The 71,149-nt window shown below is 47.7% G+C and overlaps 1 protein-coding gene and 1 long non-coding RNA gene across 8 annotated transcripts; one reads left to right on the forward strand and one right to left on the reverse strand.

Annotated features, from left to right (window-relative positions):
- The first annotated feature begins 10,758 nt into the window (after positions 1-10,758).
- Positions 10,759-12,902, forward strand: LOC115660301. The gene is made up of 4 exons (XR_004002797.1): positions 10,759-10,856; positions 11,414-11,497; positions 12,547-12,695; positions 12,786-12,902. It is a non-coding gene; the product is annotated as an uncharacterized LOC115660301 (long non-coding RNA).
- A 12,245-nt stretch (positions 12,903-25,147) lies between these two features.
- Positions 25,148-52,402, reverse strand: ADGRG5 (adhesion G protein-coupled receptor G5). Of its 7 annotated transcripts, XR_004002842.1 has the most exons (15): positions 52,291-52,402; positions 44,711-44,779; positions 43,913-44,006; positions 43,058-43,178; positions 41,336-41,480; positions 37,408-37,530; positions 36,201-36,317; positions 34,745-34,787; positions 33,189-33,295; positions 31,569-31,690; positions 29,667-29,935; positions 28,797-28,896; positions 27,268-27,551; positions 26,538-26,847; positions 25,148-25,625 (listed from the first exon to the last, which is right to left on the reverse strand). XR_004002842.1 is itself a non-coding variant. In XM_030582066.1 (14 exons), exons 3-14 carry the CDS (start codon positions 44,001-44,003, stop codon positions 26,762-26,764), a joined length of 1,605 nt encoding a protein of 534 aa, XP_030437926.1. In that variant the 5' UTR covers positions 44,004-44,006; positions 44,711-44,779; positions 52,291-52,402; the 3' UTR covers positions 25,148-26,761. The 7 variants fall into 7 exon arrangements, 6 of the variants coding, with proteins under 6 accessions (XP_030437926.1, XP_030437927.1, XP_030437924.1 ...); XM_030582066.1 differs by having other exon boundaries at positions 25,148-26,847; positions 37,408-37,527; XM_030582067.1 differs by having other exon boundaries at positions 25,148-26,847; positions 29,667-29,851.
- Positions 52,403-71,149: the final 18,747 nt, after the last annotated feature.

Genomic DNA, 71,149 nt, shown 5'->3' on the forward strand with positions numbered 1-71,149 from the left:
TTCACCTCTCTGTGCCTCCATTTTCCCCATCTGTAAAATGGGCATGATGATACTGACAAACAGTTTTCCTGTTCTGGGAAAAAAACTGAAACTTGAAAACACTTTTCCTTTCCCAAATCAATATGAAAAGTCCATCTCAAATGTTAGCAAACTGGCATTCTCTGCCCCCCTTCTCTCTTCCCCCCCCCCAAATCAGTTGAGGTAAATCAAAACATCTTGTTTGGATTTTTGATGTTTATTTGAACACTTTACAATAATTGGTTTAAATTTTTAAATGAAAAATAATTCTGAATGGAAAAAAACAGATTTTTTTCATTTTAGAAATGTCAGAGCAGGATGTTTTGAGGATTTTAAAACTTTTTTTCCCATTTTTCTTTTGAAATGAAAAATTTAGTTAAAAGTAGCCCTTAACCATTTTGACTTCAACAAATTAGCATTTTCCAATGACTATTTTTAATTCCCTATCTGCTCTAATACTGACTTCCTTTTGTAAAGCATTTTGGGATCTACTGATAAGTCATATAAGAGCTCAGTGGTGTGTTATTATTAAAACACCGCTCGCCCTGTGTACACTGGGATTGCCACGGTGCCAAATGGGCTGCTAAAGCCTTGTCTACACGAGGGCTCCTGCTGGGAGCCTACTGCCAGTGCAGCTGCACCAGAAGCATCTTTCTCAACTTCCCTGACATAGAAATGGCCAAGAGACCAGATACACGCACTGGTGTGCAGTCTGAACCGGATTATAGCCCCGGGCAGCCCCTGTGAGAAGGGTGACACAGCTCTTGCTGCAGCTGTCTGAAAGTTGCAAATCAGGTGGGCATTTAACACAGTCACGTCAGTGAATTTAGTGCTGGTAAGAACAGAATCATCCCTCCCTTTCCCCAAGCTGCTCCAGCAGTGCGCCTCCTTCCCTGCCCAGGGACACAGTGAGCAGAGCAGTTCAGCATCTATGACCCCCCTGCTGAGCTGCCAGCAACAAGGCCTATCTATGGCAACAGTGATGCTTGACACAGGCCCAAGAGGCAGGGGAGTGAGAGACGCGCATAGCCTGCCCACTCAGTGAGGGGCTGGCAGGGGCAAGCAAGGTCTCGCTGTGGAGAAGCTTGTTGGCCTTTTGTCTGAAAGGATGTGAGGTCCACACTCCTCCCCCAGTGTTGCAGAATGAGTGGTGCATCTGAATGAACCCACAAACTCAAAACAAAACTTTTAGCTGAAGGCGGCTTTTTCCGATCTAGTGTTGAAACTACAGAATTCTGTGTCATTTGCAGCCAAACCTATGAATTCCTGCCTGGAAGATGGCCTGTGGGATAGATACTTTAAAACTAGAGATGGGCCCAGATCCAAGCACATACCCCAGCCCACCTTGAGATCTAGGTCTGAGCTTTGATTTGGGTCTAACCCTAGTTTTTATCCCAGGATCTGAAGAATTCTGGGTCTATTTATTAACTTACTCACCCTTTATGGAGGAGTTTAATTTGTTCCTCTTCATGGAGACAAATTCTAGCTTCCCAAGAGTCAAACAAGCCCTCTTTTGATAGGAATAACAGACGGTAAATAGGGTGGTTTTCTCTGGGTTATTGAGAGGGGCTGGAAGAACAAAACCCCACCCTGCTTTAAAGAGAGAAGGGGGAAAAAAAGAACTAGTAAAGAGTACGGTTCACCCCCCATTCATACACGTGCTAGAAATGGGTCCTGAGCAGCAGATGGATGACACAGCTACAGGGGCCTAGTGCAAGAGGTAGGAGGAAGAGGAATGGCGCTCTTACCCATCCCTTACCAGAGCACCACTCCTCTGGAAAGCATAAGCAAAACATGGCGAGGACTGATCTCGGCTATCAACATTTCCAAGATCACTTAGTTCAGGACCTCAGAACTATGAGCAAACCTGTGGGGCGGAGGGTGCCCATGGATCTGTGACTGATCACCGTGTCCTTAAACTCGTTCTAAAGTTCATCTTCTCCCCTCTTGTTCAGCACTGACAGGCATCACACGCACACTGCAACCTCTGAGTGCTGGGTGTCTATGCCAGACCAGCCCACTCCCCTCACGTCTCAAACCCATGCTCTGCAGCTCCCCATGCATTTCCTGGTGGCACAGCTGTAATCCTCCACCAAACCCATGTCCATGAGGTGAGGGGAAGAGGAACTCATGAATTTCTGCAGCAAAAACTCGGGCCTCTCCTGTTCCAGCTAAAGGGCAGTCGTATTCGTGGTGCGAGGGCTTTCATCTCTTCTTTCAACCCGCAGCCTCCTCTCACATCTGTGCTCAGAAGCCTGGAATCATAGAATTGAAGGCCAGAAGGGACCCGCTAGATCATGTAGTCTGACCTCCAGCATGCCATAGGCCAACCACAACACCCAGCGCCTGCATGCTGTACCTAACAACTGAAATGAGACCAAGTACAGCCCACAGGAAGTTATATTATATGCTACAGGCAGAGAACAGGAGGGTCTGAAGTGCATCACCATCTCTGGCCTCCTGCAATGCCAGGAAAATGATTTAACAGAGATGGACCCAGAAAATCTTGGCTAGTGATCCGCACCCATGTGCTACAGAGGCAGGTAATCCTGCCCCCAGGTCACTGCCAATCTAACCTGGGGGGGAATTCCTTCCTGAGAGCGTATATGGCAGTGATTAGTTAGACCCTGAGCATGTGAGCAAGAACCAGCCAGCCAAGTGCCCTAGAGAGAGAACAGTCAGTGCCACTTCAGAGCCCCCCCCCCCCCGCCCACCACAATGTATTTATACAGAGCAATGATATCCCTTCTCAGGCTTCCTTTGGCTAAGCTGAACAACCCAAGCTCTTCCAGTCTCCTCCCATATGACAGGCCTTGCATCCTAGTAGCTCTTCTCTGCACCTGTTCCAGTGTAAAATATTTTTTCTTGAACATGGGTGACCAGAATTGCACGCACTATTCCGGATGAGGTCTTACCAGAGCCTTGTACAATGGCATTAATACTTTCCTATCACTCCTGGAAATGCCTTGTCTCATACAATCCTAGAATCACATCTGCCTTTTTCACAGCTGCATCACATTGATGGCTTATAGTCACTCTGTGATCGACTTGCACACCCAGGTCTCTCTCCTTCTCTGTTGGCTCAGTTGATAAGCCCCCAGTTTGCAGCAGAAATTTTTATTAAGCCTTAAGTGTGTGACCTTGCACTTTGTAAATTGAATTTCATCCCATCTCTGTCACTTCAAGGTCATCCATATCTTCCTGTATAATGTTCTGATTCTCCTCTGCGTTGATTCAGACTTGTACTGATCTGCTCTGCAGGTTGACTTGCCAACCATTGTGCAGGGATCTAGCCATGTGACTTCCCCTCTCACAACCTCAGCAGAGTGCTTCCAGAATCCAGCACTGAGTCTTTGGCTTGATAGCGCTGGACTTTCTGCCCCATGCTCCTTCTGCCTGGTCTAAGTTTGGTTTAATTTCATCAGTAAATAAAGGACAGGCATTTTGTTGTCAGAATAGATGAGCCCAGTTCTGTTTGGTGTGACTTTGTATTTGTATTGCAGTAACCTAGAAGCCCTAGTCACAACACAATTGTGCTAGATCAATGGTGAACAAAGTATGGCCCATGGGCCACATCCGGCCTGCGGGACCATCCTGCCCGGCCCTTGAGCTCCTGGCCGGGGAGGCTAGCCCCCGGCCCCTCCCCTGGTGTCCTCCCTCCCCACAGCCTCAGCTCACTGTACCGCCAGCGCTCTGGTCCACTGCTCCTGCCGGGCAGTGCAGCAGCATGGCTGGCTCTGGTCGGGCGGTGTGGCTGCAAGCTCCTGCCACTCTGAGCGGCAGGGTAAGGGGCAGGGAGCGGGTGGGGGGTTGGATAAGGGTCCAGGGGGGCAGTCAGGACAGGGAGCAGGGGGTGGTGGATAGGGGGTGGGTGCCAGGGGGGCCGGTAGGGGGTGGTCATGGGACGAGGAGCAGAGGGCAGTTGGATAAGGGGTGGGAGTCTGGAGGGGGCTGTCAGCAGGGATGTGTGGATAGGGGCTGGGACAGTCAGGGGAAAGGGAGCAGGGAGGTTGGATGGGTTGGAGGTTCTGAGGGGAGCAGTCAGGGGTGGGAAATGGGAGAAGGCGGATAGGGGGTGGGGGCTAGGCTGTTTGGGGAGGTATAGCCTACCCTACCCTACCTGGCCCTCCATACAGTTTTGCACCCTGATGTGGCCCTCGGGCCAAAACGTTTGCCCACCCCTGTGTTAGAGGCTGCATAAACAAAGAACAAAAAGCCCCAAACAGCTTATGATCCCAGGCAAATTTTTGCCTATAGTACTAAATGCTGTTCACAGGTGATGTCACATCACCCTCTAATTCCCTCGAATGCCTCTCTCCATTTGAGCCAGTCCATCTCTCCCCCGAATTTACCCCTTGTACACCCTGAAACTGCTCTGCTGGTGTTGGATTGTCTGAGACAGCAGGATAATTTCACTGCAAGAGTAGGAGTTGCAGGCAGGGAGGCTGGGAGAGTGGGGCTCTGGCTCAGGGGCTAGTGGCACTGAGAACAAAGTACTGCTTGTGACTTCTGGGTGGGTGACTTGCCGGCCTTGGGAAAAACCTGCTGTATGTTTGTTGTGGAAATTGAAAAATGGTTCTACTACAAGGTTTTGCAGGGAGTACTGCACTGGTGGGTATGAATACACTGTGGCCAAAGGCAGGCTTCATATTAGACACTGAGATACTATGTTCTTTTGCATATCCCAGAGAAAAGGGAAACTGAGGCAGGGGCACCTGTCATGCTCAGCCTGTTGCAAGAGAGCACCCCAGGAGGTGACTGCCCGCATAGCTTTTAAGAGGGGCAGAGAATGGTCACAGCCTCCCATGAAGTAGAGAGCTTTTCACAGGAAACTGGAGAAGGCTGAGAGCACTTCAGGGAGGCCGGAGGAGGACGTAGCAGTGGAGGTCTGAGCTGATCGCTGCTGGATGTGAAGTTTGTGGTGTGAATGGAGAGGAATGGATGGACTTTGGAGATGATGATGCCTACCAGCAGGATGTAGGGACAGTATCCAGTTGGGAGAGGAGGAGAGAGTGCACCAAAGTCGCAAACCTTGGAGGGTGCAAGGCAGGGAGGATGATGGCATTGTTGACAGAAGTGGAAAGGAAGGGAGGTGGAAGGGTTTGAAGGAAATGAATTCAGCTATTGGCACTTTGAGCTAGCACATGTAGAGGGACTTCCAGGGTGGGGGAGATGTCCAAGACATAGCTGGGTCCTTAGTCCTTCATGCAATCCAGCACCTCCTAAATTCAGCTACCGTATCTAGAGCCCAACTGTCAGCTTCCCAGGTTGCACATGATCTGTGAAAGTGCATTTCTCCTTATTAGTTTTTAAACAGACCTGCCGTTGGCTTCACTAAGCCATCCTGTGATCTCTGCCCATGGAAACCACACTTGTGATGCATCCTCCAAGCTGCTGGCTTCAACACCAGCACCAAACTTATTTCGCTTCTCACACCAGACCTAGTCAACCACTAACCTTGTGTGCTGTCAAGCTGTAGTGTTCTGCGTTCACATGCGCTAGACATCTGCCAAACCACATACGTGAGAAGTGGGGAAATGGAGTCCCGCTTCGGCAACATAACACACAAAAATCATCGTGATCCTTACCCTGGTTTCAAATTGAAATTGTTGAGCGCCAGACAGATCTTTCTGAACTCAAAGGTGGTTGTAGAAAAGTGATTTTAAATAACTGGGCCCCATGCAATCAACTCTGGTTAGTTGTGTGGCCTAAAGAACTGTTGCTTGGGAGTTTATCACATTGTTCAAGCAACAGACCAGGATCACTTTGAGATAGCAGGCAATGTGGACTATTGGATTTTTGGTTTGATTGGACGCTTTGTATGGGACAAGGATGCCATCCCTTCAGGACATTCTATTTCTGGGAAGCACCTTTGGTGTCTTTAATAAGTCATCTTGTCAAAGGGCATCTTCCTTCACCATCCCCCACCATGGGTGACATCAACATGTGCTGGCACCCAGAGATTTATCAGCATATTCTTGGGCCTCTTTCCTGACTCTGAAAGATCCGATGAAGAGAGCATTCCAGGCAATATCTCCATCCCCGTTACTCTTTCCTAAGAAAACTCTTAAGACATGAACCATTCTTGCTACTCCAGTCCCATGTCCTCTGGTGTGTTAACCTCATCCCTTCTTTTTTCCTCACACTTCTCTTCTATATTTCTGTTGCCACCTTCTCTTTAGTATCAATCAGGTTCCGTTAGCCAGGACAGATGTACCCTTGCAACACTTTGCATGGATGAGTTTGGCAAACTACAAAGAATGCATGAGCAGCCTCCGGGCTTTCCAGAAGAAGACTGGAACAATCTAGTGAGCTGTTTTTCAGAGCCAGGGCAGCAAAGCTGGGATCCAGGAGTAAGTGACTGGGTCACGTGCTAATGCTTGCAGTCTTCCAGGAACTGAAGGTGTGTCTACCCAGCAAAGAAAAGCCCATGGCTGGCCTGTGCCCGCTGACTCAGACTTGCAGGCCTCAGGCTGTGGGGTTGTTTCATTGCAGTGCAGGCTTCCAGGCTTGGGCTGGTGCCCAGGCTCTAGGACACTGCATGGTGGGAGGGTCCCAGGGCTTGGGCTCCAGCTATACAGTCCCAGATGGAGCTGTGGTATGAAGGTGTCCTCCACTGGCTGCTGCCCCTCAAGCCCCATCTCATGAAGGTGGATACAGGAGCAGAGAGGGGAACCCTGCATAGAATCATAGAATATCAGGGTTGGAAGGGACCTCAGGAGGTATCTAGTCCAACCCCCTGCTCAAAGCAGGACCAATCCCCAGACAGATTTTTGCCACAGATCCCTAAATGTCCCCCTCAAGGACTGAGCTCACAATCCTGCGTTTAGCCGGCCAATGCTCAAACCATTGAGCTAAATGCTCAGCGTTAAGTTAGGATGGGTCTGCTGACAAACTTGATGGTGATGGGAGATTTGATGATGTAGACAGCAGCTGTTTCATCCCCTCTCCACCTACGGATCCTGATGATCATAGCGAACCTCATGGAGAGGCTTCTGCTGGATCAGGGGAAAGAAAAGCATGCCCCATTCCCTGGATCCCCATCTGTCACCCCCAAACCAGGGGACTGGTGCTCCATTCTCTTATACCAGTGTAACTCTATGAGGTTACAGAGGGGGGAATTTTTTTTACCTCCCTCTACCACACTCACCAAATTAGAAGGCCCAATGGGACCCTATCACACTGGTTAGTGTCTGTGGTGACTCACAGCTGGTCTTCAAGATGCTAGTGCGGCCTAGCAAGGTTCAGCTGTATTATGATTCATTTTCCCTCTTCCACAATTATGAAACCTCAGGAAATCTCTTCTTCCCACAAAAGTCGCATTGTTTCCTTTAGGCACATTATCTGTCAGTATCCACCTGTTCTATCTTGTCTTAGACTGTAAGCTTTAGTTCTACATTCGTACAGCACTTAACACCATGGGGTGGACGTCAAGGGGCTACTGAAATACAAACTGGCTGAACTGATGTTCGCAAGAACTAATGGCTTTGGTAAAGCACAGAAACCTGATGCTTCCCTCAGCTGCTCTGAGCAGGGCCCTATTTTGCAGTAGCACTACCATGCATGAGACAGAAGGAACGTTTCTGTTTCTCAGTGTGTTTGTGTGGGTGACGTTTCTCTTGAGGTGTGTGACAAGTTCCAAACCTTAGAACTTGTTATGAGTAAGAGCTGGAATCTCTGCGCCTTCCTCCAGAGGAGCAGAGTGAAGGAAAGGCTGCACTGAAAGCTCTATAGGAAGGGAGGTAACAAAGGAGTCTTTTGTCACCCACTCCTCCTAGTTTCCAAGCAGTCAGCTGCATGGCTGTGCCTGTGATGGGAAACTGCTCTTCTCTCAGCTTTGAGGAAGCCTGGGCCACATGTAAGCTGGTGCAACTCCACTGGCTTCCATGACAGCCCTGAATTTGACCCGTATAATGCAACTTGCTGTGTAAGCTGACTTGTGGCCAGACAGCAGAACAGACATAAGCAGCAGGTTTTCCCTACTCGGGCAGTGGGGAAGCTGTGCGAGCATCATGTGTGTTACCGCAGGTGGGATGTGCACAAAACCTCCAGGGTTCTAGTGTGTCATTCTGCTAGCAAAGACAGCGGGAGTCTTTTTTTGCTTTATGTCTGACCCAGCAGCTTGTCTCAGCTAGAAGATATTTCTGGCTTATCTCAGACAAACATTGATCTAAAAGAAGCTGCATGAGGTAGATGCTGTGGGCTGGGAATGGCAAACCACCTCATCTGCCATGATAACATCTGAGACAATAAATGTGTTTCTCTTAGGCTGCTGTTTCAGAGGAGACCTTTTTTTTTGTTTTTTGCAAAAATTGCCAGTTTCTAATGCTTTGTTAACTTTAACCCCCCCGTCCCCCCCAATCTATATTTAGGTTAAGGGAACATTTGGGGCCAGTTCCTCAGCTGGTGTAAGTGAACATAGCTCCATTGTTAGCAGCATAGGTAGGCTGAGTTGTACCATCTGAGCATCTGGCTCAGCATTCCAAGATCCTCCTGCTTGTCTTTACCTGCTATTTCACTTCTGCAGGGCAAATCCTGCTCCATCTCCATAGCTTTAGAAGGCTCCAGATGCAGTGGAACCAATGCAATGGCACTGCAGATGAATGTAGGATTTGAGTCTGAGTCCCCACTATGCTGAGGGGGTGGGCTCCCTGCAGAGTGTTTATTGAGTGGGGGAAGCTTGAGCTTGAAAGCTTGTCTCTTTCACCCACAGAAGTTGGTCCAATAAAAGATGTCACCTCACCCACCTTGGTCCCACGATATTAGAGAGACAACACAGCTACAACACTGTATACCACATACATATAGGCATTCATGGTGCAGCAGGTTTTCATAATACAACTTCACAAATTAAATTGTACAGATATAGCCCTGATTCATTATAGTGTCTATGGTACAAGAATTTCAGTCGTTTCCCCAGTGATCATTAGCTTGCCCTTTCTCAAGGCTAAATTTCATCTGCCATTATAGTGAATGACTGCTTAGTCAGGAGGATTTCTGGACTGATCTAACTCTACAGTTTGGTGATATTGGTAAATGCTGCTACCACCCAGTCCATCTCCTCTTCCGGATCACTACACTGAGCTAGCCCAGATCCAGCACTGTCCTCTTCTCTGTTAATCTCTGACAGGATACTACCTCTCAGTTTGTAACTATAATTTTCTTAGTATATGGTTACCTCTCTGGCTCAGATCCTTCGAGGTATTTAAACATTTAATGCCCACTGATTTCAATGGGTGTTAGGTGCCTATATACCTTTGAGGATCTAGGCCTGTGTGAAAACGACACCTGTTTACTCAACTGCTCTGCAGCTCTGTGTAGCACAGACTATCTGTCACATTAAGGACCCAATCTAGTGTCTGGGAATCCTTCCATTGGCTTCAGTGGACACTGGTTCAAGCCCTGAATATTTTTTACTGCCTGTGTTATCACCATTCACTGTGTTGCTTTCTGCAGGGTTAAGAGAGGCTGAGCTGGATTTGATTCCTTTTTTATGAATCCAAGAGATGCAAGTTCAAGCAGCTGCTGTTTAGGTGTCTCAGAGGACATACTGTGCAGGCAATGGGGTGCACAGATAAAGCCCCACTTTGACCTACAAAACCTTTATTTGAGGTTGTGATAACTGAGAAGGAAAGAGCCCCATTAGCTTGTCAGAGCCCAGGCTGAGTTTGCAGTGCTGGCAGTTAGAATGGAGACAGATGGTTAAATAGCAAGAAAAAGGTAATTAATTAAATAATATATTCACTGACCAGTGTTTGGCCAAATAGAGCTATTATAACCTAGTCCCAGATTTGGACCTTAGCGTCCAAAATATGGGGGTTAGCATGAAAACCTCCAAGCTTAGTTACCAGCTTGGACCTGGTAAAGCTGCCACCACTCAAAAAATTAGAGTGTTTTGGGGCACTCTGGTCCCCCCCCCGGGGACCCCAAGACCCAAATCCCTTGAGTCTCACAACAAAGGGAAATAAACCTTTTCCCTTCCCCCCTCCAGGTGTTCCTGGAGAGATACACAGAAACAAGCTCCGTGAATCTAAACAGAGGGATTCCACCCTCCCCATTTCCAGCCTTGGAAAACAGAAGTACCGAGAGCTAATCTCTCTTCCCCCCTCACCCAGAGGGAATGCAAAGTCAGGCTAGTAAATCTAACACACACAGATTTCCCCCTGACTTCTTCCTCCCACCAATTCCCTGGTGAGCACAGACTCAATTCCCTGGAGTCCCCACTAAAGAAAAATTCCAACAGGTCTTAAAAAGAAAGCTTTATATAAAAAGAAAGAAAAAGTACATAAAAATGGTCTCTCTGTATTAAGGTGACAAATACAGGGTCATTTGCTTAAAAGAAATATGAATAAACAGCCTTATTCAAAAAGAATACAATTCAAAGCACTCCAGCAACTACACACATGTAAAATACAAAAAAACATATAAATCACTATCTGATCTTTTGTACTTACAACTGGGAAACAGAAGATTAGAAAGCAAGAGACAGAAATCCTCCCATAGCCGAGAGAGACACAGGCACAAGACAAAGAACTCAGACACAAACTTCCCTCCACCCAGATTTGAAAAAGTCTGGTTTCCTGATTGGTCCTCTGGTCAGGTGTTTCAGGTACTTCTTTCCAGGTGTAAGAGACATTAACCCTTAGCTATCTGTTTATGACAAGAGCCATTGGGTACTGCAAACCCCCCCAATGCATATCATTTGACAAAAAAATGCCATTTTTCTATCTTACAGTTTTGTACTGGTGCCCTCATTGTAGATCTGATGGCCTCCCACATAAAATTGTCGAAGAGGGGACTTCATGATGTCTCTGGCTTATCTCCCTCCAGTGGATCAGGTAAACTCTGAAGAGCATTTAGCCAGCTCTGTTTTCTCTGGAGTTTCTGAGAGGCAGTGAATATGGGACCCCACCCACATGCCATTTTCAGACACCGTAACCACCCTTTAATACCCTCTGGGCAGACCCTCTATCCAAAGCAGCTTTAAAATGTCTAATCAGACTTATGTAGTCGGGCTCTTTTAGCCACTGTATATTTGGGCAGTTGTCAGAATTCTAGCAGGTTAGAAAGATGCCTCATCCACTTTGGGAAATCACAGCAATCTGTCTCTGTTGTTAGTCATTTCCAGTGCTTAGTGTATCATTAATGAGCTCCTCATCTTTTCTCAAATATGAGCCATACTACCTGACATAAGTCTCCCGCGATAACTGTCTTTGACAAGTGAGATGTCCAGCTACTGGTACTTCAGTCTTTTTGTGCCTTGCAGACTGTGTGGCTGGGGTGGAGGTAGGTGAGGGAGGGGGAGGGAGATGAATGCTGTTTACTCCTGTACATTTACTCAATCTAAGTTTCATACATTTTTGCTTATCACGTCTGTTTTTAATCACCTCTCCAGCGCTTCGCCTTCTCATCTCTGGCTCCAGCTGCAAGTGGCTAGACATTGTTTTGCTACTCTGAGCTCTCCCTATCCTCTTTGATGGTAGGTACCCTGACCCCACTCATTTTGATCACTGAAGAGTCCCATCAGACTGAATAGTGATGACATTCTATAGAACTTCAATAGACGCTCCTACAGGACAATTAAAAACCTATAGGTTCTCGCTCTCCCTTCCATACGTGCTGGAACTAGGCGGGCTGCTGCACCCCCTGGCTGGAAGTGGTTTCCATTATATACAGTCTTTACAGTTTGATTCAATGGCTCTCAGCACCCTCACTATAAATTTTTTTCCAGTACCCCCTGCTCCCTTCAGTTCTTTCTATAGGTTTTCTGAATAATCCTATGGAATTCTATAGCAGGGATAGACATTTGTTCATGTATTTAGAATAGTCCCAAAATTCCATAGAAATAGTCTCCCTCTTTATTAAATTCTGTAAGAATTTTCCATAAGGGATTCCCTTTAGGGCTTATACTGCTGATGTCCTTGTACTTCAAAAATATCAAGGCAAATGTTATTTATGATGTTTTCCCCCCTAAAACCTTTCCTTAGTCTTCCTTCTATCACTTTCCTGTGAGAGGCAGAGTCAATGGGAGTGGCCTGAGCCCAGAGCCATTGAGATGAGCTCTGCTCTGACTTGAGGAAATGCCTCCATCTCTGAGTCAGCTTCCCAAACCTGTGAAATTAGGATGAGTACAGTTGTCTGCCTCCCAGAACCCAATAGGTACACTCCAATGTTTGGGTTTCAAACACTGCACAGGACTCTTGGCCTAAGAACTATTTTCAGTAAGATATGTAGCCTGTAAAGATAAGTTTTAAGTGCTGGAACTAGGGGTACTGGAGGTGCAGTACCCCCTGGCTTGAAGTGGTTTCCATCACATACAGGGCCAGCACAATGGCTGCATGATCTCTAGATTATTCTTGGACATGATATTTTTGGAGATCTTTCTATTTTTATCATGAAATACATTTTCAGACTGTGTTGTAATTTGGTCTTTCACCCTTAACATAAATGAGCTGATGCTGAGCTACAGGGGTTAAGATGAACATTTAAAAAAAAAAAAAGAACTGTTGCTTAATGTGTATGTCAAAGGAACAATCACAAGACCAGTCAGTGTTGAACTTCGTGCTGTCCCGGAGGAAACCAGAAGCACTGTGCAGAACAAAAGTCACTAACCACTGATGATGTCAGTTTAATCAACCACACAGACAGATGGATGGGATCTCCACAGCAGCTCCCTGGTGAGTGGCTACCATCTAGTGATTACCTGAGGTAGGAAAATAAGGGTTGTGGTTTTTTTTAATTGTTTTTCTTTTTTGTTTTGTTCCCAGGAAATACTGAGAAATTGGGAGGAGAAATCATCGTGGGTCGAACAAAATATTCTTTGTGATCTTGAGCATTTTAATGCTTCTCATTTTTTTTCATAAATAAGAGGGAAGGGAAATGTGTTTAGAATGGCATTGTTTCAAACCTGCTGGTTCTGAATAAAGTATCCTAAAAAATCAAAATGTGCAAACTGGTGGAATTGATGCAAGTTCATGAAAAGTTTAGATGTCCCCGAATCTGCCTTTTTCTTTGGAGAGGGGGTTGGGGGGGATTTTTGTTGAAAAGTTGCACCCAGCTCTAGTGTGGACCCATTTCTATATCTCCTCTGTTCAGCCCTCTCCCAAGCTTAGCTCACATAGGCAGCTGCCATGACTAACTGGCAGTGGGGGGGACTTGGTGCAGCTCACTATGTACCACCTCTTCTTGCTCTTCATGAGCATAGTATCCAGGAGAGCAGAGTGACCCTGCAGAGTGGGCTGGCCCACGGCCTAAATGCTCTTCCAGCCCCATTCTAGGGGATTCAGTGGGACTTCAGACGGGCCCTTCAGCACAGGAGTGAATTTCACACTTGCCACTGTATTTATTTTTGCTGTATTTGCTCCCCCTCTTCCCCCCTCAATCTCAGGAAATATCTTGTACAGTTTGTCACAGGATGGTCCCCTGAAAGTCTTTTCCAGCCTTAGTAACTGATCACTACAACCCAGGTGTTCTTACACCACTGTGCTTTCTGACATCCCCTTCAGCAAGCCACAGCCAGGAGTGCCAATCAAGAGATGCCCCCACTTGCTTTTCAGGAAGGTGACAAAATTAGCAGTCACCAGTCCTGCTACTCCTGCCTCAGGCTCACTCCTCTCCTCTCTAGCACTTCCTGTCTGCTTATGTAATCCCAGCTGTGCCTGCTGGGGTTACTTCCACCCAGTTAGCACCTCTGCTGTGTCGCTACTGAGTTAATTGATGCACTCTACCACCTACCTGACTTTCAGTCAGGTTGGAAGTGGTGTATACTGGTGGGGATTGGAATGACAGGGTAACACAGCTCCCAAAGGGATCTCTGTCCCATAGGAACCTTTTGACTAATCTGCCCTCCCTTCTGGAATGTTTAGCTAGTTGAGGAGTTCTCAGACTTCATTGCACCATGACCCTCTTGTGGCAACAAAAATTACTCCATGACCCCAGGATGGGGGACCAAAGCCTGAGCCTGTCTGAGCCCCCCTGCCCTGGGTTGGGGGGGCTAAAGCCCAGACCCTACTGCCCCAAAGCAGAAGTCCAAGGGCATCAGCCCCAGGCAGGAGGCCGGTAACCTGAGCCCTGCTGCCCACGGCAGAGCACTCGGGATTCAGCTTTGACCCTGGGAAATGAGGTATGAGCTTTGGCTTCAGCCCCGGGCCGCAGCAAGTCTAAGCTAGCCCTGACAACTACATTAAAACAGGGTTGCAACCCACTTTGAGGTCTCGACCGACAGCTTGAGAACCGCTGACATCTGAATGAGCAGCACACACACATGCTCCAAGGGGAGGATGAGGTCAGAGCTTCACCTTAGGAGGAGAGGGTGTGATGTACTGGTGATATACAACACCCAGAGACAGCCTCTTCTACCTGCACCTTCCTTCACAACCACCTAGTCCCTGCTTTTCCTCCCCAGGAAAGGGCTGTTGTTGTATAGGGAGATTTGTCTGGCATGCCTGTCTGGGGCTGACCCTTTATATTTGTCAGCACAAAGTCGCTAGACAGGAGCACCGCCAGCTTTTTTGGCGCCCTAGGCAGTGGAAGGTCCCGCCCCCAAAATACCGCCGATGACCGGGGCGGCCGAAGATCCGGCCGCTGCGGTCGTCGCCCCCCAGATGTTAGTGCCCTAGGCTTTGACTCTCTACAGCAGAGGTCAGCAGCCTTTCAGGAGTGGTATGCCAAGTCTTCATTTATTCACTCTGATTTAAGGTTTCACGTGCCAGTAATAAGAACATAAGAACGGCCATACCGGGTCAGACCAAAGGTCCATCTAGCCCAGTATCTGTCTACCGACAGTGGCCAAGGCCAGGTGCCCCAGAGGGAGTGAACCTAACAGGCAATGATCAAGTGATCTCCCTCCTGCCATCCATCTCCATCCTCTGACAAACAGAGGCTAGGGACACCATTCCTTTCCCATCCTGGCTAATCGCCATTTATAGACTTAACCACCATGAATTTATCCAGTTCACTTTTAAACGCTGTTATAGTCCTAGCCTTCACAACCTCCTCAGGCAAGGAGCTCCACAGGTTGACAGTGCACTGCGTGAAGAAGAACTTCCTTTTATTTGTTTTAAACCTGCCTATTAATTTCATTTGGTGACTCCTAGTTCTTGTGTTATGGGAATAAGTAAATAACTTTTCCTTATCCACTTTCTCCACATTACTCATGATTTTATATACCTCTATCATATTCCCCCCACCTTAGTGTCCTCTTTTCCAAGCTGAAGAGTCCTAGCCTCTTCAATCTCTCCTCATATGGGACCCTCTCCAAACCCCTACATTTTAATGTTTTTAGAAGGCCTCTTTCTATAAGTCTATAAGATATAATTAAATTATTGTCATGTAAAGTAAATAAGGTTTTTAAAATGTTTAAGAAGCTTCATTTAAAATTAAACTAAAATGCAGAGCCCCCTGGACCAGTGGCCAGGACTCAGGCAGTGTGAGTGCCACTGAAAATCAGCTCGTGTGCTGCCTTCAGCACGCGTGCCATAGATTGCCTACCCCTGCACTACAGTGTAATAACAGAGCTAATTTTAGCAAAGAATCCTGTGGCACCTTATAGACTAACAGACGTTTTGGAGCATGAGCTTTCGTGGGTGAATACCCACTTCCTCAGATGCATGTCACCCACGAAAGCTCATGCTCCAAAACGTCTGTTAGTCTATAAGGTGCCACAGGATTCTTTGCTGCTTTTACAGATCCAGACTAACACGGCTACCCTCTGATACTTGACAGAGCTAATTTTGACTCCAGTAGGAGTCTTGTTACATCCTGCAGAGCTGAAATCACTGATATCTGGGTCTAAGCATTAGACCTACTTTGGGCTAGTGGTTCTGAGTGCACCAGCACTGGGGCCCCCCTGCTAACAGCGAAATCACTGACAGCTGAAGTTACTAAGAGCTGAAATCACAGAGCGCTGTGTTAAGTGTATGTGGGGGAGGAGGGAGGCTGAAGACTTACTGGTGAGCGGCTAGCAGAACGGCTAGTGGAGAGAAGTGGCCAGCTGGGTGGCTGGTGGAGAGGAGCAGCTACAAGGACGCCTAGCGGAGAGGAGCGGCCAGCTGGGTGGCTGCTGGAGAGGTGCAGCTGGCGGTGAAGATTGCAGCAGAACCCCATGGAGAGGCGTGGTAAGCAGCCGTCGACCCGAGCAGCGGAGCATGTAAGGGACCTCCATACATCCCCACTTCCACCCAGGCTGGAAGGTAAACTCTGCAGATGAATTTCTGAACTCTGGGGGCTGCAGTGACCAAGTGGGGTGGGTTGACTGTTGGGTTGCTGGACTTAAGACCCTGAGAGGAAAAGGATACTGCCAAACTTACTTGGGGATGTGTCTTTTGCTCATGGTTTGTGTTATGAATCCTGTTTGTGGTGTTTCCCCACATAATGCTGCATTGTTTCCCTCCTTTATTAAAAGGCCTTTGCTACACTCAGACTCTGTGCTTGCAAGAGGGGAAGTATTGCCTCTTCGAGATGCCCAGGGGGGTGGTATGTAATTGTCCCAGGTCACTGGGTGGAGCCTCGAGCCAGTTTTGCATTGTGTTATTGAAAAGGAACCCCTAGATACTGAACCCGGCCCTTGTTGCTACCAACTCTGATGGGCAGAAGGGTTACATAAGCATGAGAGGCACCATGATAGCAGTTTTGGGGGGAGAGGAAGTGAAGAAGAGGGAGAGAAAAAAGTCATGAAAATTTTTCCTTTATATTGTGACGTTTGACATTCATCTGACTCTAGAATTTTTTTTTCAGGAAAAATATGAATGTTTCCTTTTAATTTTGAAATTTCAAAGGTCAAAATCTCATTGGAATTTCAAAATTCCCCAATTTTTTTTAATCAGCTCAAATAAAGCTTTACAAGATGAAGACCGGGATAGAAAAGGACAAGTGAATTGTATCGAGAAGGTAGGTAAGGTGAGTAGAAGCGCCTGTTCTCATAGCATAAGAACATGAAGACAATCAATCAAAATGAAAGGCAGCACACTTCAAACTAATGCTCCCATTCAGTACTACTGAAAATGGCTGTCTCAGACTGCATGATTGGCCCCTAGAACTCGCTGCCACAGGTTATCATCGAGGCCAAGCGCAGAGCAGGGTTTATGGGTAATGAGGACATCCACACTTACAAGGATAAGGTTCAAAAGCAGGAGAGAACCCCCCACTGCTTCAGAGCATAAACCAACCTCTGACTGAGGGGTGGGAAAGAAACTTCCTCCTCTTGGCAGGTTATTCCATAATTGCCCACTTCTGGGTTTCTTACACCTGGATCTCAAGCAACTAGCGCTGGCTACTGGTGGAGAGAGGATGCAGGCCTAGATGGTCCTCTCCAGAATGACTGTTCCTATGTTCCTACCACCCATTATGGTTCTCGTTCTTACTTCTGGGACAATGGCACATTCTAACCAGGGATCTTTGGGAACCAAGGAATCTGAAAGTCAATTTTCATATTCATTAACAAGAAGCTACCTTCTAACGAATGATGACTAACTCCCCCCCATACATACTACAGAGAAGGATGGTCATATGACCCCTACTTGGCCAGGGTCTGGCTTTAGACAGACCCAGTCTCTCGGCCATTTTCAGAGATGCAGGGAAGTTAATGGAATCGCTATAATGCAACGTGATTCTCATCTTCATCATGGGCAGGACAAGATCAGAAATGAGGATATCCAAAGCTGAACGCAGTAGCCACCTGCATCAGCACTAGTTCAGTTTTGACGGCTTTCTTGGTATGGACATATTGTTAGAATGGAGAACAATGAATCGTGAAGCCACCAAGGAATCCACTGCATGGCAGTGATCGGATGGGTGCTGAAAGCCCTGGTGTGATAAGATGAACTGATTATCCAGCCAGACCACCTTAAGGACATAGGCAGCTACTGATCCTGGCTGGCTCTCAATAGGCAAGGAGGTCACATCCTTTTGGGATTTGCCATGAGGAACTGAGTGAATGTTACTGGTGTCTGTAGCAGGTGAACTCCTGGTTTCCCCTGCTCTGAATATAATGCAGAAAACAAATGAGTGTTACTGTCAATAGTAGTCTTGAACCCAACTGCATTTCAGTGTCTCTGTAACACACCAGAAACACCCACCACTTGCATTGAGAATGAAGCCAGCCTGGTTACAACCTAATGTCTGTGACAAGTTGATGGAACCCCACCCCAGTGTGAGAGGTGATAGAACCCCTGTCCCCGGCAGCCAGCAGAGCCTCCATGTCCTGCACAAGTGAATGAGTCACCATGTAGCAGTGGCCAAATGCTTGTGCAACCGTCATTGAAGTAGCCATAACATCCCTAATTTTTTTCCCCAATGCTGGGCTCCCAAAATCCAGCCTTGTCTCTGTGCTGGGTCATGAGCTGCTGCCTGCTTCTGAGGTGCAGAAAACGGGCTTTCCATCCCTTTGCCCTTTTGCTCCTATACTAGGCTGTGATGGAGCTCCTGCAGGGGAAGTGAGGTGCCCCCTGCTGGCTAATGATAGCTGGCTCTTTGGACATGCCCTCTAGAAGAAGCTTCTGAAACAGATCTGGAGCCTAGAAGGATTAAAACATTACTTAACCCATGGGCTTGTTCATCAGCTACCACTGAAAGGGAACAAAGTCAGTAAGACCCTGTAGGAAAAACCGAGATATAGACACATGCAGGAATAATGTACAGCAGGGCTGGGGCTCAGAGGCAGAAACGAGGGATGCTCAGCAGCTCAGGCACTAGCTTAGGACTTAAGAGACCTACTAGGCCTTGTCTACACTACAAAGTTGCAGCGCTTGTGAGGGGGTTACAGCGCTGCAACTTAGGATGTGTACACACCTGCAGGGCATTACCAGCGCTGCAACTCCCTGTTTGCAGCGCTGGCCGTACACCCGGTCGTGCCTCGGGTGTAGAGGATCCAGCGCTGGATCACCAGCGCTGGTCATCAGGTGTAGACACTCACCAGCGTTTTTGTTGACCTCCATGGAATAAGCAGGTATCCCAGCATACCTGAGGAAGCCTCTCAATTAAGCAAACTCCACTGCCCTCCAAGCAGGTCTCCTTCCCCGCGGTGTGCTCTGGCATTCCCCGACCCCCCCTCCAAGCAGGTCTCCTTCCCCGCGGTGTGCTCTGGCGTTCCCCGACCCCCCCTCCAAGCAGGTATCCAGCCCCGCGGTGTGCTCTGGCGTTCCCCGACTCCCCCTCCAAGCAGGTATCCAGCCCCGCGGTGTGCTCTGGCGTTCCCCGACCCCCCCTCCAAACAGGTCTCCTTCCCCGCGGTGTGCTCTGGCGTTCCCCAACCCCCCCCCCAAGCAAGTCTCCTTCCCCGCGCTGTGCTCTGACGTTCCCTGACCCCCCCTCCAAGCAGGTCTCCTTCCCCGTGGTGTGCTCTGGCGTTCCCCGACCCCCCCTCCAAGCAGGTCTCCTTCCCCGCGGTGTGCTCTGGCGTTCCCCGACCCCCCCTCCAAGCAGGTCTCCTTCCCCGCGGTTTGCTCTGGCGTTCTCTGACCCCCCCTCCAAGCAGGTCTCCTTCCCCGCGGTGTGCTCTGGCGTTCCCCGACCCCCCCTCCAAGCAGGTCTCCTTCCCCGCGGTGTGCAACAGCGCTGCAGCGTGGCCACATCTAACACCACTTGCAGCGCTGGTTGCTGTAAGTGTGGCCACTCTGCAGCGCTGGCCCTATACAGCTGTACTAATACAGCTGTAACAACCAGCGCTGCAAAATTGTAGATGTAGACATACCCCTGGCCTCAATTCCCTGCTTTGCCACAGATTCCCTTAGGCAAGTCATTTAGTTTCTAGGTGCCTTGGTTCCCCCCGCAGACAGGGGGGCTAACTGCTCTGCTCGATCTCTCGGGGGTGTTGAGGATAGAGGTGGCAGACTGGGAGGTGATGGATGGTATATAAATATCTATGTTGGTGGATAGCAGCTTTCCACTGCACCTTCTAAATGCCTGCTGGATTCTAAAATAAACACCCTTGTCAATTGGTCTGTGTGTGGAGAGTCTTGTGTCTGCTGCTGTTGGGGGAGGAGGGGACAGGAAGCATGTTATGTTCTCCTAGCAGCCCAACCAGTGGCTGTTTGTCTCCACTGGGACTGAGTTGCATAGTCGTGCTGAGAGAGCCGTGTCTCCAGCACTTGGCATTTCCCTTTTACGTGATGGGTCCATTGTTGCAAAGAGAAATTGGGATCAGAGTGTGAGGAAGCCCCTTGGTTAGCTTTAGCCTCTTCCAGGCAGTACTTTGAAGATCAGGACTGAAGCCTTGAACGCCGCTTGGAACCCTGAAGCAATTTTCTCCCTAAAGCTCTGTGCTGGCCTCCCTCCTGCACCTTCCTAGTAGAGTTCGTTTGCAGCTGAGTATGTATAATGCTATATAGGTGCATGTGCACCTTAGTGGAGCTCCCTGGTGCGGGGAGGAGGCACACTCAGTTGGAATAAACCCAGTTTAGAACTGGTGGAGCCTCAGTTTATTAATGCAGCAAAGTCATCATTTGTATTACAGGCCTTACTGCAAACCTAGGGAGAAATCGCAGCAGATGGCATGGCATAATTTGGGTTTGAACACTGATGTTCTTTAAGTCATCCATAGACAGGTTGAGAATCCCTATATGATCCAGTATTTATACTGGATGGGGGATGCACTGCGCTGTTAGGTGTAAGAAGTATAAACTGTTTAATATGTTCTATTAGTTGTTTAATAAGGTGTTTATGAAGTAATGTTAAGTAAATCACTGGCTTTAAAATAAGATCCAATATGGAGTATATAAGCTATTGACCCTTGGAATCCATCTCTGAGAGTGGGCTTGTTTACCATTAAGACAGAGGCTCAAATCAGTCAAAACCAGTTTTTCCTACCAAAACCAGCCCTCAGCATTCCATCTCCTCAAAACTTTTCCCGCCACAAAAGTGATATAAGGACGTGTTCAGCGTCTGTGCGGGGCTGTCCACCCCAACGACAGCCCATACACGGTTGGGTCTTCACAGTGCTCCCGAGCTGGAGAGTGAAGAACACTCTCAGTCCTGCTGAGACTGAGGAAAAGGAGGCCTGTCACCACCATTCCTGCCATCCTGCATTCCTCGTGTCCACCATCCCAGAGGGCCTCCCTGCCAGCGACGAAACCCAACCGTCGTCTGGACTCCCCAGTACTCCTCCTCAACGGCTCTAAATCAGCCAGAGAGTGGAAGGTCCTTGGCATCACCCCATACGTGGGATCCACTGCACCTGAACAGTGGGAAAAGGTTTCTGTGTTGGGGCATCATTTATTGTTTTCCAGTTTCCAAGGGAGGGTTTATGGGCCTGAGCTTTAAGCTCCCAAAGCCAGTCACTGTTTCATTATATTAAGTTTGCATTTTCCCCTATTCCTCCCAGTTTTCTGTACCTTTACCCTGACTACACTTACCTTTGTTTGTGCTAAACCACGTTGTCTTGTCTTTATTTTATTTACACCACACAAGAAGGGAGGCTAAATCCACTGGTGATAGATACAGGAGGGAGTCGAGTTTGTATCTTCTGAGAAAAGGGGCTTTCCTTTCCTATTTCTCCCCTATCATTTCTAACGTTTTCCTTTGAAGTGTTGCCTTAGTCCCCTGAAGGTAACAGTGCTCACCAAGTGTCTCCCATCTGTTGAGTGTCTAGCGGTATCAGCGATGTGATCTGAGTGCCCCAGGACCAGTTTTACCTCTGCTCAGGCCATGTGTTGGGTAGGTGGGGGATATTTGTGCCGCTGAAATATACGGGTGGAACTGTAACAAACTCCTGCTTACAGCCAAGGGACGCTGCAGCTGCACAGACCTTGCCGTGCTCTGCTGTGCCCTGCCGAGAGCCCTTCATCGCTCACTGACCCCTGGGGCAAAGGAATTTCCCACATTCAGCCCTGGCTTCCCCCACATTGCTACACTAGAGGGCACCAGTGTCACACTGCGAAGCCCATGTTCCTCTGGTACAAGAAGGGAGGTCGTCCTCTTCTGATATTTAATCATGGACTTTCCCACACTACTTCTTCAGCTGTGGCCTCTGCACTAATCAGATGGGCTCCCTCACTCCCGCCAAGACCAGAGGGAAATGCTCTCAGGCCATGGGAGAGAATACAGGTGAAACTGGCTGCTTGCCTCCAGGGAGGCTTATGGGCTAAGGGGCCCTCATGAAAAGAAGGTGGTATTAGAGCAGGAATCCTCAGTCAGTAAGCAGTTGGAATGGGAGTCTCAAATCCGTATGTGACGCCAGAGCACAAGTCCTGCTGACTTCCTGTTCCAGCCCAGCAGCGTCCCTGCCGTGTGTGAAATAAGGCCATACACAGCCGTCCCCAGCTTGCCGTAAATCTAGGGTTGCTCTCACAATTCTAGTGACTGTGCCGTCGTATTTGGTATCTTGCTTAAAGCCTCAGCTCCTGGAGTCATGTGTTTTATGAGGATCTTGGCTTTCGTTTTGTTTTAAAAAGTTTCTCATCCTTGGGGTTGCAGAGGAAGAAATCTTGAAGACATGGTCTGAGTGTAACCTAAGGGCTCAGAAACTGGAGGGCAAATAAATAAATAAATAAACCCATACTATTGTGGCTTTTCTAATCTTGTGATTTTTAAGTCCAAGCCCATGATTAGTGTGGGGGTGAAGAGGGGGCTGACTCATGACCTGATGCATAGGGTTGGCAATATTGTAGATGTCTAGGGTGGAGCTTCTCTGTCCTGAGCACTGGCTTCATGTGGTTGCTTCTGTCTCCCTGTCTCTTGGCAGGTCCCCAGTGTTTCCTGAGGGGAAGAGTGTCTCTTCTTGCACTTGGTCCCAGAGTCTCTGGGACTCCGCACAGATCTGGGAGGAAGGGCGATCCAGGTGATTGTGCAGTTTGGATCTAGCCCTCTGGCACAAGGTAGAGCAGCCCACAGACCCAAGGGGCTGTTCTGACAGCAGAGAGTAAGGCTGCTCCAGCCAGGCCTTCTCCCCAGAAGCGCCCCCTCTCCTGGGGGCTGGTAAAGGGACTGGTTAGCTCCCTGGAGCTCTCCCTTGCCCAGGGGAAATCCTGAGAGGGTCTGATCTCAGAGTTGCCAGCTGCTTTTTGCCACAGGAATGGCACCTGAGAAGTAGGCCCCAGCCTGGTCGTGGCTCTCACTTCCCTTTACAGTCTTCACTTTCTGCCCTGGCCTCTCTGAACTCCCCTGAGGCAGCTAGCGTTGTTCATTAACCCAGCAAGCCCTCCTGCAACCCATCCACCCCCAGCAAGCAGCTGTCCCAGCTGCCTGGGGCTGCTCTTTCTTGCCACAGATGTACAAGTTTGGTATTGGAGACTTCTTTCATTTGAACTGCGAGTGACATCTAGTAGTTCTTTAAGTGAATTATGAGCCTATAAAACCTGGGAAGCTCTCTATACAGCTTGTCATCATCTTCTACTTCAGGTCCCTGACAGAGACTGGAAGACTTCACTAGCATCCTTCTGGCTGGAAAGGCCTTAACGGGATTCCCTTTGCAGCATACTGCCATGGGCAAGATGGGAAAGGAAGGGCAGGTGGGTGCCAAGGACATTTAGGGATAAAAATCCCAAGCGAAGTTGTAACTAGAGGAGCATGCCGCAGAGACAGAGTCAGAAAATGGTAGATGTGCTAAAATAGCTATCAAGATTGGAGCTGTCCCTGGTCAATACGGACTGCATCCCTGCTAGGGCTGGTTGAAAATTTCCCATCAGAACTGGTTTTTGACAGAAGTTTTTCACAAGAGTGTTCGTTTGCCATGGAAAACTTCAATTTTCTGTCAAAAACTGATCACCTAAAAACTGAAATATTTCAACTGAAAACCAAAACATTTCTGTTTGGATTTACTGCCGTAGTGCCTTATGGGAGTTGTAGTTCAATTGCCTCATGTCCCCCCTTCTCTTCTTTGGACCAGGCTGGACTCCATTTCCTGGGATGCAGCCCCGTCTCTCCTTGGGGAGAACCCCAGTCTGTAATGGGAATGAGTACATGACACACCAGGACTCCCATACGGCATTTGAGCGACACATCCAAAAGGAAATTTTGAGGAGTTGACGAAAGTATTCTATTTTTTGAATTTTTGCCAAAAAAATTTTTTCAGTGTCTTTGTCTATTAAACCTAGTGAGACCCATGACCCACCTGTCCCCATCAAGCAAGTGTCCAAAACCGCTGGGGCTGTTCTCACTTGCTCCACATACAAGTCAGTCACTGGAGACTTAAATTTATAAGAAAATGATTATTTTTTCCATTTTCATCAAATTTCCACAGGAATATATTTTTTCCAACCAGCTTTAGTAGCTACGTACTTGTAACAGTAACAGTCTCAACACTGATAAGCCCACAGGGATGGATGTAAAATCCTTCTGCCCCATGGCACCAGGCATTTGTTCTAGGCTCCCATCACTTGTATGAAGGGCTGTCAGATGTGGGGCAAGGGGGAAAGAGGCAAAAGAATCCCTACAAGCACAGAGTGGTAGCCGTGTTAGTCTGTATCAGCAAAAACAATGAGGAGTCCTTGTGGCACTTTAGAGACTAACACATTTATTTGGGCATAAGCTTTTGTGGGCTAAAACCCACTTCATCAGATGCATGGAGTGGAAAATACAGGAGCAGGTATAAATACATGAAAAGGTGAGAGTTGCCTTACCAAGTGTGAGGTCAGTCTAACGAGACAATTCACTTAACAGCAGGATACCAAGAGAGGAAAAATAACTTTTGTAGTGGTAATAAGAGTGGCTCATTTCAAACAGTTGAAAAAAAGATGTGAGTAACAGTAGGGGGAAATTAATATGGGGGAAATTAGGTTTTCGTTTTGTAATGACCCAACCACTCCCAGTCTTTATTCAGGCCTAATTTGATAGTATCCAGTTTGCAAATTAATTCCCATTCAGCAGTTTCATGTTGGAGTCTGTTTTTGAAGTTTTTTTTGTTGAAGAATTGCCACTTTTAGGTCTGTTATTGAGTGACCAGGGAGATTAAAGTGTAGGAGAACACTTCAATCTCCCTGGTCACTCAATAATAAACCTAAAAGTGGCAATTCTTCAACAAAAATACTTCAAAAACTTAAAGAACAGTTATTTTTCCTCTCCTGGTATCTTGCTGTTAAGTGAATTGTCTCGTTAGACTGACCTCACACTTGGTAAGGCAGCTCCCACCTTTTCATGTATTTATACCTGCTCCTGTATTTTCTACTCCATGCATCTGATGAAGTGGGTTCTCGCCCACGAAAGCTTATGCCCAAATAAATTTGTTAGTCTCTAAGGTGCCACAAGGACTCCTATGATCACAGGACCATATCCCAGCTATGATAATGTGTCTGTGGAGCCTTCCAATGGGCATGAGTAGCAGGGCCTTAGTTAAACACACTTATTCTGTGGTGGACCCTTCAGCAAGAAATTTCGACACAGGCCCAGCTTCAAATACATAACAGACTGGCAGGCTTCAAGAGGAGTCACTAGGGTAATTGTTTGTTTATATTACTCCAGTAGGCTGGCTCCAGTCATTTGCATGTAACAAGGTCCAACACTGGGAATGGGCTTTGGCCAGAGAAGGCATTGGTGGGGGTGGGGTGGATGCCCCATTGTAAAGCAGTTTAATGGAAGCCTTTGGTTAGGTTCAAAAGAGTAATAAACTCCCCACGTGATCATTAAAAAAGCAAAAGCACATTTGTTCCAGGTTTAGTCCATCCAGGCTGTGGACTTGTCTGTGAGAGAGAGAGAGAGAAAACTGAGCTGCAGCATCTACCTTTGCGGCAAGATCTCTTCACTCACCAGTGAGCAGTGGCTGATGTCCCGCATACAGTCTCCAGCATCCAGGAATTCACAGCCCCTTTGCTATTACTTCCTTTCCCTGTGCTCCCTGTTTCACCATGTCTGTTTCTTTATTGCCCTGCTCTGTAATTCCTCCTCTCCAATTTCTAGTTCTTTCCTTTCTGCAGCTTCCTTCCATCTCCTTCCCCTGTTGTTCACCTGTCCTCTTTAAATCAGAGATGGGCTTGAGCAGCAGGGTTCGGATTTGGGTTTCAACCTCCTCAAAAGTCAGGGTACCTCTGATTTGTTCGTAATGAGTTGGTGTTGGAGTGAGCAGGTCGGTGTGGGTACGAACTTGCATACACCATTACCCTCTACTGAATGGAATCTGAACTGCTCCAATGTATGTCATTAGTCCCGTACTGCTAACGGATCCTCTCATTTAGCTTGAATGGTAGGGGCCTGTGCCAGGCAGTTAGCTGAGTACAGAATCTCTCTCCATGGTGACGTGACCGGGACAGGAGAATCATCACATGATTTGAAAAGGAAATGTACCAAACCGGGATGTTTATAGCTTCCTGGAGGGGACAGGCACAGAGGCTCTGATTCTCCTTGCTTTGCCCCTTGTGGTGTGTGTGAAGTAATTGTACGATATTACCTCTGGTGTGAGTGGGTGGGGAGGTCTGGTTTGGTAGCGATGTGCACCTTCTCTGCACTCACAGGTGTAAATAAAGACACAAGGCGCAATGCAGCGGGAATCAATGTCCCAAGCATTGTCTGCCTATAGCCTCCTAGGGAACAGCAATTCCCTGTGTTGTGAGAGTGACTGTTCTGTGACCCCTCAGTCTCACCCAGGTCCTGTTCACCTTCTCGACAACTCTGCATAAGCTGCTTTGAAGGCTCATTGTCGCACTGTTTGCTGCCACGTGTGTGAAGGCACTGAGGAGTGTGTCTCTTTCCTTGCTAAATCCTCCATCGGAAGCGCAGACTTGCCTGGGGCAACTGGGGCAGGCCAGTTCCAGCGAGTGAGTCTGCTCCTGGGGGGGTGAGCTGTGCCCCTTTGGGAGCATAGTCCAGCTGGCTGGCCTGGTTATTTTGTCATCTGAGAACTCCCGGTGGAGGGGCTGGGGTCTGGCTGGCGGCAGATGGCGCAGTACCAGAGGCAGATGAAGAACCCTGCAGGTGGAAAGCACATTGTAAGCCTTCGGTAACTAGGGTTGCTCCATGGTGCCCATGTCAATAAGTGAGTAACATAGCAGCAGGGCCATCTGACCTCACAGCAACCTCTATGTCCTTTCCCCTCCCCACGCCTGGATTCAGAAGTGGGGGCAGCAGCAGCAGAAGCACACTGACCTGGTGGTGGCTGAGAACCATGCTACTTATAACCACAATGACCAGGAACTAGCAGAAAGCTTGAAGGGATTCTGCTGCTCCTAAATCAGTGATAATAGAACCCTGGAGCTAATCCAGCCCTGCCCTCTGAGCCTCCTTCTGCAGAATCTCCCTTGACAGGGCTTTGCTTCAGGTCTTAAACTACTTCTGGTTCCATCCCATTCATCTCACTGCCTGAACACAGGGCCCTGCAGCCTCACTGACCCAGGAGGGAGTTGATGATAGTGAAGAGGATGAGCTGAGGAATCAAGAAGACACCGAAACTGAGGAAGGCCAGTGCCCAGGTCGTTCCTAGCAGGCATGTCAGTCCCAGCACTGTCACCAGATCCTTCTTCACTTGTTCTTTCTGACTGTTCATGTTGGATCTCAATTTCCTCAGCATCCTCATGACGGTGACTAAGATGACCATGTTGAAGAGTACAGTGATTCCAGCGTAGCCCACATTGAGGATGTAATGAACATCCTGGGCCTTGTCTGTGATCCAACACCTGAGGGAGAAGAGGAGGAGACTCTCGTATGCTAATGACGATGATGCCACACTGTGGGGATTGACCCCGTGGCTGGGGAGGGATGTCATGCTTTGGGAATGGCACCATGTCATGAGAATTACACCATTCCAGCAGGGCACCGGGGATCCAAGCCTTGTGGTCAGAGCCCAGGTAGGGTAGCAGACATCCGTGCAAGGCTGCTGGGGAGCCAGCTGCTTTGTGTGCCAGCAAACGGGATTCCCAATGAGGAGGACCGAAGGGACATCTGTCTAGGATGGAGTGGAAAGGCTTTTGGGGCTGCTTAGTGTTGCTGGTGAGTTCAGGCTCTAATTTGCTTTAATAAATCCCTGCACGCCTTGGAAAGGGGGACCACAGCGGTGCATGAGAAGGGTGTCGTGTTGTGGGAAGCCTATCGCACCATAGCTGAGATGGGATTTCAGTGCCAATGGAAAGGGAGTGGAACCATCTGTGGGGAAATAGGACCAGAGTTTTGGGCTGGAACCATGCTTTGGAGACCTGCCCTGTTCTTTGGGAAGGGCAACATACTTGCAAAATTGCACTGCCTCTGGGGAGTCAGAGTATGTCTTGGGCAGAGGACAGCTCCATACTCCAAGTAGAGGACAGCACCATCCACCAGAAATGGTCTAGTGATGTGTGAATGGCACTGTAGTTTTCAAAGCATCCCACAATCCTGGGACAGGCTGAAAGAGGACAATGCTGGCTAAATGGCGCAATTGTTCTAAACCAGCATCATGCAGCCGGGAAAGTCGCCATGTTTTGGAGAGTTGGACTTAGGCTATGTACACATGACAGCGTATGTTGGTATAAGTTATGTTACTGAGGGGTGTGACTAAGCCATCCCCGAGTGATGTAAGTTATAATGACCTAAACACTGGAGTGGACAGTGCTATGTTGGCAGGAGAGCTTCTGCACCTCCGTAAGCTCTATAGCATAGCCAGAGCCTTAATCTTCATTGCCCACGAATCTGATCAGAGCACTTCATGGATGGCACATTGCTTGGAGGTAGGATACAAGGCTTAGGAGAATAGAACCACATTTTTTATCCTGCATTCTGCAGAAGATAGGACCGTGTGGAAAAGAAACAGGAAGGACCGGGGAGCACAGAAGCTTTTAATGATTAGGAGACCTACCGTACCACTGGGAAGCCAGCCTCAACCCCTGCTTATCCCCATTATGGTAGAACATGATTGTGTGTAGACCATCAAACCCATGTCTAACACTTACATAGTTGTATTGTTGTAGCCCGTGTCAGTTTCAATTATGTGCAGCCCGTATGCCTCTTCCTTGAAGATGAGAATGCTAACCACAGTTAAGGCTGGCAATCCTGCGGGGGCGAGAGATACACACTGACTATGATGGGAATACATAAGAAGGACCCAAGTAATTGGAGGGTAGGAAACTGGGTAGCATACAAAGGAGCTGGCCCTTGGACATAGGTAGGAAGAGAAGTATACTGGAGGAAGGAAGAATCCAGTAAGGCAGATGGGACAAGTGGTGATGGAATATGGGGCCATTTTCGAGAGCAGAAACACAAAAGCAGGTAGTGGCTGTGTGAGCAGGATGCAGTTCTGTCCCTCAAAAAAGTTTCTGCTGTCCCAGCACACTCCAGGTAAACCAGGTTGTCTAATATTAGTTGGTAGGGCACTATAGATTTCCTCCCCCACATCACTGTCACACATGGAAAACGTAGACATGAGAGATGGGCCCCATCAAAACCCCTGAGCATTTGAGGAGGGATTGGAAACCAAATCTGGATAAAAACTCTGCAACCAGCCCCTACTTCTTTACTATGCAACAAGCTCATGCATTGCAAACAGACAATTACTATATAATTCTAGAGCTGTTGTCCTCTGGCTCTGAGAATGCAGCTAAAAGAGCACTTTGATCAGCAGTGGCCAGCCTCCCTCCCACAGGCCAATGCCTGGCTCTGACCACCCCCTAGATCTTGAGTGACTGAAATGTGGATACATCTCTCACTAGAATCTGGTGACACTACAGAGAGTGCAGCGGTAGGGCTGTCGTATTGGCAGGAGGGACGAAGCTCCTCGTGGGTTGTGAGGGAGGCATCTTTCTGGGTAGAGAACCTGCACTTACCCCAGCCAACGGCACACAGCTTGAGGACGTATCTCCTGATGTACACGTTGTAGACTTTGATCAAGAGCAGGTAGAGGTGGAAGCCCTCGATGGCCATCCAGGTCAAGCAACAGAGCAGGGAGTATTGGAGGAAGGCAGCAGAGCCTCTGCAGAGCCATGTGGAGTGAACGGATGCCAGGGGCCCACTGAGCTGGAAGAAGACATTCAGCAAGAAGAGGGCACCCAGCAGGTTCATGTGGATTCTGTTTGTATAATCTCTGTTCTTTTTCCTAAAATGAACACCGCGAATAGAACTCAGTTCCTTCTGACTGCCCTCGAAATGGGGACAGGAGGGTGTGCAAAGCATGCAGCGCAATCCACTCCTGCCCGCCCATGCCCCCCAGCCCCTCCACCTGGGACATCCCCTCCAGTCAGCGTGTGCTGCAGGAGAACACCAGAGCTGTCTCATCTCGATAGGGCCCACATTGGGGAGTGTGTGGAAATGTCCTGTCATTTCCTTGGGGGCTGAGTCCATAAGACCATGTGGCGATACACAGGCAGTGCACACTGAGTGAGGCCAGGTCTGTATTAGAACCACTGGTGACTCCAGCAGTTCTGTTAGGGGTGTGACTTTTATTCTCTTTCTTTACAGGCCGAAGCCCTAGCGTAGATGCTGTTCAAAGTGCGTCGGACAGCAGGTATAAGCGATACCAGTTGCAGTACAGGACCGGATTAAGGTAGGGGCTTTAGGGACTGCAGCCCGGAGCCCTGGCTCAAGGGGGCTCCCGGAAAAATGAATCACAGGCAGCAATCTCCAGGGAGTTCAGGCGGCCTGCCCTGGCCCCAAGCCGCTCCCAGAAGCGGCTGGCTGCTGGCACGTCTCTGCGGCCCGGTAGGGCGGGAGGTGGCTCTGCACACTGCCCCTGCTCCCAGCACCATCCCCATAGTTCCCTGTGGCCGGGGCCCAGGTAGGTAGCCTGCCTGAGCCCTGTTGCACTGCCAGCTGGGAGCCACCTGTGGTAAGCACCTCCTGGCTGGAGCCTACACCTTGCACCCCCTCCTGCATCCCAACACTCTGCTCCAGCCCGGAGCCCCCTCCTGCACCAAACTCCCTCCCAGACCCTGCACCCCTTCCTCCACCCCAACCCCTTGCCCCAGGTCAGAATCCCCCTCCAGCACCCCAACCCCCTGCCCCAGCCCCCTCCTGCACCAAACTCCCTCCCAGACCCCGCATCCCCTCCTCCACTCCAACCCCCTGCCCCAGGTCAGAATCCCTCTCCAGCCTCCTGCTGCACCAAGCTCCCTCCCAGGAAAAAGACTTGTATACAGAGGCCCCACAAAATCTAGTAGCCTCAGTCCCACAGGAGAATTAATCTGGCCCTGGCCGAGCCTGCCCTAGGAAGGTTGGTGCGCATAATTGTGCCAGCAAACCCTTTCTAGTGTAGGCAAGGCCTGAGTGAGCTGGGAGCTAAAAAGCCAGAAAACCACAAGATCTGTCTGTGTCCCGCAGCCTCAGTGAAGAATTCATGACAGCCAAGCCCTGGGCCAGATCCTCTGCTGCTGTGGGCCAGCATTGTTCCATAGATTTCAATGGAACTTGGCTGCTTGACACCTGCTGCTGCTCTGGCCCCTGTCTCATCTCTGCTGCGAGGGATGTGGCCAGGGATAACTGGATCCCTCCTGGGAGCAGATGGGAGAACGGTGCAGAAATTCAAGCGGGAACTTGACGACTTGTGGGGTGGGAATGGCAAGTGTAACTCTCCAAAAAGGGCCAAACTTATCCCGGGTGTAACCCCAGGGGCCTCAGGAGGACATCCCCATCGAGGATGAATTTGGTTTAGCATCTCTCTTGAGGAAGCCCCTGTTGGTTCAGCTCAGCCAGGCACCCCGGGCGGGAGCCGCTCTGCACAGCAACGGGGTTACCTGGAGGCGAGGTAGTGGAGGACGGTGAGAAGCGAGGTAGCAGCCGAGACACTGCAGCCCACCATGGAGATGTAGGTGAGAGGAGCCAGGATGGCCTCGTTTATGGGCGCTGAGGAGATTTTCTGCATGAGATGAGGAGGGGAAGAGGTGAGGAATGAATGCAGCCCTTTGCACTGGTACTCGGCCTTCACGGCTGCTCTGGCCTTTCATTCTCCCCTCAACCCCCTCCAGCTTCTTCAGGCCTGGAGCCTATTCCACCCCCTGAGCTTGGCATCCATCCCTGAGGCTGCTGGATGTCACTGGCCTCTGTCCTATCTCCTTCCTCCTTCCAGAGCTCAGAGGGGAATGGGGGAACTGCCTCAGAGCTCAGCCCCCTGTTCTGACCCCGTGAGACAGGTTGGTCAGCAGGTCCAAGAGGAGGGGTGAGAAGATGGGGGGGCAGGGCAGAGTGGGTCCTAGTGTAACCCTTGTGGGGGTGCACGCGTGTGCAGCCATCCCCCCAATGCAACTGGGGTGCTGGAGTGAGGCGGCCCCAGAGGATGGTGCTGCGCGTCTCTCAGCCCCTGCAGGGCGGGTGTGAAAGAGGGAAGGGAAATGGAAGCAGGCCTCGTGGTGGAGCTCAGCTGCGGGGAAAGGAGCTGCTCAGAGCCCTGAGAGCGGCTGGCGGGGAATGAGTCAGGGAGAAGGCAAACAGCAAACAGCCCTGGGAGAGGGATGAGTGCTTTAGAGCAGTGGGTTTCAATGGAAGCCACTGGGTTGTGGCGGCTCTGGTCAGCACCGCTAACTGGGCCATTAGAAGTCCCATCGGCGGTGCTGCCCGGCTGAGGCAGGCTAATCCCTACCTGTTCTGACACTGCGCTGCACACCGGAAGCAGCCAGCAGCAGGTCCAGCTCATTGGCAGGGGGGGCTCTGGGGTGCCACGCTCTCCCCCTGCTCTGAGCACCGGCCTCGCACTCCCATTGGCTGGGAACCAAGCTGGGGGGAAGTGCCTGCAGGCAAGAGCCACATGTAGCCGTTTGCGCGCCTCTGCCTAGGAGCCGGACCTGCTTCCAGGGCACAGCGTGGTCCACAGTGCCAGGAAACCTGCCTTAGCACCCCCTCTGCACTGCTGACCAGGAGCTGGCCGAGGCAAGCCCCAACCCTGTACCCTAATCCCCTGCCTCAGCCCTGAGCCCCCCAAAACTCAGAGCCCCTTCCTGCACCCCAAACCCTTCATCCCCGGCCCCAGCCCAGAGCCTGCACTCCCAGCCCAGAGCACAGTCCTGACCCCCTCCAACACCCCAACCTCCTGCTCCAGCCCAGACCCCCTCCCATACCCTGAACCCCTCGTTCCCAGCCCCGTCCCGCAGCTCTCAGCCCTGCGCCCCAACCCTCTTCCCCAGTCCTGATCCCCTCCCACACCCCAAGCCCCTCATCCCCAGCTCCATTGGGTCACAGGCATCAACAATTTTCTTCAACTGGGTTGCCAGGAAAAAAGTTTGAAAACCATTGCACTAGAGCACCTGAGAGACAGGGACTGAGAGGGCGCAAAGACTGTAGCTGGTGGCTGGAGGATGGGGAGAAAGCCTCATACACCCTCAAACAGAGCAAGAGCAATGGGGGAGAAACAGCCTTCCTACCAGCAGCACAGCAAAGTAGGTAAGGTGTTTACACTGGCACAGCACTACGTCTTTCCAGTGGATGGTCTCACAGCCAGCGCTGCTCCAGTTCCCCAGGCTGCCGTTTTCTGCAAGAGGGAGAAACGGCCTTAAGGAAAGCAGCCCACAGCCACAGATCAGTGAGGCTGAGCCTCAGGAAAGCCCATAGGCAACATTTTCCAAAGCACCAACTCACTTAGGAGCCCAAAGCCCATTGATTTTCAGTGGGGCTTCGGCACTTTTGAAAATGTTACCCTTTGTCTTCAACAGCAAAAACAATCAGAGTGTGGGGCAAGGTGTGATCTCATGTTGCTACTGCAGCAGGGAGTGTTGACGTTAGACGTAGGCCGGCATTGGGACTGGTTTTGGGCTAGTTGTGGTTCAAGGCTACACAGCACTAGGACTCACGTGGATTGGTGCCCAACCCTGGAGAGCTGTTCTCATGCATATAGTGGAGGGAAGGAATAAAGCTAGCAGGACAAAATGTCTCCCACGCTGCTCCCAAATCCTGCACCAGAGGGACAGCTTGCGTCCCCTCCCCCCCTCTCCCTGCACCCTCCCCTGCAATCCCCTAAGATCCAGCCCTGGGCACCTTCAGGCCCTCTAAGAGCAGGAAGCCTCCAGTTCTCAGGGCCAAGGACCTTGGAGCAGTTTTTGTGCTGCCTTCTGCAGCGTGGAGGGGCAGGTCACTTGCCAGGTTTATCTGGGTGCATCTCACTTAATTCCCAGCCATTACAGGGGCCCCGGGCACTGGGGGAACCTTGAGTCCCTGTTCTCTGCCTATGGCACACAATTGTTCAGTTTCTGAGGGCTGTAACGTTCCGCTCTGTGGGTGGTGGTTTGGTGCTTGGTTGTGTTTTTAGTGGCCGATGATCCATGAGGCCAGTCTAGAGGATTTGGGGGTCCTTTGTGGCCTTAAATTCCATGGCCTTGGGTCTCTATATGACTCCTTCCTTGGAAGCAGGGCATAAAAATGGGAGTTGCTTTTACAAGCCTGTGGTAAGTGCCTGTGCCCTGCTTGGCTGTTTGCAGGTGGCTCTGGCTGACCTAGGCCTGCTTTCCACCCAATTCATGCATGACAATGGCACTCACTCAGGAAACCCCTGAGGGGTGTGGGGTTTAGTCCTCCAAAAGGTGCCAGTGTGGGTCTCCATATAGCCCTACGCTCAGCAAGGCTCTGTGCACAGCGGGGGGTTCTCTGTAAGCAGCCCGGAGTGGAGGAGGGTTTGGCAGCTTTTAGCTGCTCTGGGATGGCAGGAGGATGTTTGTCGCTGGGAGCCAAGGGAGGTCGGGGTTCCCAGGTTCTCCTGGCAAGTTGGCTGGGGTGAGTATAGTCTGGCAGCAGACAGGGATGGTCATAGCATGAAACCCCAGAGTCTGTCTGGTAAATTGCAGCTGCATGATTGGTCCTTAGGTCCCCCTGGTGTCTAAGGCAATGTGCTCTCCGTTGAACAACTCCCACCATCTCTGTTTTGCCTCTTTCTCATTCCTTGCATGCATGCACGGGTTCCGCGTGATGCCGTGAGTGTCATAATTACCTGTTCCTTCCACCCAAAAGACGCAGCTCGCATTTGAGTTATCCTAGTTGAGGGACAGGGGGAGAAAACATGAGGCATATGGTGAGATGTCTGTGTTCCCTTAGTTCCAAGCAATGTACATAACCTGGGCTCATTAGAGAAAAGTTTTGTGACTGGTCCCTCCTGCCTATGCAGCATTGTTCCCTACAGCAAATTTCCCAGCACTTTTTCCTGCCCACTATTAACATGAAGCCCCATCACAGGAATCCACTGCATCACTTGGGAGACTATTCCGCAGTGTAGTGAGGAAATATTTGATAGTTAATCAGTTTTATCCTGTTACTCTGAGTTCGTAATAATAACCCCTTGGAGTAAAAATACCCCTTTGGAGTACCCTACGCTCTTTTCTTTCTCCCTGCTTACACCTAGATTTTCAGCTGGTGTAAATTAGCGTAGCTTCCCTGAAGCAGATTTACACCAGGTGAGGATCTGGCCCTACATACTTATCAAGCAGCTGTCTTAGAGCTCTGTCATTTGGCCATTCTGCTTTGCAATCTTTTCCTCTAAATCCCTGTAATCAGTTCACTGCTGCTCTCCGACGTGTCTCCAATATACCCAAGAGCACAAAGGTCAAATGCTTCCTCCTACGTCTGCACAGTTTGGTTACATTGCATGGTGCCCACTTGGGGGGCACGTCTCTCCCAGCTAAAAATTCCCACCTGCCCCCCAGTCCGGACAAAGACAACTTGCATGTGGGGTGACCCCCAGAGTCTCAGCAACATTTCACAGAGAAGAGTTGGCAGGGGTCAGTGGGGCTGCACTGGGTTTGTGGTTAAAAACCGACCAACCACCACACACCTTATAAGTTGCAATGATCCAGGACCTCCCGCCTCTCTCCCGTAGCTCCAGGTGAGGTCAGAGGAGGAGAGAAGCATTTCAAAAGCCCCACTCCATCCCTGCAGCAGCTACTCTGTTTTCTGCTACAGCTTCTGCCTCAACTAGAACTCCTCCCAGGGAACACACATGGGCATGCCCGCTGCATCCCCTTCGAGGAAGTGGCATGCTCCCTCCTCCATGCCAGGCTAGTTCTACTGGATGGTACAGAGCAGGGGAGATCTTGCTCTTAGCCTGCCATTCCCTGCCAGGCCCCTAGCACCTGAGCACACTGCTAGCAGAGAGCAAGAATCGCATTCCCCTTTGGGATCCCAGGCAGTTAATGGTGCCAGGGCTCAGGGAGGGGGAGGTCCTTATGCGCTCACTCCCACCTCTTTGCACACCGAGGCAGAGAGATACTGGCCCAAATCCACCCTTCAAGCAGCAGGTTGAATTCCCACTGGGTTTCAAGAGCCCTGGCTGTTCCTGAGACTTCAGCTACACTGACCTCCCCTCTCTGGTGCCCTGGAGAGCTATTTGCCTTCCCTTGCCCAGAGTGATAGCTGCTGTTAAATGCCTTTGTGGGCCATGATCACCAGCTCACCAGTGTTTGGTTATGCCAGAACCGGATCTCCACAGGCTCAGTGAGGTTGGTGACGCGGGTGTTTGCAAGGGTGGCCCCTAAGATGTCATTGTTCAGTAGGGAGCTATTCTTCCCATCCTGCAAAGCCAGAGCAGAAGAAACAATGCACAGACCCATAAAGACTATTACCAGGAGTGGGCAGGTCACTGGGATAGGGAGCCTTTCATCTGCAGATGACCAACGCTGCTCCTATCCATGGGCAATCTGATGGTCTATGTGCAATGAGTTTGTTGATCTCAATCCAGTTCCTTGCAGGCAGGTGCTCACATTGCAAGCCTCCCACACCACAATGCTTAACCATTTCATCAGGGAGGCCATGGACAGAATGGTCAGAGAGGCCAAACTACCCTTCCGCTCCAAGAGGTGTCCCTTCACAACACATCTTACTGAGATTGCACAGAGAAGATTGCATTGCTGCTTCCCATGTTATACCTAAGAGTCCTCTACACTACATGTGTGGGTACCTGCATGTAGTATGTTGTTAATGAAAGGATCCAGCTAGACAGACAGATGGGCTAGAGACACTGTCCTGCTCAACTCATTGAAACGCCAGTGGAAGCTATTTTCTTAGCATTGATCATAGGGGGCTGCAGCAGCCAATTAATGAGCAAGGCCAGACAAGTCTTGCTGTTGCTTGACCATGGGCTAACCACATCTTTACAGCTTCCTGGGGCTTTAATCACCAGAAGAGAAGTGTTCCCCTGAGACAATTCCTACATATCTGGGGCCCTTGCCCTCTCTAAATTCCCCTGCGCTTCCAATTGGATATAGATTATTAGTGTTGGAAGGGACCTCAGGAGATCATCTAGTCCAACCCCCTGCTCAAAGCAGGGCCAATCCCTAAATGGCCCCCTTAGGGATTGAACTCACAACCCTGGGTTTAGCAGGCCAATGCTCAAACCACTGAGCTATCCCTCCCCCCACATATGGCATTCCTCTCGACTTCTGTGCCATAAATAAGCAAACCATAGTGCAGGGCTGCTGCGTGCTGTTAAGCAGCTGCCCTGCTTCATCTGCATCTCGGTGTTGGGGAAGGGCCCTGTGCATATGGTCTGGTGCATTAGTCTAGACAGCTCTTCAAAAGAAAGGGGGCTGCGTATGTGCAAAGTAATGTCTTTTCTCTGTTTCCCCAACCCACCCGCACTGGTAAAACTTCAGAGTGTCTAACCTGGAACAGGTCAGGGGTGTTGAGATAAATGCAGACAAGTTTCATTTCTGCCACTCCACTCCGGCTTTTCTTCATCAGTTCAGCTGGGAAATGCATGGAGTGTTGGGTTCTGGACTTGGACTGCTGAGGTTGAAGCAGAAACATTCCCAAGTGCAAACTGACAAATGTCAGGTTATGATTTAAAGACAAGAAGCAAGTGCTGAAAGAGCGATTGCAGGGGGCTGCAGTGCAACTCAATAACTGTAGCATCTTTCAAATACCCTGTGTGCCAGCATGCTGGAAAGAGCGAAGCACAGTGTCAGCGTGAGATAAATGATAGCAGAGGGAGGGAGAAGAGAAATGAGGCAAGGATGAAAAGAGCAGTGCTTGGGTCGGATGTGCTTGTAGCTGGAGGGAGAGAAACTTATTCATGTACTTGAACCCATCTGGGCCAACGGTGTGGTTTGAACCCAGGACCTTCTGCACTATAAGCATGAATTGCTAAAGAACTAAGTGAAGCCCTGTAGCTGATTCCTAAACCTTTTTCATGGACCAGCTACTGGAGGGCAACAAACACCTCCATTCTCCATGATGTCTCCTCATCTATGTCTGTACGCTCCCCAGCACAATGGGGGCCTGATCCTAACTGGTGCTTTGGATGCTACAGTAATATAGATGACTGACGATCACAGCAGGAGCTGCGGGGGAGAAGGTGGTGCAGTTGCATGGAGGTATAGCGAGGAGACCAGTATCAGATGAGCAGAAGAGTGGGAAATGAAGAGAGGTGAGGTTTGTGAGGCAGGGCTCCGGCAAGTCAGATATGAGAATACCCTGGTGATGGGTGTGGTATAAATGATTAGTAGAAGCTTTTTCTCAGAGTTTTGGGTGAAATAGTGTCTGGGAATCTCTGTCATGCCACCTGGGTCAAAAAGAGGAAAGGTTGAGAAGCTGGAGCAAGAGGATTTGGAAGCCCTGAATGTCCTATTGCTCCATGATAAGTTTAGGATTTTGTATGGTGGCAACAAATAGTGTGACTGAGATTGTGACTGAGGCTCATCATTTTCTAGGTCACCTTATGGTAGAAGTGACAGGGCAGATGGAAGCTACAGGCTCCCTCCTTCAGACCTTCATTTACAGAAACATTTGAATGGTTGTCTTGGGTCCGTGACTTACCATTTGCTTTAGAGGTCAGGCCCAGTTTGCAAAGTTTAGAGCCACACCCTGCAGGGGTGCTGTTGGATCAAAGGGTTTGGTTCGGGCCAGTCCCTAAATTAGGCTTTACCAAGGTCTTCAAAAGTGACTAGTGATTCTGAATGCATCAATCTTTAGGAGCCGAGCTGGAGACCTTAAAGGGAACTGACTTTCAGAAAATATGGAGCTCGTCCCTCTGGAAATCAATCCCTTTAAGGTGTCTCAAACTGTGCCCCTGCCATTGAAGTGCCCCAAATCACCCTTTATTTTCTTAATAGTAGAATGGTGGTAAAATAAAATTAGTTCCTTTTGCACCTTTGCATGATGCTTTCCAGATGCTGGATTTTGATTCTTGTGGGCTGCACACTCCTACCCCTAAATGCCCTAAGGTATTACCTCGTGCACCCTTGTCTGTAACCTGATAGTCAGATCCTGCATTTCAAAGCCACACTCACATGCCCTTTTAAATCTCTGAGAACACTCCCTAGGTGCAGAGTTCAGTAACCAGTTTGCTCCCAGAAATGGCTGCAGCAGAGATACACGCATTGAGCTCTCTCCTGTCCATCTGCTATAACGTATATGGCCTCCATTCCTTTGGCATCTGAGCATCGCACACAACACCTGGGCAGTAGGGAAGCGCTTTTATCCCCAGTTCACAGATGGGGAGCTGAGGTACCGACAGACTGTGACTTGCCCAAGGTGGCACAAGGAGTCTTGAACCCAGGAAGCCTAAATCAGTGCCCTAACCATTGGTATATCCTTCTCTAAAATCTTGGGCCCAGCTCCACCAAGATATTTAGGCGTTTAAGATCCATGGATTTCAATAGGTGCACACATACCTTGATGAAGCTGAACCCTGCAGACTTTGGTCTTATTTTCCCTTAGTTAATGTGAGACAGATCATTTTAGACTGAAAATCTGTATTTTACTTTGTGTAGTAAATAGCACATTTGCGTGTGGGCTTTGAACACACAATATACGTGTGGACACAATGGGTTCCAGGGGCAGTCGGGATTAGAGATGGGCGGAGGTGTGGCCATGTGTGTTTGTGAAAACTCTGGAATTGTGAGTGCATGTTCCCACTCTAGGTGCAATCAGCAATGACTCTGAGTCTGTTACAGCCCCCTTGGGAGTGTGGCTCATGCTTTTAGCTCTGGAGGGTCCCCAGTTCAATCCCCTGTAACACTTTCTCGTGATAATAATGTAAGTGCTCACTTTCACTGCAGAAAGGTTACTCTAAAAAGAGAAGGAAATTCAACCCAAAGTATTATTAGAGCAGAGATACAGGAAACCCGCGGTCTGATCTATTCAGGGACTAACACTGAGGAAATCCCCCAGACGCTTTAGAGGCCATGTAGATGATTTTCTGTTCCCACTGCTGCACTATTACATGGCTTTCAGTCAAAGAAGATAAAGCTGAAATCTCTCCCTTGTCCCCTCTGCCTTCTGGCAGAAGTTCTTCCCTGGATGGAGGCGTCAGCCTATCACATTCCCGGCACAAAGCACTCTGGGCGGACGTGGAGACTGAGACCCCAGCTGGCCGCTGGAGACTGTTCTCAGGCGTCTGAAGCTTTGGGTTGTGGGAAGGGTGAGTGCATGCTCTCACCTCCAACTGACTCTGCTGGCTGGCTGGGGAAGACACCTCCAGGCTGCTGAGAAAAAAGCCCAGGGCCAAGGGCTGACATGTACAGGGCACAAACATGAGAAAGAGGGGCAGTTGCTCCCCCAACATAGGTTTCCTCCTCCTCCTCAACTTTTCATAGGTTTCTGTGCTCTGCTTCCGCCCACCTGCAGACATTGAAGGAAATAATATGACCACAAAGACTGGTCTATATACTGACACAGCTTTGTCCTCCCCACCAGAATTTTTCTAAAATGATTCCCCTGACCAGAGTGTGCTGAGAGGCCCAGAGTTTTTCACAAGCGGCTTGTGATTCTTGACATGTGTCCAAACAGCCTGGTTTCCAGAGGTGAGGGGCTCAGCACCTTCTGCAATTCGGGACCCTTCAAGGAGACTTAGGTTGGGCTCCCCAAATGTAAATACTCAATCTTGGCCAGGATCCCAACTCTGCCTCTAATTACCATAGTCTTGCTGTGGGAGGGGCTAACGTAGAAAAGAAAACCTATCCAAGCCAACAGTGCTGCAGGTGGCTGGAGACAGCAGGGAAAGGATGCGACTCCTTCTTGGTTTAGAAAAGGAGGGTGAGATAAGGTTTAAGGACCCTGCTGAGCCATCTTCTGTGGGGCAGGGCAGATTTCAGCATCCCACCTCACCTTGTCTATCCATCCAGCCTACCTATGTTGTGTTTATATCTGCTGGCTCAGACATACTGGAGTCAGACCTCGGCAGTCAATGAAGCCCCATTTAGTCCTTGGGCCTGGAGTTTGGGCACACCTCAAGTGTTCACACTACTTCAGCCAGGATGCAAATAGGGTTTCTTGTGGTCAGTGGGCAGCAGCTCTGCCAGCTGAGCAAGGAGGGAACCAAGCCAGAAGGAACTAAACTAATCTGATCTCCTCTGGAAATTGCTCCTTTGTAGATCTACTTTAGGCACTCAGCCAAAAAAGAGAAAGAGGCAGGTGTAATGAAGTAGGGGAGACAGAGAAAGGAGGTAATGGAAATAGAGATCAGACTCCTATGGAAACGAAAGCTCATGCTATCTCTCCATGCACCAGAACACTGTCAGTATGAGAGGCCCTACGCTGGGAAGAGTGATTAGAAAGCAAAGCCCACCATTAGAGCAAGGGGGATACTGACCGGTATTGACTTGCTGCTGAGATTCAGCCATCGGAAATTCATTGGCTTAATCTTGAATACGAAAGTCTGAATGTTGGGGCATATGACAGTGAAGTTGTCCTCTTGGAAACTGACTTTCAACAGCATCTGTTCTAACTGTTTTAATCTAGAATGGAGAAACAAGAATCGGCACTCAGAGGGGCGGAGAAGGCCAGAGAGGCCAGTGCTGGAGCAGACAATATGAGGAGGGAGAAAAGAACAAGGGACTGAATGAAGATAAGAGGCAGAGACACTGAAGATGTGTATTTAAGATCATCTCCAGAAGGTATCGTCACACGTTAGAGGTTGCTTCAGACTAGGGGCACTAAAATTGGAGACAGATTCAAACATCAGACCTTGTCACCGTCAGCTTAAAACATTCCTCACACAAATGACAGAACGGGTTTTCTTTGGGCTTGCCTCATTTGGGAGACTGTGCCAAGCCTGTCCATGAGGCTTCCTGTCTGTAGGGGCTGGTGTGGCTGATCCGAGTCTGTATTATATTGGGTGCCTGACTTTAGAATTATACTTAGAAATAACTAGTTCTGGTCGAAAAACAGATGAGCCATCCCACAGAAAATTCCAATGGTTAGAAATTTTGGTTTCTTCCCAAATCTGGATGCAAAGTTGATATGGGCAGTGCTGACCAGGACTGGGACAGAGGGCCTGGCTTTTCTTCATCAATCCCTCCTCACTTGCTCCCCTTCAGCTGAGATGCCCTGAAGGAGAGCAAGGGTGTCTCAGCTTCGCTTGGCTGCTGTCTGCCTGATACCACACAGCTACCCTGGTGAGTGAACCTCAGCCCTTTCCACCTCCTCCCCTTCACCTCTCCGCCCCCTACACTAACCCTGACTCTCCCCTTCCCCTGTGCTAGCCCTAAAAACCTTCAGCAAATCCTGTCTCTCCCCCTCTCTCTGGTCTGGGGCAGGGGGCTGACTCTGGGCTGTCTGCGTTGAGTCTATGGACTGTAGAGCAGTCTGGGAGAAGCTGCTTACACAGGGGCTTAATTCCTTCTCTGAGCTTAGCCATTCCTCTGACACAATTAACCTCTGAGTGCTTGGAACAGCCCTACAATGCCACTGGGACCTTCTGGGCACGGAAACCTGGCAAGAGGGAAAGGGGCTTGTAGCCTGGGCCCAGTGTGAATCCGAAGAGCTAGGCTGCTGCTATTAGTCCTGCAGCCTGAGCCTCGCGAGCCCATATCAAGCGATCCTGGCACTGAGACTCGGTGCCTTGGGTTTTTCTTTGCAGTGTAGACACAGTCTTACTTTTCCCGTCTGTAAAATGGGGATGATGATACTGAGCCACTTTCCTGAGGCGTTATGAGGTGGGAGCAATGTTTGTAACCTGCTTTAGACGTGGAGGGAGGCTGTGGATGCAGCTAGAAATAAATTGTTCTCCCCTTTCAAACATTTCAGGAAAAGAGAAAAATCTTCATTTGTGGCAAACTTTCTGTGAAAAAGAATTTTTTTTGGCTTTTTATTGTTTTATCTCTATGTCTTTAGTTTTTTGACCCCTCCCACTCCCAATTTTTGACAAAAACAGGTTTTTTCACTCAGATTTCCATTTGATCAAAATGCCGTCTTCTACTTCAAAATGCCTCTCTGTAAATTTCCCTGGCAGCCCTAGCTGCAGGAGATGGACTCGGAGAGCTGGCCCCAGAGTGTAATCTGGCAAAGCCCCCTGTGTGTGCTCCCCACTCACCTGTCCAACTTCCCACTCTGTACATAGCCTCCTTTTTCCATGCGGTCGTCCATGTCAGCCACCATGTTCACCTCCTCCTTCATTCCCTTTTGTGTGGGTATATGACAGCGTTCCTTGGCCTCTATGGGGTTTGGAAGGGAAACGAGCCGTGTCGGGATGAGTGGAGTGGCAGCACCGTGTGAGGAAAGTTTGACCCCTGTGCCGTCCCGTGACATGCCACCACCTGACAGATCTTGGGGGTTAGAGTAAAGGTATGCAGGAGAGTATGAGGAAAGCAGAGGGAGAGCTCCCCCCCTTTCCGTGGCTTAGACAATCAGCACCCCCTCCCCATCCTGGGCTAGAGCCGTGAGGGCTCCATCTCGCCATTGCAATCTTCTCACAGCTGCACCTCGTGAATAATTTGTACCTGGAACAAGTGGCCTGCCACCAGGGAAGGGAGGAGAGTAGCAAAGACCTTTGGGGAGATGAAAGAGGGGTTTGAGCTGAGCCCTGCACGCTGCTGCTTTCACGGAGACTGATTCTCACCACAGCTCTCCATGTGCCCCTGGATCCACAGAAACCTTCTGCTGCTGCAGTTGCATGTGTGTGTTTGTGTGTGTGTGTGTGTGTGTGTGTTTTGTGTAACCCGTTTTTTTGCTGGGAAAGGCCACTTTGTCAAAAACAAAACTTTTGTCAGGAAGGTGTCAGTGACTGCAATCACTCAGCGACTCCCGTGAGAACAGATGTGGGGGGTCCTGACCGGGATGCCAGACTTGTCCCCAGGTTGGTATAATCACTGTCGGCAGATGTCAGGGTGGCCTGCTAAGCGAAACGATAGCAGAGATGTCAGAACTCTGAAAAAAGAACTATCCGTACCTGCCTGTTGGAGCAGAAGAGCAGCAAGATACAAGAAGAGGCAGGTCCACAAGGGTGAGTCCCTCCGCGTGGTGCTCCAAATGTTGCTCATCTCCTGCAAGAGACATATAGGCTCTGCTTTCTGGATTCAATTACCACTGTTGTTAAAGTGCTGACAGCATGCACAGACAGTGCTATACAAGCCAGTAGGAGATGTAATCTCTGCTCTGTGCATCTTACAATCTAAACAGATGATCTAAAACCCAAGGGGGGCCTATCGCAGGGCATTTTTAAACTCTCTGATATCGTCCTCACTGTAGCCAGCGTGGTGGTTTATCAGACGACAGTAAACAGAGGATTTGGATTCTGATGATAACCTTAGTGGTGGTAACCACATTCAGGAAGCCCTGAACTGTGTGTCTGTCACACCCTGTCTCTCCCTAACTCTTGCTGCTTAGTTCCAAAGACAACTCAAGGACTGGATCTCCTTCCATAACAGGGAGCTGCTCCATTTAGGATTAGACTAGAGGAAAGAGGGAATGTTTCTGACAACAGCCAGAGCCCTTTATTATGAGTGCACTCCAGTGTATATTAGTGTTATTCCTGATATACAGCAAGACAAGAGCAGATTCAATGAGCTGCAGCCGCAGGAAGCCCAGAGTTAATGTTTTTGTGACCGGGGTGCCAGTGGGGGCCAGCTGTGGTCACCCAATCAGGGTGAACTGCACAATATGGGACAGACAATCCCCAAAAAGCTGGTGGATATTCCAATACTTAGATTTACCAAGCCAGCATAAAACAGTTTCTTTATTATCTCACCGGTTACTCAGATGTCCAAACACCACAGTTCCCTTAAAGCGATCCAGCCTCAGGCCTCCATCCAGGTACCTAAGTCAAATATGGTGATTTCTGTAAATCGTATTTCATCATATAAAAGAAAAGGTTCTACCAATCCCAAAGGATCGGACACACCACCTCCCAGGCTATTGAATGTGTCAGACCTTACCCAAATACATGCTACAGCCAATTCTTATTAACTAAACTAAAATTTATTAAAAAAAAAGAGAGAGAATAAGGTTTAAAGATCAATATACATACAGTAGGGCTGTCAATTAATCGCAGTTAACTCATGCAATTAACTGACAAAAATTAATCACGATTAAAAAAATTAATCGCAATTAATTGCAGTTTTAACCATACTGTTAAACAATAGAATACCAATTGAAATTTATTAAATATTTTGGATGTTTTTCTACATTCTCACATACATTGTATTCTGTGTTGTAATTGAAATCAAATTGTATATTATTTTTAATACAAATATTTGCACTGTAAAAATGATAAACAAAAAAATAGTATTTTTCAATTCACCTCATACAAGTACTGTAGTGCAATCTCTTTGTTGTGAAAGTGAAATTTAGTAATGTAGACTTTTTTTGTTACATAACTGCTCTCAAAAACAAAACAATGCAAAACTTCAGAGCTTACAAGCCCACTCAGTCCTACTTCTTGTTCAGCCAATTGCTAAGACAAAACACGTTTGTTTACATTTACAGGAGATAATGCTGCCCTCTTCTTATTTACAATGTCACCTGAAAGTGAGAACAGGCATTTGCATGGCACTTTTGTAGCCAGCATTGCAATGCATTTACGTGCCAGATATGCTATACATTTGTATACCTCTTCCTGCTTCTGCCACCATTCCACTGGACATGCTTCCATGCTGATGATGCTTGTTAAAAAAATAATGTTTAATTAAATTTATGATTGAACTCCTTGGGAGAGAATTATATGTCCGTGTGACAGGGTTGAGACTCACCACCGTGACGCCTCCCACCGGTTGTTCTGGGAATTAGCTCAGTCCATGGGGAGTACCCTCTGCTGGTGATGTCCTGTACATCCTCTGCTCCTCAGTTGTGGTCTGGACCCACGTTGCTCCCTGCTCGGCGGTGTCCTCTTCAGGACACTGCACTCTGGCAGCACACCCTAGTCAATCCTCACCCCCTTCTGGGGAGCGTTGTTCAGCAACCCTGGCACTGGCCTCAGTGGCCAACTGCAACCTCTAAAATCTAGCCCCTTGTCTCAAGGGCTGGTTGCAGTTTGTCTCAGCCTCCCTACTGCATGGCCAGGTGCAGTACAAGGGAGAAGGGTGGGGGCCCAGGCCCACCCACTACTCTGGATCCTGACCCAGGGACCCTCTAGTGGCAGCTTCCCTGCCCTCCTTCTCTCCCCTTGTCCACCTGTCCCTGGGCCACTTCCCCTCTGGCCCCTTGCACCCTCTAGGCCCTTTCTCTCAGGGCCTGCAGTCTGGCAGGTATTGGGCCGGATCCCTACTGTGCTCCCCCTGAGCCTGCCCAGCGCTGCTCTGTCCGAGGTGCTGGTCTCCTGCTCTGAAGACAGACCTTCCCGCATGAAGGTCTGGGACAGACTGACTGCCAGTGCTTCTATATCGTGATGCCAACTTTTCCCAACTTAGCGCTAAAAATTTCCCAAATCTGATGAAAAATTCCCAATAAAGTTTTTTATTTCAAAATTTCAAGGGAACGTAATATGTGTGTTTTTAATAACTATATAATATATATTATATCCAAATTATTCTTATTTGTTCGAGATATTTCACATTTATTAAAATTTTTATACATATAGACATGTTTTTCAATTTTAAATTTGTTACTTATACAGTAAATAAAATATTTAACACGAGGAGTAGGATTGAAATTATAGAAAACAATGTATTTTACACAAATTTCACTAAAGTATTACAATACAAAAGTATTAATACAAAAGTTTTAATAAGTACAGCATGTGCCCTGCAATGTACTGTGTACTGTACATCAAAGTTACTTTGAAAAAATAAAAAGTAAACATATGATTATAAAATAAGATAAAAAAGCAAACAGAAAGAACAAACATTATATATTATTACCTAATACAGTAGGCAAAGATATTTAATATTTGCCTGGAGGACGGTGCTGTTACAAACTTATGAACAGCTGAACGCTCTGGTCCACATTCTCTGTGCAACTGCAAGCACGAAAGACAAAATTGTAGAGCTTTAATGACAGATCAAGAAACTAATCATAATCAGTAAGTATTGCAATATATTTAATTCTTGGAAGAAACCTTACCTAGAAGATAAATTTGATAACCATCTCCTCATTACCCGCCAGCCAGCTGTTCCTGAGGTTGGTTTGTTGTGAGTGAATGTGCACACTTGTCACTTCACTTGTGTCATCATGATATAGTACGTTGAAGCACCACCAATAGGAGAGCAGCACAGCCCGATTATGAAAATCACGTGACAAATGTTCACCAATGGAAGAATGCATTTTGAGGGAAATTTGAAAGAAGTGCAAATATTTTACTTTTTATGAAAACTTCCCAGGATTTTTCAGATTTGGAAAGTTTTTTACTTTTTATGAAATTTTCTCAGGATTATTTAGGTTTTGAATGAAAATTCCCAATTTCCCAAGTTGAAATATTTTACTCAAAAATTCCCAGATTTTGGGAAATTTCCCAGGATATAGAAGCACTGCTGACTGCTCTCTCCATGAGCACCCTTCTTATAGGTCTGAGCCTGGCCCTGATTGGCTGTCTCCAATCTGGGCCCTGATTGGCTCTCAATAAGCCCTCTTCCTATTGGCTGTTCATCTGCGCAGGCCCACTGGTCTGCTGCAGCCCCATGTAGCATGGGGATGGGGCAGCCACCACACCACAGTCCTGTTCTCTGTTTTACCTACATTTCGCCATATATTTCATGTTCATAGATTATAGAAAATCAGGGTTGGAAGGGCCCTCAGGAGGTCATCTAGTCCAATCCCCTGCTCAAAGCAGGACCAATCCCCAACTATTACTCCCTGTTACTCACACCTTCTTGTTATAGGAGTCTCAGATGATGACCCAGCGCATGTTCATTTTAAGGACATTTTCACTGCAGATTTCACAAAACACAAAGAGGGTACCAGTGTGAGATTTCTAAAGCTACAGCACTCAGCCCAAGGTTAAGAATCTGAAGGACCTTCCAAAATCTGAGAGGGACGAGGTGTGGAGCATACTTTCAGAAGTCTTAAAAGAGCAACACTCTGATGTGGAAACTAAAGACCTGAACCACCAAAACAGAAAATCAACCTTCTACTTGTGGCATTTGACTCAGATAATGAAAATGAGCATGCGTTGATCCACACTGCTTTGGATGGTTATTGAGCCGAACCCATCATCAGCATGGATGCATGTCCACTGGAAGGGTGGTTGAAGCGTGAAGGGACATATGAATCTTTAGCTCGTAAATATCTTGTGACACCGGCTACAACAGTGCCATCAGAACATCTGTTCTCACTTTCAGGTAACATTGTAAACAAGAGGCAGGCAGCATTATCTCCTGCAAATGTAAACAAACTTGTTTGTCTGAGCGATTGGCTGAACAAGAAGTAGGACTGAGTGGACTTGCAGGCTCTAAAATTTTACATGGTTTTATTTTTTGATTCAGGTTTTTTTGTACATAATGCTACATTCATAAGTTCAACTTTCATGATAAAGAGATTGCATTACAGTATTTGTATTAGGTGAATTGAAAAATACTATTTCTTTTTTTTTACAGTATAAATACTTGTAATAAAAAATAAATATAAAGTGAACACTGTACACTTTGTATTCTGTGTTGTAATTGAAATCAATATATTTGAAAATGTAGAAAACATCCAAAATATTTAAATAAATGATATTCTATTAATGTTTAACAGTCTGATTAATCACGATTAATTTTTTTAATTGCTTGACAGCCCTAACATTCAGATACAAATTCAGTCCACTTAGGCGCAGATTCATAGCAGAGACGGTGAGCTTTGTAGTTGCAAAGAATTATTTTAGAAATAATTCATAGGTTATAGTCCAATGTCCAAAACTCATATTCAGGGCATACCAGCGTAACTGGGAGCAGTGCAAGTATCCCCACTTGCCTCCCACTGCAGCTTAAAGCTGCCGGGATCCTCTCTCAACAGCCCAGAGATGATAGTTTAGTCACCATGGCCCTTTAGTCTTCATTAGTGAGAGTCCTAAGAAGGATGCCACAGGCCTAGCAATTAGGAGAACAGCTGTAATGATATGGATATGTGTTCACTAAGAACTGGACTGAGACCAGCCCTTCATTTCCCAGAGGCACCAGCTGATAGTGGTTTGCAGCCTGGAGCAGATTAGAATGGGCAACCTAGGGGTGAAAGGCTGCATTGTCCCCGTACCTTTCCTCTGAGCCAGCCAGTCCACAAATCCATTTGTCATTGGACAGCTCATCTGTGTTATGTTAATGTACAAGCTAAGGGGAAAATAAATTAATTTTTGCCACTTTGAGTGGCATCTTCAGGGCACAGGTAGACTAGTCCCAAAAGCACTGTCAAAAATATTAAACTAATACAAAACAGCAATATATCCATGTAGTGCAATTAACAGTCATTCCAATGTAACAGAAAAGTGGACACAGACACCCACTTATAACCTCTTTTGGCAGGAGAGCACAACTTTGATCCAGGCACTTTAATTAACTTTTGCCTTTACCTTATTAGGCCATGGAAAGGAAATAGACAGGAGCATATTGGTATGCAGCAATATTTAGAAATACAACTGGCTAGTAAGCACATCTGAAAATAGGTAAGAATCAAATAGAGAAAAGTGGTACTTTGCTATGCTAGTCTGAGCACTATTTCTGTGTGATAAAGTGACGTTGTCGGTTGTTTTGAGCTTCAGTGCAGTGGTTTTGGATTTAAAATCGGTGGAGTCGTTTTATTTCGGTCAATAATAGTAAGTGTCCACTTACAGTTTTTCATTTTCATAGTGAGTTTCAGAATCTAATTCTGTCACTAGTGGAAATCAGAAGTAACCCCACTGAAGCTGGTGGATTTACATCAAGTCGAGTGAGAGGAGAATTGGGCCCATTGGGTACAGCAGCAGAAAGTCCACCAAGGGCATGAACGCAATGGCACAAGTTGCTGTCAGTTCCATTTCCATCCTGGAGCTCTGGAACAACCTGGCCTGGACCGGAAAGGGAGATGTGCTGATTCCACACATCTTCCCGACAGCCTGTGCTGGTGGGGCAGCTATAGAGCCTAGGCAGAGATTAAAGCTACCCAACCCCAACAAGTAGGCTTGGAAGGATTCGATTTTTGTTGGTAAATGTAATTTTCACTGTACACACATGAACCAATGGAAAAGATCTTTCCATCGATGGAGTGGAGGAGGGGTTTTGCGTGGGGCAGACGCTCTTCACTGTGGCAATCTGGCCTACAGCTGAGTGGGAGCAGAGCTGGGCATGGAGCGCTGCTCAGCGGGTGCTCTCATGTGACAGTTGCTATCTTAGCTGATGCACTGGGGCTGGAACCAGGGACCTCCAAAGCTCAAAGCAAGAGCTGCTACTGCTTCAACTCAAGAGCCAAGGCTCCTCTAGGGGTACGTCCAGACTACCTGCCCTATCGGCGGGTAGCCATCGATTTTTCAGGGATTGATATATCGCGTCTCATCTAGATGTGATATGTCGATCCCCGAACACGCTCCCGTCGACTCCAGAACGCCACCGGAGCGAGCGGCGGTAGCGGAGTCGACACGGGGAGCCGCGGACGTCGATGCCGCGCCGTGAGGACCCGAGGTAACTCGAACTAAGATACTTCGACTTCAGCTACGCTATTCATGTAGCTGAAGTTGCGTATCTTAGATCGATACCCCCACCCAGTGTAGACCAGCCTTAACTGGGACAACTCACATGCTCTGTGGCCTAGCATGCTCTCCAGCACAGAGCTTGCCCCAGGAGCTGGCCAGTGCTCCCAGGGAACCGGGGCTGAGGCTTTCCCAGCAGAGCATGAACTCTGCCTCTCCTACAGCCAGACACAAAGGGGCCGTCCAGTCTGCAGCTGGGAGTGTAACTTCTGGCTCGGGTAGATGTACTGTATGCCCACCAGATCTGAGTTCCTGTGCTAGAAATAGGAGTGTAGCTGCTGCTACATAAGTGACTAGTCCCCTGAATACACACCGAGGGGCTTGGGTGGGATCGTACTGAGACAGACAGCCTGTGCCGCCATGGCTGCTGCACTGCTGTTGTCTTGTCTACTATGATAGTGCCATCAGAGGTAGCGGGTGTATATCTCAATGCGCTGGAAATTACATCTCCAACTCCAAGGTAGCCAGACCCACCCACGTACCCTCCTCTTATCATCTCACTTCAGCAAGGAGAGAAAGATGCAGCTTGCTAAAGAAAGAAACAGATCAGTGCTTCACAGGGCCACCCAGAGGATTCAGAGGGCCTGAGGAAAGCAATTTGGGGGGCCCCTTCCATAAAAAATGTTGCAATACTATAGAATACTATATTTCTTGTGGGGGCTCCTGTGAGGCCTGGGGTGAATTGCCCCACTTGCCCCCCGCTCTGGGCAGCCCTGGTGCTTCGCACCTTCTTCTTCTCCTAGGTTTACATGTTACAGCAGAACACAGTTCCAGCATCCACTACCCAATAGCCATAAAAAAGGGAAAGTGATTGAAGCCCCCTGAAGCATGTTTGTGACCCTCCTCCCGCTGGGGTTCATATGTTGCACCTCCCTTCTTCCCCCAGTGAAACAGCTTAAAGGGAGGGAAAAACTGGGAAAAGATTAAGAAACCCCTTTGCACCCCAGCAGACACGGGGCGAGACAATAAGAAGAAAGAACTGAAAGCTCCCCTGGGAGAGGCAAACAGCTGGATCCACTATGGGCAGTTAGAAATAACCTGTTGAGCACTTAGAGTCTGTCTACGCTGCAATTAGAACCCACGGCTGGCTCCTGCCAGCTGACTCAGGCTCGCAGGACTCAGACCAACGGGCTGTTTCATTGCGGTGTAGACATTTGGGCTCAGGCTGGGGCCCAGGCTCTAGGACCCTACAAGGTGGGATGGTCCCAGAGCTCGGGGTGCAGCCAGAGCCCAAATGTCTACACCCCTGTTAAATAGTCCCTTAGCCCAAGCCCCACGAGGCTGAGTCAGCTGGCATGGACCAGCTGCCTAGACATACCCTTAGACAGCCCAGCAATAGATGGGACTGGAATCCCTAAGACGGAGAGTTAATGTGAGAGCCCAATCATCTCTCTGTAGTGCTCATTCCTACTTTAGTCACCGCACACCCCAACTCAGATCAGTTCTAGGGTGTGACACTTTTTTCTGTTTCCTTTAATAGACTGGGCATTTCACAGGCTGCATCCAAGAGGCTGACAACCCTATTTGCCTCCTCTGGCTCCAGGAGAGCCTTTGAGGGGACCACCAATCACAATATAAGTGGGCCTGATCTCCTCTCACACCACTTTTACACAGTGTCACTGCACTGGAGCAACTCCTGATTTACTCTGCTGCATGCAAGATCAGAACTGGGCCAACACCGTTCAAACCAAAGGACTTACTTGAAGCCTCCTGCAGGATGGTGACTTCCTCAAGCAGGTTCGTTTCTCCCTTTGCCCTTAGTGCATATGGTCTCCTGTCCCTCGCTCTGTGCCTAGATCGCTGCCCAAGGCATGTGTGTCTGACAGCAGCTTCGAGTTCCGGAGCTGCACAGACAGCGTTGTGCAGCAGAAAAGGAAGTGCCCTCATGCAGCTCCACCTCATGCAGATGTAGAGATTAAACCAACAGAGGTTTTTAAAATAGGAAATGCTAGAGGTTGAGTCCTCAGTTGGTGCACAAGGGGCAATGACTCCATTGAAGTGAATGGCAGCGGAGGAGCTGGCTCTAGGGGAGGAAGTTTTATGGTGGAGGAGCTCATCGTGGGGACCTACCTAGTATGGGACATCACCTACTTCTCATGGCCGTGGGCTGAGAACAAGTCAGACCAAAAGAATCTCTTCCCTTTTCTGCATTACATTGTAACTCCAGGTGTAGTGTTCAGTGCGGAACCCTAGAGCAGAGGCAGAGAGCCACTGAAGAGGTGAAGGAGCTGAGCTGACACCTCTTCTGCAATTTTATCCTAACCCTCTCCTCTCCAGGTTTGGTTCACTGTTTTCTCAGTTGATAGAGAAGCGGCCAGGTTAAGGCATCAGCTTCTCGGCTGTGGAGAGGGGAATTCAAGTGCTGGCTCAGATTGCAACCGACAATGAGTTTGATTGCCTTCCACAGGCTGACTATGCCATCTACCCTGCAGGGTTAATTCCTCAGCCTGGCACTGAGTGCCTGTACTTCCCTCGCTTTGTGCGGGGCACGTGGAACATTATGGCTCCTGGAGTGTAGTTCCCACATCACAAACCCAGCATATGGGATGGCAAGGTTGGGAATCTCTGATCGGCTGAGGGACCCAGGACGGGAAGAGCAGTGCGGTGCTGCACTGCAAGACTAAGATGTGTCAGCAGAGCTGTGCAGAGAACTAGGACTGGGTGAGCAGGTCAAGATTGAACCACATTAGCGGAGCTGCCAATGCTATTACTAAAACCAGTGGAAATTTGTGGGCTCTATAAAATCCTGGATCCTGCGATTATGTTTGGTTTGGGGTTTTTTTGGTTCCTTCAGCATTCTCAGAAACATGGCTTTCAAGTGCAGCTCTGCTCTGAAGAGGAACTAGTGCACGTTTCCCCCCCTCACTTCTGCTGCTTCCTGCATGCACTTACATCTGCTGATTGGACTGACATAACCGAGTTGTTACTGCATTTTACCCCTTAGTCCAGAAGAAGCCAACACTGCGGGGAGAACGAACTGGATTCAGATTAGAAATGCGTACTAAATTCTAGGTTGTTTATATTACACCCAGGCAGCTTCCACTGAAGACCAGGGGAGCTGCACACCTGTCAGGCAGGGGCTATTTTGCTCTGCAGACCCTTACTGGTGATGATCCAAAGCGGTTATGAGCCCTGTTTTAATCAAGAGTGCATGGGAATGGCGAATAGGGAAAAACCCACATAGTTTTACTTGTATACTGAGCAAATTTGTCCTGTGATCACTGAAAAATAATTGTCAGAGTTCCAGGAGGCCATTGTTAGGGTCATTTTTCAGAGCAGAGATGCATTGTACAAGGAATAATGTTTACAGATTACTATTATTATCACACAGGAAAGCCTAGAGGCTCTATTCAGGGCTCAGGGCCTTCTTCAGTCTGACATTGTACAAACACATAGTAAAGAAATACTCCTTGCCCTAAACAATTCACAGTTGAGCTCATTGACAGCATGCCAGGAGCCTGCCCATTGCAACTGCTGCCCTGCCAAACTCACCCTCGCAGAAAGTTCTCACTTCCCCAGCAGCAACAGGAGTGTGAATTACGCCCCTGACATGCAGTGTTGTTTTCAAAGTCCAGTTTAAATACTGATGCATTATTAAAAACCATGCTCAGCATGCTCACTGTGCAAATTGGTGTGGTAAGCAACAGTCCTTGCCAGGAATAAATCGTAATGTGAGTTTACAGTTCCTGCTAATGGGTATTTTAGCGTCTCTTGGTGGAGAAAGCCAGAGAAGCTGTTTTGGCCAAAACATTCACAAGTGACCACGAATCAGGTACTTGGATCTTATGATGAGTCTGCTGGGGTGGGTGGGTGGGTGGATGCATTGATTTGGGGGTGCCTCCCTGTTTGTGTGTCCAGACTGAGACAGGCAGGTTGCTCCAATTGAAGACAAGTTGAGGGAGGTTAGGCTACATTGGTAGGGACATATTCAGTGGAGAGAGACCAAAGAGTTATAGTGGTAGGATGGCCGTGACCATGATCATGGTTGGAAGACGACCAAGGGGAAGAGCAAAGACTTGCTATATGGACTGGATATCAGCAAGTCTTAGAGAGACCAATTTGTACAACAGCCTTGCCTACAATCATGAGTTTTGGATTAGGGCTACACGTTGCTGAGCCCAAAAGCAGAAGCAGAATAAGATTACAAGTCTAAACTGCCTAGCTAGTATTCCTACAAGTCTTGAGTAATTGGTCTGCTAGCATCCATCAGTCCTTGATTCTGGGAGAGCGCCAGTCCAGTTTAGATCATAGGCCCTAGTGAACCAATTACAATATGTTCCCTTTCCCATTTCTTTTGCCACATTTTCAGGGCACAAGTTTCTGTAGGGAGGCAAAGCAGCTATCGTTAATGCTCTGAATAAGCTTTAAAGCACATGTGTTTATGTAAATGCAGTTTGCTCCTGTGCTGGTTTTACATATTCATCATTTATAGCTGTGTCAAAGGATCAGCTTTGGCCAGTTTTGGATACAAATGACTTTAGTACTGTTGGCTAATTTGCATTGGCAGGAATTGTTTTGCATTCAGGTTTGTCAGAGTGTGACGGGTTGGGTCACAGAAACTCTCTCAAGATTGTCACTGGATGTGCTGGGATACCACTGAGAAGAAACCCCCTGCCAGAAAAGGCTTCCCTCCACTCCCCTCTTGCTCAGCTGGATCCACCAGTCGGCTCCAGCACAGACCAAGAGGTTGTGCCATGCCCCCCCTGCAGTTCACAGAAACTAAGATTCACTTAGCCCAGGGGTTCTCAGTCAACAGGGACTTTCCCAGCATCCAGTATTCAGTCTGTCTGGGAACCTAAACCTCGAGTACATCTGTTTTACTCTGTATAAAGCTTATACAAGGTAAACTCATAAATTGTCCGCTCTCTATAACACTGACAGAGAGATATGCACAGCAGTTTTCTCCCCCAGGTATTAATCACTTACTCTGGGTTAATTAATAAACAAAGTGATTTTATTAAGTGGTTTCAAGTAATAACAGGCAGAACAAAGCAAGTTACCAAGCAAAATAAAACAAAACACACAAGGCTAACTTAATACACTAAGGATCTAGTTACAAATACTAAATTTGCACCCTAGACGTTATCTCAGGTATAATCCTTTTCAGACCAACGTTGTAGTTTATGGCCTGGGTCCAGCAATCACTCACACCCTCGAAGTTACAGTCCTTTGTTCCATTTTCTTTCAGACATCTCTTTGGCGCAGAGAGGCCATCACTTGAGCCAGCTGAAGACTGGAGGGGCTTCCAAGGCCTTTTATAGTATCTCTCTTGTGGGTGGAAACCCCTTTGTTCTCCTGTGCAAAATCACAGCACCAAGATGGAGTTCGTAGCCACCTGGGCAAGTCACATGTCCATGAATGATTCAGCTTTTTGCAGGCCGAGGCCATTGTTTGCATGTTAGTTTGAACGTTCCCAGGAAAGCTCAGATGTGGATTGGCGTCTCCCAAAGTCCATTGTTAGGTAAACGCTCCCCATTACTTGAATAGCCCCTTCACAATATATTGGCCAAACCTCCCTTATGTGTCCCTACAGCAACACTTCAAATACAAGCATAGAGCTAACTCTCATAACTTCAGATATAAAAATGACACATGTCTACAAATAGGATGAATATATTCACTAGATCATAACCTTTGCAAAGATCTGTTACATGGCATATCTAGCACAAAGCCTATTCCAGTTATGTCATATTTACAGAGGAACATAATTGCTCAGGGGACTGGCAGTGGAAAATGGAGCATTTCATCACGAGGTCACTGGCTGGTAGGCAGTGAAATTCACCGCCGTCTGATGGCTCTGTGGAATGAGGTGGGGGTCTTCTTAATGACGACAGGTCAAATGCAGCCCTGGCGTAAATCCATGCCCCTGGTAACTTCACTGGATTGCACCTGCTCACTGGGGCTGAATTTAGCTTGGTGTGCCCACCTTGCAAAACCAGCAGTGCACCAATGGATGTTAACTGATACCCCTGTTAGCCATCATAGGAGTAAATGACCATAGGCTCTGTCACGGAGTATGGGGGAGTCCGGTCCTGCACCCCTCTTCCTGGGACCCACAGTGACTCTTAGCCAGCCAGTAAAACAGAAGTTTTATTGGACAACAGGAACACAGGTTACAGCAGAGCTTGCAGGCAGAGTCAGGACCCCTCCATCGAGTCCTTCTGGGCTTTCAGGGTGCTTGGATCCTAGCTAGGATACCCTGAATTCCGCCCACACAGCCCCAAGCCCAAACTCAAACTGCTTCCCTCCTGCCACTCCCTTCCTTTTGTCCCCTTCCCGGGCAAAGGTGTTGACCTTTCCCCTCCCTTACCTAGCTCAGGTTACAGGCCCTGGCATCGTCCATCCCCTAAAAGTCCTCCCCTGCTCTCCCACTCCCCACACAGACAGTCCCTACTGCATCACAGGCTCTGGTCCCTAGAGCTGGAAGTGCAGACACGTGAGTAGGGTAAGCGGGAGAAGCTGCCTGTGCTATACCCATGCTGCGGTGAACACTGTCACTTTCCATTATGACTAAAGTCATGTCCAGCATTAGAAATAGGGTGTGGGAAACGGAGTTTATTACACTAAGGGCTACATGTGCCGTCAGTGGAAGACCAATGGATTTACTCCCTTGCTCTCTAGAGGGCTCTAGCCACAGTCATTTGGCTGACTTCTCTGCTAGCTCTTCCTGTGAGTGGCTCTGCAGCCCTCCAATTCAGTGTGACTGCACTGAACTCCGCTGCACGGCTTGGCCTTTCACAGGTGAGAGCTGTGTTTGGCCCACTGGTGCTGTCGTCAGCACTTGGGTAGCTCCTAGGCTCTCTGTGCTCACTTGGGGGCAGGGAGGGTTTGCACAAGGCACATTTAAGTCCCATTTCGAACAGGCTTGTGGTTAAAATGCAGGGGTAGCACTCAGACACCTAGATTCAATTCCCATCTCAGCTGCGGACTCCCTGAGTGACAACAGGCAGTTCTGTTTCTGTCTGTAAAATGGGTATATCAGGTTGTAGCTCTGCAGTGCTGGGACTGTCAGTAGTATAAGGGGCCTACACTGTTTCTTTTTTGAAAATCTCTCAACAGTCCCCAAGTGAGCACGGAGTGCCTTTCTAGAGGCCTTTGAGAACTTACACATCAGTAGCCCTGGAGGAGTAATCAGATGTTTTTGCTCATGTCTGAGACACAGATCTCAAGAGGAAAATCTGGAAAAGGACAAAATGGAAGAACAAACCAGCTCAGACTCCCTAATGGTAGGTGTCATGACATGCATTTTCAGGCAGCTGTAAAAGGGCATATTAAACCAGGCAATTAATAAAACTTGTTTAAATGTGTCCTCTCCATACTTGTGTTAGTAAAAGACGATACAAGTAACAGTCATGTCTACACAGACGGCTCTGTTAAAGAAAATATATTACACCCTAGGGAAGTTGGGAGCTTCAGTGGGGGTGAACCCTCTTTTTCAAGCGGCCAAAAAGCATAGTAAAACTTTGAATAGAAGACAGGTAACAGCTTGGCTTTCAGACCAGGACGCTTACGCTTTACACAAACCGACTCCAATATGTTTTAAAAGAAACAAGACCGTAGTTTCAGATGTGGATGTGCAATGGCAGGCAGATTTGGTGGATATGCACTGGTTCTCCAAACACAACAGCGGTTTTAAATACATCTTAACCGAGATAGACATTCTATCCAAATATGCCTGGGCCTTAGGCCTAAAAGACAAGATGGTTGTGATAAATGAAGGGACAGAGGGTAGCTTCTTTTTCTGGACACCCACTCAACCAGTAGCTATAAAATCTCTCTTAGTAGCTGTCTTCTAAATTCTACCTGTAAAGGGTTAAAAGGTCTCACAGCTATGCATAGGTATAAGGAAGTGAGTAGGCACCTGGCCAAAAGAGCCAATGGGAAGGCTAGAATTTTTTAAAATAAAAAAAAGACTCCCCCTTTGTCTGTGTGGTGTTGTTCTCCCAGGGAGAGGCAGACAGGGCAGCTGCATGCTGTAAGAAGCTTGGGGCAGGTATGAAAAAATCATCAGTATCATACCCAGAAACTCATTTAAAACCCCAGATATGGAAAATACATCCTGGAACTCAGGCTATTGAAACAGCAACTACAAGGATTAAGTGTCAAGAATAGCTTTCTTGAGGTCCAGCTTAAAGGTTACAAGCAAAACAAAAACACCGGTGTTAGTACAGAGAAATCCACAAGCCATAACAAAATAAAAGGGATAAACGTAATTGCGTCTTCCTTAAAAAGCAGCCTTTAACAAACTCAGAGAACTGGTAGGTAAGGTCCTATGAGAAGAAAATCTAAGGGAAATAGGAGTTCAGGAGAGCCGGCGCTTTCTCAATGAGACAATATTAAATGCCCAACTGCAAACTATCCTGATGCAAAGGACAGATAGGAAGAATAGCAAGAGGCCAGTATGGCTTCATCAGTAGCTATTTAATGACCTGAAAATCGAAGAGGAATCTTAAAAAAGATGGAAACATGGACAAATTGCTAAGGAGGAGTACAAAAAAATAGCAAGAGTATGTAGGAACAAAATCAAAAAGGCTACATCACAAAATGAATTACATCAAGCAAGGGACATGAGTCAATAAGCAGAGATTCTTTAAGTACATTAGGAGCATTATGCTTATAAGAAGCACATGGGCTTTTTTTCAGGGGAAAAGGCAATACGCCACGTTTATTGAAGATACAACAATTAGCATATGCATTTAATCACACACACACACACACACACACTGTCCCGCCAGTCGATGTTACAGTTACCAGTCCAAAGTCTGGATCAATCTAGTGGTCAGCTAGGTTGATCATGGATAGGTAGGAGCTGGGTTTTGTCGGTTGCGACACAATGTTTCAGGGAAGTCTTGACAGGACGAACCCAAAGTTTCATGGCAAGGCAACCTTTTTATATGGTAATTTCCCTTCATTGGGACCAATGAGTTTTTCACTGTCATGCTGTAATCAATTGTTGTTTGACAAGTGCTTGTTTTTTAAAATTGTCCTTTTCATTCTTTATCTTGTTCTTTCATTAAGTCTCTCAGGAGTTACCCCAGGCTGGTTTTGATCACAGCTATCTTGTCCCTACTGATAGGTGCCTGTCTTATTTTGAGAATCGTCAATCTGCCCTCCTCTGACATTTCAACAGAGGCATGTTGCAATCTTCTGGTGACCTTACATCTGTCCTCTGTTTCTCCCTAGAACATCTGGTTCGGTGACAGCCTTCACGCTTATTTCTTAATACACACATTCCTCATTCACACACAACACAAGATTGATTTACACGGAGCATTTGAACAGGAACATCAAATTGCAATGCAAGAGAAAACAATCATTGCCTTCTTTTATTTGTTTTAAAATACTAACCCTGCAACAATGTGGTGACCCTGAAAGGTCTGTTACTGCCTTGAAATCAGCTTTGATACAGATTCTGGCTGATTCATCTTTACCAATGGTCCATTAGGCCATTCCTTTCTGCTTTCATAAAGGGTGGCTGGCAGGATATGGTCAAATCATACACCAATACATTTAATACATGCTACATTATTATTCTTTATTCTTCATTTTAAATTATACAAAATACAAACATAAAATCCTACTACTACAGGAGCAAAAGAAAGACGAAGAAAAGTGTAGGTCCTTTACTTCGTGGGGAAGGAGAGCTAATAACTGTTAACAGGAAGAAGACTGAAGTGTTTAATACCTATTTTGCTTCAGTCTTCACTAAAAAGGCTAATAGTGACCAAGTACTCTACACAAGTAATATTAACAACAAGAGGGAAGGAACTCAAGCCAAAATAGGGAAGATCGGGTTAAAGAATAATTAAATAAGTTAGATGTATTCAAGTTGGCAGGACCTGATGAAATTCATCCTAGGGTACTTAAGGAACTAGATTAATCAATCTCAGAACAGTTAGCAATTATCTTTGAGAAATCTCGAAGGATGGGTAAGGTCCCAAAAGACTGGAGAAGGGCAAACATAGGGGAACAAAGAGGACCTAGGGAATTATAGACTGACTGGACTAACATCAATATCTGGAAAGATATTGGAAAATCATTAAACAATCAAATTGTAAGGACCTGAAGGACAATAGGGTTATAAGGAATAGGCAGCATGGATTTGTCAAGAACAAATCATGCCAAACCAAATTTCCTTCTTTGACAGGGTCACTGGCCTAATGGATGTGGGAAAGCAGTAGCTGTGACATCTCTTGATTTTAGTAAGGCTTCTGGCACAATCCCATATGATGTTCTCATAAGCAAACTAGGGAAATGTGGCCTAGATGAAATTACTACAAGGTGGGTGCACAACTGGTTGAAAGACCGTACCGAAAGAGTACGTGATGGGTTGGATCACAGAACCCTCCTTGGGAACTGCCATCTGATGTGCCAAGACTATTTCTGCCCTTGCTTTCTAGCCCTGTCAGCTTAGGACATCAATGCCTTGCCTGGTTTGAGCCAGACTCGCTAGCCTGCTGCAAACCCAGACCCAGGTCTGAACCACCTCCCCTAACAGCTGTAGGTTTGACTGAAAGCAGCTTACAGAGGTGTTCTTATCTTTAACACTCAGATGCCCAACTCCTTGTGGGGTCTAAACCCAAATAAATCCGTTTTACCCTGTATAACACTTATGCAGGGTAAACTCATAAATTGTTCCCCCTCTATAACACTGATAGAGAGATATGCACAGCTGTTTGCCCCCCAGGTATTAATACATACTCTGGGTTAATTAATAAGTAAAAAGTGATTTTATTAAATACAGAAAGTAGGATTTAATTGATTCCAAGTAGTAACAGAGAGAACAAAGTGAATTACCAAGTAAAATAAAATAAAAAAGCAAGTCTATGTCTAAGAAACTAAATACAAATAACACATCACCAGTTGCAGTAAGCTTCCTTTTACAGACTAGTCTGCTAGTCTGGGTCCAGCAATCACTCACACTCCCTGTGGTTATTGTCCTTTGTTCCAGTTTCTTTCAGATATCCTTGGGGTGCAGAAGCTCTCTCTTTAGCCAGCTGAACACAAAATGGAGGGGTTTCCCATGGGCTTAAATAGACTTTCTCTTGTAGATGGAGACCCCCTTCCTCTCTCTTATGCAAAGTCCAGCTCCAAGATGGAGTTCTGGAATCACCTGGGCAAGTCGCATGTCCATGCATGACTCACAGTTTTTACAGGCAGAAGCCATTGCTCACATGGTATCTTGTATGTCTCCAGGAAGACTTCTTATGTGGATTGGAGCATTCCAAGACGCATTGTTCCCCAAATGCTTCCTGATCAGGTACTTAACCTTGCGAATTCCTTCCTAAAGAAGCTGATCAAATGCCTCACAAAGCTTACTTAGGCCATGGCTACACTCACACTTTACAGTGCTGCAACTTTCGCACTCAGGGATGTGAAAAAACACATCTCTGAGCGCTGCAAGATACAGAGCTGTAAAGCGTCAGTGTAATCAGGGCGGCAGCGCTGGGAGCGCGGCTCCCAGCGCTGCACACTACACCCATAAAGGATGTGGTTTACATGCAATGCTGGGAGAGCTCTCTCCCAGCGCTGCCACTTCGACTACACTCACACTTCAAAGCGCTGCCGCGGCAGCGCTGCCGGGGCAGCGCTTTGAAATTCCAAATGTAGCCATACCCTTAGAAATGAAGCATGTATACAGTCAATATTCATAACTTAAAGTACAAAAATGATACATGCATGCAAATAGGATGAATAGATTCAGTAAACCCTAACCTTTACAGAGATATGTTACATGGGACATGTATCATAAAACATACCCCAGTTATGTCATATTCCCATAAAGCATTATGGGATACATAGGCCTTGGCTACACTTGCAGGTCTGCAGTGCTGTGAGTTACAGCTGTCTTCGTACAGCTGTGTAGGGAAAGCACTGCAATGTGGCCACACTGACAGCTACCAGTGCTGCAGTGTGGCCACATTTGCAGCATTTGCAGTGCTGTTGGGAGTGGTGCATTATGGGCAGCTATCCCAGCTTTCAAGTGGCTGCAACGTGCTTTTCAAAAGAGGGGGGTGTGGTGGAGTGTGACAGAGAGCCTGGGGGAGACAGAGAGAGTGGATTTTTGGAGCCGACACTGTGTGAGCTCTCTGCCTTGCAAGTTCTAAGGACTGGAAGATACACAGCACCAACCTTCAATCATTTTAAAAGTTTTGACCCCTTCCCCCACCCCTCTCTTATTCACTAAATGCAAATAGCCTTCAGACCAGATAAGCAGCTGCTCCAAAACGGACTCCCCCCCCCCCCCCGCCGTGTTGCTTCTCTCCTCAAGCAAACATTAGCTGTGAACATTCCCAAAAGAATCCCCCTGCCTGCCTCTGCTCGAGCAAACAGGAGCTGTGTTTGTTTTTTAGATAAGCAGCTCCGGGAGCCCAGCGTTCACAACAAAACAGCAGAGTGGCTGAACAGGCATTCTGGGATACCTCCGAATACCTCGGAGGCCAATTACAGCGCTTTTGGTGGCCACACTTGCGGAGCAGTGCTGCACGCTGCAATCCTTATACCCCAGGCAGAGCAGGAGTACAGCCAGCGCTGCAGCCAGGGAGATGCAGCGCTGTATATGCCTTGCAAATGTGGACGGTGAGTAAGTTGCAGTGCTGTAAACTCACCACCAGCGCTGCAACTCTCCAGTGTAGCCAAGCCCATAGTCACATAGCTATCAATGGGTTGCTGTCAAACTGGGAGAGTGTATCTAGTGGGGTCCTCCAGGTATCAGTCCTGGGTCTGGTACAAGTCAATATTTTTATTAATGACTTGCTAATGGATTGGAGATTGTGCTTATAAAATTTTCAGATGACATCAAGATGGGATGGGTCCAAGCCCTTTGGAGGACAGAATTAGAATTCAGAATGACCTGGATAAATTGGAGAAATAGTCTGAAATCAACAAGATGAAATTCAGTAAAGATAAATGCAAAGTACTTCACATAGGCAGAAAAAATCAAATGTACAACTACAAAATGGGGAGTCACTGGCTAGGTGGTCAGTCTGCTGACAAAGATCTAGGGGTTATAGCAGATCACAAATTGAATGAGTCAACAATGTGATGCAGCTGCGAAAAAGGCTAATCTTCTAGGGTGCACTAACAGGAGTGTCACATGTCAGACACAGGCTGTAACTGTCCCCGTTCTACTCGGCATTAGTTAGGCCCCAGCTGAAGTATGGTGTCCAGTCCTGGGGAACACACTTTAGGAAGGATGTGGACAGACTGGAGAGAGTCCAGAGAAGAGCAACAAAAATGATTAAAGGTTTAGAAAACCTGACCTATGAGGAACAGTTAAAAACATCTTGCCATGTTTAGTCTTGGGGGCTGAGGGGGGAACCTGATAACATCCTTCCAGTATGTTACGGGCTGGTATAAAATCAACGGTGATTGATATTCTCGATGTTCTCTGAAGGTCGGACAAGAAATAATGGACTTACTGTGCAGCAAGGGAGATTTAGGCTAGATATTAGGAAAACCTCTCTAACTAGAAGGGTAGTTAAGCTCTGGAACAGGCTTCCAAGGAAGGCTGTGGAATCCCCATCGTTGGAGGTTTTTAAGAACAAGTTGGACAAACATCTGTCAGATATGATCTAGATTTACTTGGTCCAGACTCAGTGCAGGGTGCTGATTTGATGACCTCTTGAGGTCACATCCAGCCCTACAGTACGTTTCTATGATTATTCAGAAATGTGGACACCAACCCTGCCTTATGGAAGGTGAATTTGCAAAATTTAGGGTCCCCTTCAAAGTGTAAGACCCAGAGTAGCCAGTCGGTTGGCTCCTGCTTTAATCTGCCACCTGTGTTATTTGCACAGGGGAGTTTCCTTGTGCGTTATCTTCCTTGGCGTAGGTTAAAAAAAGGGCCACAATGCTGCCACATTTAACTTTACTCCAGATAGTGCTCTTTGCTTCCTCATCACATGTTCCCACAGCTGTTTTTGTATCAGCTCTGACATAAGGAGAAAGAGACCACATTTGCTGCCCAGCTCTTTGCAAACACTGTGGTTTGCCTTTGCATCCCAGAGCTGAACTCTGGCCGGTGTGACGGGGCAAGGCCAACTGGCTACAGTAAAGTAGTGAGAAACAGGTATATTAGCCCCAGGCTAAACAAATCCCTGGTACCATGGTAACCAAATGGCAGTTGCTCCAGGTCAATTAAGACACCTGGGGCCAATTAAGATCCTTCTAGAAGGCAGTGGAGACAGTTAGGTTGATGGGGACACCTGAAGCCAATCAAGACTGGCTGAAACTAGTTAAAAGCCTCCCAGTTAGTCAGTGAGGGGGGTGTCAGGAGCTGTAGGAGGAAGCTGTACTGCTGGAGAAATGGGGTAGTACAAATCCTATCAGGCACAAGGAAGGAGGCCCTGAGGTAACGATGAAGTAGATGTTGAGGAAGTGGGGTTCTGCAGGGGTCTGTTTTGGGACTGGCTCTGTTCAATATCTTCATCAACAACTTAGACGTTGGCATAGAAAGTTTGCTTATTAAGTTTGCGGATGATACCAAACTGGGAGGGATTGCAGCTGCTTTGGAGGATGGGGTCATAATTCAAAATGATCTGGACAAATTGGAGAAATGGTCTGAGGTAAACAGGATGAAGTTTAACAAAGACAAATGCAAAGTGCTCCACTTAGGAAGGAACAATCAGTTTCACACATACAGAATGGGAAGAGTCTGTCTAGGAAGGAGTATGGCAGAAAGTGATCTAGGGGTTATAGTGGACCACAAGCTAAATATGAGACAACAGTGTGATGCTGTTGCAAAAAAAGCAAACGTGATTCTGGGATGCATTAACAGGTGTGTTGTGAGCAAGACACGAGAAGTCATTCTTCCGCTCAACTCTGCACTGGTTAGGCCTCAACTGGAATATTGTGTCCAGTTCTGGGCACCACATTTCAAGAAAGATGGGGAGAAATTGGAGAGGGTCCACAGAAGAGCAACAAGAATGATTAAAGGTCTGTAGAACATGACCTATGAAGGAAGGCTGAAAGAACTGGGTTTGTTTAGTTTGGAAAAGAGAAGACTGAGAGGGGACATGATAGCAGTTTTCAGGTATCTGAAAGGATGTCATCAGGAGGAGGGTGAAAACTTGTTCATCTTAGCCCCTAAGGATAGAACAGGAAGCAATGGGCTTAAACTGCAGCAAGGGAGATTTAGGTTGGACATTAGGAAAAAGTTCTGAACTGTCAGGGTGGTTAAACATTGGAATAAATTGCCTAGGGAGGTTGCGGAATCTCCATCTCTGGAGATATTTAAGAGTAGGTTAGATAAATGTCTATCAGGGATGGTCTAGACAGTATTTGGTCCTGCCGTGAGTGCAGGGGACTGGACTTGATGACCTCTCGAGGTCCCTTCCAGTCCTAGAGTCTATAAATCTATAAGTGGGGGGCTGCTGTGAGGAAGTGGTCCAAGGAATTGTACTTGTCCTGTTTTAAAAAGTCTGCTACCGATAGCTACTACAATTAAGATCCCTAGGCTGCAGCCTGGAGTAGAGGGCAGCCCTGGGCTCCCCACTCCACTCTCCCCGATTAATCACAGAGACAACAGAGACTGTGTAAGGGAGGATTGCTTCTTCCCACCTCCGTTACTGACTTATGATGAAAATGGCTCAGTAGGCTGTGACTCTCGCCTCTAGAGAGAGAAGGCTACGTGGAAGGTCACAGTGAGCCTCTGAGGCTAGTATAAACCATGAGGAAGTGCGGGACCCACTGAGACAAGGTCGGAGCTTTGTCGCACCGGGAACAAGCCACCCAAATGTCACCCTGCCGCCCAGGCACATTGGAGCTCACTGCTTCATCTGTGAGAACATCTTAGTTAGTTCCTTACTGTTATGGACCAGACCCTCCGTGGGTGCAACTCATCTATAGCTATATTGACTTTCTGATTTACTCCAACTGAGGAACTGGCCTATGTAGTTTTCAAAAGATCCTGGCCTTGGTTAAAGATAAGCTGATGATGAAACTCAAACTATTCTCCTGTAGCCATGAGCAAAATGGGCCGAAACACAAAAATGTAGGCTGGCTCATATGGAGCTAGGAAATGGCTCAGTACATTTTACTGGGAAATCTAGGACAGATTTTGGTTAATAGATTTATAAGAAGGTCAAAAAACCACCATTCCCCTTCAGCAGTTACAGGACACACTAGTCTATCACAAGACCAAGAATTATCATATGAACAACCCAATAGCTAACTGTCTCACCCCGTCCCCACTGACATCTGTTCTGCCTTTTATCATTGCTTTGCAATTGCAAGATATGTCAGAGATGACTTGTGTTATTTAAAATCATATTAATTTCTGCTGGGGTGTATGCACCCTGAGACTAGCAGTTCCACTTCCTGTCTTCCCAGCACTAAAGTAAATCAAGGGTAGCTCCACGGACATCTATGCTGTAATCATGGTGTTGAGATCAATAATTAGGGCCCTACCAAATTCACAGCCGTGAAAAACGTGGCATGGATGGTGAAATCTGGTCTTTTGTATGCTTTTATCCTATACCATACAGATTTCATGGGGAAGATCAGTATTTCTCAGATTGGGGGTCACGCCTGCTATCAGGGCTGATTCCCCACTCTGGCACGTCGAGTGCAGAAGTTGGGGGTCCGCAAGGATTCTAAAAGTCAATACTGGCCACTCTAGACTTGCAGTAAACTCCCAAGGTTACAGCTTTTCTCTGACCTTGAATGGGTAAATGCTGCCACCACCCAAGTGCAAAAACTCCTCTGGGAACCCAGGAAGGCACATTTAAGAGTTCCTCCCTATGGGGTACCCTCAAGCCTTTTCACTCCCCTTCCAGGGAAGAACTGAGAAAGAAAACAAAGGAAATCAGCTGTTGCCACCAGCTAATTAAACAACATAGGTACAAACCTCTTAGGACACAGAAAACCCCAATTCTTTCTTTAAAAAGGCAAAGTTTATTGAAAACAAAAAGAAAGAAAATACATCCGGAACTTAGGCTTTTTGTTAGGTTTAAAAAATAAACGGTGACAAGGATTAAGCATCAAGATAGCTTCTTAAGGTCCAGCTTAAAGGTTACAAGCAAAACAAAAGCACTTGGGGTTAGCACAGAAGAGTCCACAAGCCATAAAGAAATAAATGAGATAAACCTAATCGCATCTTCCTAGACATTTCATGATCTACTTACATATCTTGGGTTTCAAATGAGGAGTTTCTAGATATGGGCTGATAATTGTCGTACCTGGCCCAAAGCTTTTTGCAGCATCGCTGCTCTGTCCCCTTCTTCCCGGGAGAACAACCACAGACAGACAAAGGGGGAGTTTTTCCCCAATTTTAAAAAGTTCTAGCCTTCCCATTGGTTCTTTTGGTCAGGTGCCACTCCCTTCCTTTTATCTATGGACTTTTTTTAACCCTTTACAGATAAAGCAAGTAGAGAACAGCTACTAACAAGGATTTTATAGCTACTGGTTGGCTGGGTGTCCATTAAAGGGAGCTACCCTTGCCCTACATTGATCACAAGTGCATTAATTAAATTGGTGACTGAACTACTTGGGGGAGAATTGTATGTACCCTGCTCCATTTTACCTGCATTCTGCCATATATTTCATGTTATAGCAGTGTCGGATGATGATCCAGCACATGCTGTTCATTTTAAGGACATTATCACTGCAGGTTTTACAAAACACAAAGAAGGTACCAATGTGAGATTTCTAAAAATAACTACAGTATTGGACTCAAGGTTCAAGAATCCGAAGTGTCTTCCAAAATCTGAGAGGGATGAGGTGTGGCGCATGCTTTCAGAAGTCTTAAAAGAGCAACACTCTGATGTGAAAACTACAGAACCCAAACCACCAAAAAAGAAACTCAAACTTCTGCTGGTGACATTTGACTCAGATAATGAAAATGAACATGTGTTGTTCTGCACTGCTTTGGATTGTTATCGAGCAGAACCCGTCATCAGCATGGACGCATGTCCTCTGGAATGGTAGTTGAAGCATCTGACATATGAATCTTTAGCACAACTGGCACGTAAATATCTTGCAACACCAGCTACAACAGAGCCATGAGAACATCTGTTCTCACTTTCAGGTGCCATTGTAAACAAGAGGCGGGCAGCATTATCTCCTGCAAATGTAAACAAACTTGTTTGTCTGAGTGATTGCCTGAACAAGAAGTAGGACTGAGTGAACTTGCAGGCTCTGAAATTTTTCACTGCTTTATTTTTTAATGTAGTTTTATTTGTACATAATTCTACATTTGTAAGTTCAACTTTCATGATAGAGATTGCATTACAGTATATGTAATGGGGCATTGAAAAATACTATTTCTTTTGTTTTTTTACAGTGCCAATGCTTTAAATAAAAATTAAATAAAAAGTGACACTGTAAACTTCATATTCTGTGTTGTAATTGAAATCAATATATTTGAAAAAGGAGAAAACATCCCAAAATAGTTAAGTAAATGGTATTCTGTTATTGTTTAATAGTGCGATTAATCGTGATAAATATTTTTAATCGCTTGACAGCCCTAGTTATGACCAGCTCTATAGTTGCAGCAAAGCATTTGGAAACTTGCATATTAACTAAACCGAACTTGGAAACAAATTGTATTCTTGAAGGAGAGCAAAGGGAATTCTGATCGGATGAGCTCTTATTGCTCAAATGTAATGCAGAGAGATTTATGTAATGTAATGCATTGTGATCTCACAATGGGATGTAAATCAGGCTGAAAAGCTGTCTGCACTGGTACAGCTATACGCTCGCTAGCGTAGACATGGTCTAAGCCTCCCTCAATGCTCAGGATCTGAATGTATCTACTCTGACAAACAGGCTATCATTTGCCACTAGAAACAGCAGAGGCTGACTGTTCGGGCACGTGGGAATGTGCAGGAGAAGAGACCCCCAAAATCATTTTCACATATACCCAGAGGGTCAGGATTGGAACTGAGGTCTCGACCAATGACCCAACCTACTACATTCCCTGAGTATCACCCCCATGTGTGGTTGCCCCTTGTTCATATCATCAATTAGGGGGAAACCGTCCTCTTCAGGTTTCTGAATGGAGAATTTTTGTCAGTGTTCGTTCACAGACAAGTTTAGAGCCAGGCAAACTATTTGCAGCTAACGATTTTAAAGTTAACAGGAAAATCTTTCTTACTCTACGTATGGTTCAGCACTGGGAGAGGTTACATATGGGTATCATGGAGTCCTCGTGAGTGGAGGTTTGTTTGTAAGAACAAACTAGACAAACTTCCATTGGGGAAGATGTAGGTTTACTTAATTCTGCCTCAGTATAGAATCATAGACTATCAGGGTTGGAAGGGACCTTAGGAGATCATCTAGTCCCACCCCCTGCTCAAAGCAGGGCAAATTCCCAGACTTTTTTTTTAACCCCAGTTCCCTAAATGTCCCCTGTCAAGGACTGAACTCACAACCCTGGGTTTAGCAAGCCAATGCTCAAACCAGCATGGTAGGGAGGGGGCAGGATGGACTCTAGGTGATCGCCTGAAGTCCCTTCGATCACTGAGGCTGTGATTCTAGCCCTGCAGTGCCCACAATATGCCATTTTCTCTTAGGGCTATTGCAAGGGTCAGCTTGAGCTTCCGAATCACTCCAAAGGGAGACAGCCTCCATGAACGGTCAAACAGGATCTTCATTATTCCCTCCTTACTCTTTAGCTCAGCTTTGCAGCATTCCCATTAGTAGTAGCTTTTCCTCATGGGTAAGTAAAATCACATCTGTTTTTTCTTTGTCGTCAGCAAAGGAAAAGGAAAGTGATTCAATCTGTGTGCTTGAGCCAATGGCCATTTACAAGACCGCCCGTACTCATCCCACCGGTGTATTGCTAAATATTAACTCTGCAGCCAAATCCGTAGAATCACTCACTCCAGCACCCTCTGCTGTGCAGATCTGCAATGGCAGGGTAGCACACCCTGTATCTGAGTAACTCCCATTTCAACACCCTATTGCTATTGGGCACCTGACACTTGGCCATCCCTGGGACAAGTGTAATGAGCACTTTGCCCAGTCCAAGTGCCATGAAACCCCTTAGGATCAGCTGCGGGAATTAGCGGGCGACGGCTGCCACTGGCTTTTGGGGAGAGAGAGATCAGGGAGAGATCTCTCTCCCTCAAGTCCATTCCAGCCCCTTGCCCTCCAAGAAGCCCACTGCATTGCTGAGAAGGATGAGTGAGTGCTCCTGCCCAGAGGTGCTAATGTCTTGCCTCTCCAAGCGCTGTGCTGCTGACACGAGCTGTCTGGGCTATGCTGGGTTGAGCAGGTGTTCTGTAGGGATGAGTGTGTGTGAGTGGAGGAGAGAGCCCTGCATACCTAGTGGCAAAGGGCAGCCAGTTGGAAGGAAACCCCTGCCCACTGCTGGTTTGATCCCAGTAGGTGCTCTGCTTAACATGCTCAGGGCTGGGCACTCAGCACAGCTCCAGCTGCAGGATTCATAGCTGTGACGTAATCTGACTGGAATCCAAGAGCTTGCGCTCTGTCTCCTCAACTGCCTCTCCTGTCATGCATCTGACGACGTGGGTATTCACCCACAGAAGCTCATGCTCCAATACGTCTGTTAGTCTGTAAGGTACCACAGGACTCTTTGCTGCTTTTACAGATCCA

The sequence above is a fragment of the Gopherus evgoodei genome, chromosome 12 (assembly GCF_007399415.2).
Source record: "Gopherus evgoodei ecotype Sinaloan lineage chromosome 12, rGopEvg1_v1.p, whole genome shotgun sequence".
Taxonomy (NCBI): Eukaryota; Metazoa; Chordata; order Testudines; family Testudinidae; genus Gopherus; species Gopherus evgoodei.

Bases quoted from the DNA above. Each gene is read 5' to 3' on its own strand.
- ADGRG5 (XM_030582065.1), bottom strand. From the start codon at position 44,003: ATGAGCAACATTTGGAGCACCACGCGGAGGGACTCACCCTTGTGGACC. The intron at 36,318-37,407 runs GTTAGACACTCT...CTGGCTTTGCAG, and splicing joins ACACCCCTGACCTGTTCCAG to GATGGGAAGAATAGCTCCCT. The intron at 26,848-27,267 runs GTCAGTGAGGCT...TTCCACCTGCAG, and splicing joins TATCATCAACTCCCTCCTGG to GGTTCTTCATCTGCCTCTGG.